Genomic DNA, 72,089 nt, shown 5'->3' on the forward strand with positions numbered 1-72,089 from the left:
CCGGCGGCCCTATGGGCGCAGTGCGTGAATTTTTTCATTTTCATTTTTACTGCGGACGTACGTCGCTAGCTGGCGCCCGTTGCCACACGATTTCGTTGATCAAACGTACTTCATACGGCATATTTCACGGATAGAAACACTGCGAGTCGTCACGAAGTTCATATCAGGAGGGACAATTAACGATATTGGTTGTACCACGCAAGCAATAGCGTGTACTCGTTTAATGAGCGCTCTGCTCAACTGGACGGCGCCGGCGTCTCGGTTACGTTGTGCGCCGCCCATGGCGGGAAATTTTGGACGCCGAATACGAGCGGCCCCAGCGTGTGGATGCAGACGAGCTCCACGGTGACACACACCATGTTCATGAGGAAGCCCGGAGACGCCTGCAAACATGCGGGAATGCAGACACGGAAAATTAAGCGCCCCCGAATAGGTGCCATCTTGCATGGCTTCAAGGACTTGATATGCGGCATAATGCGTACGCTAAGATATCAAGCTTAGTATGAACGACTAATTATTATTCAAATAAATCTGACTAACCTTTCATAGCAATTTGTATTTATAGAGTTTACCGAACACGACGTGTTAGTCGGGCGCTATTAATTGCTGCTGACGGCGTTTTCAAAACAGCGCTATGGACAAGGACGAAAACTATACACAAACGACAGGACGTCCACATCCATAGCGCTGTTTTAAAAACACTGTCAAGATGAACCATCTTACCCAGATCAAGGTATTATTGTTAATGCTGGTTTGCATATGCTTTGGCTGGTAAAATGAGCTTGAATAATAGCCTGGGCCCTATCCATAGATGTTCCTGCAAAGTATAATCAGTGTAGTGCATATTGTCGCGGGCGAAACAACAGACAGCCAGGAGTCCACATCTTTACCGGAACTAGACCTAGGAAAACGTTATCTTCTTCTTCCAACACCCCAAGCGTGTACATACAACAGCGGATGACTCATATCTGATGGCATGTACCAATATGATTGCGCTGTAGAAAGAAGACGTCGAACGTCAGACCGTGTGACCAACTTCCTGTTCTCCCTCACTTCCTCTTTCTCTTTTCCCCTTGTCCCGTGTTATCAAGTTTGGGCTGCCACTTCATTACACTCAGCCAAACTGCGTTTTTTGAAACTCAGTGCACAACAACGTCAGCTTTGTCGATAGACCCTCTTCTTAAGACGATTCACGTGGACGGCAAATTTTTTCTTTCGTCTCCTGTACAAGCTTCGCTGATGATCAAGAGTGCGAACACGCCAAGTGTTCTCCCTCAGGCGCTCTGTGATCCCAAATGGACCCTCAAATTTGGCACGTAATTTCTTGCTCAATGGCCGATTACCTCGTTTGACCCGTATCTCATTTCCTATCTGCAACTGCGGAGCGAGACAATGCCGATGGCCGTAATGACGTTCTTGAACGTCTTGGGCTCCTACTCTTGCGAGCTCCTCCTCTTATATTGCGGCATGACGTATGTTGAGCGACGGGGCGTCTAAATATGATATGGGTATACAAATTTAGGCACTTAAGTTGGGGCAGCTGGCCATAGACTATTTTCATCGGCGATGCCCAAGCTGAGCTCGGTATAGATAATTTTCGCTGAGTAAGCAGCAGCCTGGGAGATGTTCATCCCAGTCTGCTTCTTCCGGCTTTATTGCTGTAGTAGGGAGCCAAACGTGCTTGAATTGTCTGATTAGCTCTCTCCGTCAGGCTTGCGAATGGTACGCTGAGGCCTCGTGGTGCTCAATTCTTGCTTGACGGAGGTAGGCGTAGAGTTCGGAGCTACGGAAGGTGGGTGCCCGATCCGGCGTTATGTTGTTGGGAAGACCACGCCTCAGTTCAAATTGGTCTTTCAAAAATCCTTTCACGTAGCTGGGTTCCAGGAAAGGCACGGCGGCTACTTCCACAGATTTGGATAGGTGGTCAACAGCAATCAGAATGTAGCGATAGCCAGCCGCGGTCGTTGGAAGGGGCCCAACATTGTTGATGCGAACCGTGTGAAATATAGTAGCAGTAGGTGGAATGGGTGTGAATAGCCCAGGGCTCGCATCCTGGAAGCTGCTAGTTTCGCTGGAATTTTTCGCTGCTAGCGACATAAGAGCGAAAACTCTTACCCATCTTGGGCCACGAGAAGCATTCCTGTACTTTTTCAGTGTCGCTCGCTGACCTATGTGTCCGGTTTCCGGTGTATCGTGAATGTAGTGAAGAATACCACGCCGCAACGAAGCAGCGGTGACTAGAAGATGTTCTCTATCTTGCCTTTTATTCTTCAATTGACAACCATATGTAGTTGTGTCCCGCATGACAAATTTGCTGCTATTTTGCGCGTCCGCAAGTAAAGCTACAATAGCCGCGACATCAGCGTTGTTGAGGGTGGGCCTCGGTGCACGTCTTGGTGTCAAAATAACCAGGCTTCGTTAATTCGAGACGAGTCGTACACATTTGGATCTTGCGACAATGCGTCAGCCACTTGTTTCAAAGTACCGGCGCGATATACGGTTCAACCGTGGCATATACGGTTGAACTCGTAAAGCCTTGACGTTGTGCGGAACACGGTATTGAATTTGCCTTCCTCAGTGACATTGATTTGCCAATACCATGCCGAATGTTTAACGCTGAAAAGAATCCGGTGTTCTGTACTGTATCAATAGCATTGTTGATGCGGGGAAGTGGGTAGGAGTCCCGTATAGTATGCTTGCTGAGCTCTCTATATAATCAACACAGAACCGCAAAGTTTTATAACCATATTTTCTTAGTGATGGGACGCTGCAGTGCACTGCCGAGAACCCCATTTTTTAGAGGAACACATTGGATTTTGATTGTTGTTCGAAGGAATAATTAGACGACAGAAATTTCAATGCTGGCACTGAAACGTGCCACGCACACAATACGCACTGTATTTGAGTTTCGTGGCGGAAATCGGTTAGTGAAAAATTCACATACTAAAATATAAATGTCGGCTGTAATGTTCGTAGCAAGAGCGGTTATATTTAGCACACAATGATTCTCGCAAAATTTATTGCCGCTAAATTATTTTGGCACTGTGGTATATCATAAGCCATATTCTGGCGTACAATATGATACCACAGCGCCAAAACGGAAGAAAAAATACAAACGCGAAGTCAAGTGCGAATGACAGGACCGCTGTCTTGACTGCCGCTTGCGTTTGTAGTCAAGACAAGATAGTTTTACAGGAGAACGAACAGGTATAAAACGAAGGGACGTCTGAAAATTGACCGCGCGCAGAGCAACAGCTGCAACAACAACAGCATTCCTATTTTCAAACACAGCTGATCTTGCCGTTGTATCATCACAAAAGTTTTTAAGCTCACTCTGTACATCATTAAACTTATTCTTCGCTCAGGCTCAATACGACAAGTCGATAGGCTTCTCTGCAGCCGAATTTGCACGCACGTTCACTAACTCAACACTGGTCAAAGCACTGGCCACAACTCTATTAACGCGCACTTGACGTCCAAGGTTAATGCCTAGGCGGGTTGAGACAAAACAAATATGAAGCCGAATATACAAAGTGGTCTTTGTGCCATTGGCTAGCCGCCTTCTCCAAGAATATGATTACTTGGAAACTGCTCTTATTAATAATTCAATAGGGTAGGAGATTTTGTGAGTACGGGCGCCATAATTCAAGCGCCCTACGCACCATGTCGGAGACCTTGAAGTTCCCCATCTCGAAAACGATGGCGTTTGGCGGCGTCGCCGCCGGAAGCATGAATGAGAACGAGCAGCCGATGGTCACCGGTATGGCGAAGTACAGCGGGTGTACTTCGAGGGCCATGGCCTGGGCACAGTCACGAAGATGTCGGTTGGTGAGTGCACACGTGTTACATTAAATAAATTATTTTTAAATAAATAAATAAATAAATCGTTTATTTACAGTGCCCAGGGATAACACTGAGGTCTGGGTGCTGGTACACAGGAAAACAGAAAGAAGGTAAAAATGTAAAACTACGACTAAAAGTTATGCGATAAATAAATACAGCATAGAATGGAATTACAAAAAAATGATCTGGATCAACAGCCATATAATGAGCAACAATACGGCATTAAACAATTGAGAGACGGATAACATACACGGAAGGAGAGGGAAATTATCAAAAGTCAGGAGAGGAGCGCCGCTAGAAAGAAGGCTCAAAAGAAAATGCGAAGCTGGAAACAGAAAAAGACGACGACAAGTTTTGAAAAGTATAAAGACGGAGGAAATGATTGTTGTAAAGATTTTGCATTATGTGGGGAGAGGCGAGTGTCTGCTGAAATACGCAGGAACGTGGAAGGGTCTTTTCTCCCTGGTAGTCCTCGGCGGAACCCGCAGTGAGGCAAAATAAAGTAGATCTGAAGATGGAATAATTTGATAAGTAATTTTGTACAAATAGGACGTCGGTATGATTACGTCTGCAGTTAAATGTTTCGAGTTAGGATAATTATTCAGACTTGAAACGTTTTTGGTGCACGAGCTCAGAAAGCGACGTTTATATATACTCAAACTTGTTCTGCACACGCTCAATCAGAATCGTATGTGAATTGCACGTGTCATTCCATGCCACTGAGGAATATTTCAGTAATGCGAAACAAATGGATGCAACCAATCTGAGGAAAGGAAAGGGGTTACATAAATCTCTTGGAAGTCTGCAGACGGAACCCGGGCGGAGAAGCCTAATGTACTATCAAAATGCACATCGTAGTCGCTTATATCAACAACCCTCGTCGACACTGCATTATCAACATAATAAGTGATAACGATATTATTGGCTTTACGCGAATATGAGAAAATTCTGGTTTTAGAAGAATTTAGAGTGAGCCCGCTTAACTGGCACCATTCAGAGAACGACGTTATGTCGGACTTCAGAACAACAACCACAACGACGACCACGACGACAATGACGACGACAACGACGACGACAACGACGACGACGACAACGACGACGACAACGATGACGACGACAACGACGACGACAACGACGACGACAACGACGACGACAACGACGACGACGGCAGCAACCGAGTTAACGTCTTTCTCATACCATAACGAGTGAAAAAGTTACGCATGGTGGCTTCGTACACCTTTCTTTTAATTAGCCCGTCTATCGAAGTGTTCACATTCGTGGTATGAGATCGCGGTATAAGTGAGGCCTCTATTTTGCAGTACACGGCTCAATAGGTATTCTTAAACGATTGTATATGAAGCGCATGTGTGAGTGGTTGTTTCTCTCGTATCTCTCTTGTATACGCATGCATGACAAGATATACCGTGTGCCCCAACTAACGTTAAACACGCTGTTCAACGAAAACAAAATAAGATGTAGAAACCACTGTGCAAGCAGGATACAATTATAAGTTCTACGGTGTTAGGTTTCCTCTGGCATATTTCTTGCATACACATGCATGAAAAAATATGTACCGTGTGTCCCAGCTAATGTTGAACATCCTGTTCAATGAAAACAAAATTAAGATACATGGTGCAAAATACAATTATAAGATCTACGGTGTTCTGTCATCGCAGACCCAACAATTGAATGCCGCAGGTCTTAAAATTGTATCTTGCACCATGTTTTTATATTCTTCGTTTTCCTTGAAGAGTTTGGCCAACGTTAGCTGAGGCACCCTATATATGCTTAAAAACTCACTGCTAAAAAACAGTAGACAGTACGTTAGCCTTTTTTTTTAAATTCGTATTTTTCGCGCTAACTCAACTATAAATATTTCAGGAGTCTGACAGGGCCCCAGCAAATTGGCGAATTTGTGATGGTCCACACGTCACACATGGAGACCAAGCATAGGCGACCCATGACTGCACACTAGACATTTAAAAGAAGCATTCATAATCCGGTGTCGTAATCGCTCGTTGACTGCCCACCGAGGCGAGCGATAACTTAATATCCCACCGGGCGAGACACGGCCTCTGCTTAAAGTCAACAATCAAGGTCAGATTCCTTTGTGTACTGTGTGCACTAGCTAAAGCTAAAGGAGCTGTTTAACGAAAATAAAATAAATAAAATAAACATGGGGCAAGGTACAATTTCAAGACCTGCGATGTTCCATCCTCAAAATATTGCAGATATTATAATTGTATATTGCACCCGTCTTTATAGATTTTTTTTATTTGTACAGCTTGATTAACGTTAGCTGGGACGCCCTGTATCCTTGTATGCGTGGCTGTGCTGGTACGTGACAGCTTTATTACGGCTCTTTGAACTGACATAACGTAATAATTCCAGAAATGGGCAACGATCCGGTTAAACGGCGGCGCCAGCGGCGCGGGCGCGCCTCGAGTGTCCTTTATATTTGCCATCGCAATTAAACGGCAAATAGCGAGTTCAGCTTCTCGACGATACTTATCTCTTTATTGTGTGGTGCTGTTAAGCTTCGGTTTGGCAGCAATTGGTTGAGATGTATATAATTAAAACGCTTCAAATGTTGTATACATTGCTTCTGATAGGATATTCCGCAGTCATATACTTGGATAGTATTTGTGATGGGAATTCAGGGTAACAGTGTGACACGTAACGGGTCAAATACTTTAAATTCATCACCGGCAACTTTCTGCTTTTGCACTGAAATGATGGTACTTTGCATGGAGAACTGCATAATTACCATGCCACCTCAAAAATTCGAACATACTTCTCGCTACGGCAGCTTTATATGTATCCCTGGCGATGTTATCAGGCTTATTTCACGATCTACCTACATTTGCCCGCATGGTAGTAGCTTTCAAAATTCAAGTTTACCGAGTGAAGTGTGGTATTTATTGGATTAGTACAGATACGAGACGGCGTGAGGAAATACCGATAGTAAATTCGGCAATGGACGATCGCAATGCTAATTTTTAATGTCCAGGTGCTAAAAGGCGCCTAATGAACTGCAGGCTAGAAACGAACGCAGCGTTGCATGCGTTACAGTTGAGCCTATTGGATTTGACCGTTCGGATAATTCACTGTTTAGGCCTCGAGCAGCAATACATATTTGGTTATGCCCATTGGATTATGAAGTTCGAGGAGAGTCTCTCTGTCACCACCCCCCTGACGACAATCATCACCATAATTATTGTGCTGAACGACTCCATTACAAATGGCCCCAAGCAGCCAATGCTAGACTTTTGGTTAAATAGACTGTCACCCACACGACGGCGTAAACAAAAGTAAGAATGATATGATGATATGTTTTTTTTTTTTGTGGTCCAGGTGTGGCCAAAGAGCGCCATGACTGATAATGTTGTGTTAAGCGTTGATTGGTGAGTTGTGATGGTGGGTTGTAACATGGCTGTAAAGTGGCCTAAAATCAATCGCTATCTTAGAAGCGTAAAATGATATATAGCATAATATTATGACAGTGATACGTGGTGTCGTGTATGGGTATAGTAACGAAAAACAAGCTTACCATCTCAAATACGATGGGTAGCATGATGGCGCTGATGGCCGTGTTGCTGGTGAATTCAGTGAGCATGGAGGCGGAGAAGCAGAGGATGGACACCACCACGTAGCTCGGCATCACGTTAAGGCCACGCAACTTGCTCACCAGGATCGTGGACAGACCCGACTTCTGTGGTACGGAACCGAAACGAAAGTCGAAATCTCGCAGCAGCGTATACGAACGTAGGCGGGAATCAGCGCTGGCGGTGCAGAAACAAGTTCGGGGCTTCAAGTTCGGGTTGTACTACTTTTGTAGCTGCGAACACCTGCGCTTGCTTTTCCGCTCTTTAGTTCCCTTTTCCCCACGCAGGGTAGCAAACTGGACCCCCGCGTTGTTGACCTCTCTACCATTAACTTTTCGATTTCTCCCCTTCTTTCCCTCGCCCACTGTGCTGCCAGCATCTCCAGCGGTCCCATACTAACATGATTGAGGGTGATCGCTTCTCTTACCTACCCACTCTGCATTACATTGATACGATGGTTGTTACTGTTTTTTTTCTTGATAATTCAGTTAAACACCTTGCGTGAAATATAAAGTCCCACCTTTTTTACAACATGCCTGGGTAAATGTGAGGTACTGTGCGCAAAGCGTCAGTATGTCATTACCTACTTAATTCACAAAGGATTTACTGATTTCGGGGTGCACGTTGTAGTTGCGAATGTAAAGCCAGGGAGTGGAAAATGGATCACTATTGTGAATCCTGCGTCTGCGGCGAGTTTCTAAGCATAAAAAAATATTTGGAAGTGCCCTACCAGAGAATGTCTTCCTTAGCAGTTGAGACATTACATTGCAAAGCCCAATTTAGAGACTAAGGTTTATTTGTTCCCGTTGAATGAATAAACATTAAGAATGGGTTATCTTAAATCCCGCAATGCAACACATGACTCAAACTTATCGTTAAAAAGGTTTGTACACTATTTATTAATAACAGTAACACCCGTCATGAAATGTTTGCTGAGATGGGATTTAAAGATAAGAAATTGGGCTAGTTGGTTTAGCGTATGATGTAAATCACCACGCCTTCCACAGATAAGAAAAAGTTAACGGAAGGAATAAAAGTGACGGGACAAAGGGCTTTCCCGCCTATCAAATTTTGTTCGTTAACTTTTCTTCCTCTTCGAAAGCGTGGTGCACTTGATGACGTTTGCTGCTCTGAATTAAAGGTGGAGGAAAAACGCTTAACCTTGCACTCAGCCACGCAAGGCTGGAAACAGCGAAGCTGGGCGATCGTAGCCCAGCATTTTCCGGAAGTGCGCGCGTACTTTTCATCTTATTACTCATGATGATGACAATGTATTTTCGCGCATCTCGGACTTACGGCCGTCACTGCACGTTGTTTAGCGCAGCTTGCTACACCGACACCGCGTTCCACCGCGTTGCAATGCCGACAACGCGTTCCAGCAGACCCGCTTTGTGAATGCGTCTCTCTCTCTCTCGCTCTCATTTTTATATCTCTCCCGAGTATAGTGCGGAAAACCTCTTCTTCACCTCGCAGAGCATTGGCATGAGCGCTCGCGAACGCGCCAGGTATGGACGAAGACGACCATGTTCGAACGCAATCATATGGTTCGCATAAATTCATGTTCTGCAAGCGTGCCTGTATAGCCTAGTGGTTACGACGCTCGCCTTGGGACTGTGGGTACGCAGGCTCGAATCCTGCTTTGGCATGAAAGCTTATTTCCTTCTTTATTGCTGATGATTGTAGTTTCTTGATACGAACCACAAATTATACGGCTGGTTTAGACAGCTTCGCTGTTAAAAATTAGCCTGTTTATCTGTGCTGGCATTAACATTAAGAAATCTTGGAAATCCGCATCCGATCTTTCGTTATATCAGCTCCCATGGCTCCTTCTTGCAAGTCTATGGTGGATAGTTTACAGCTTGAAGTGACGCGTAGAATACAGGGCTTCTTGGCTTACATATACAAGTTACATGTATCTTTTTCCCGGAAGATCAACCTTGCAAAGGTGGCAGTTCTTACCTTGGAAGCCTCGGCAAGAGTCATGCCACCGCAGATAATGAGCACGACGCCCCAGTGAACTTTGGAATTGGCCTCGTCCCAGGTGAGGAGGCCTAGGCTCTTGGACCCACGAAGTGGGTCCTTGGGCACCACGAACATCAAGATGGTGATTAGCACCGCCGGCACGCACGACGTGATGTTCCTGTGTCAGAAAAATAAGGAACTTCATTCGGTAGCACTTTGTTGAAATTTTCGTCATGGGAGAAGCGGGCTCGATGAATGCGCAAGTTCGAATGTTGTAAAATGATCATTGGCCTTACTCTGCAGTGATCACTTGCAGAAATGTCACCTTCAGTTCATACGTGTTGGCTAAAAAACCACAACTGACTGATCTGACGGACATTTCAGTAAAGGCTTCTCGCGGATATAGGTGGCCGGTCGGGGCTATTTGGTAATCGCGTTATCGTCTCGTCATTCAATTAGTTGACAGGACCGGCAATAGATATGCCGCAAGTTTTGCAAAGTTCCCGCTGGGCTAGTTACTGCGCCTGTTACAAGGAGACCTGCGTTTTCCCCGGCGAACTGCTCTGATCTTGCTCAGCTTTCGCAGCCGAGATAACATTTTCGCCGCAAGATTGTCCAGACCGTTCAATAAACAACACTTGGTGCTGCTACTTACATGGTGTTTGGGGAACAAAAATGTAAAATTGGCCTTTGAGTAGGGCTTTCCCAAAAGCGGGTTTAAACACTGAGGAGTCTGTGACGTCACCTGACCAAGCATGACCTCCAAGATTGGTTTCTACTACTGCTCTGGGGGAGGGTGGGGAGAGAAATGTGGACATCACAAAGGACGCAGACAAAAGCATACTGATTTTTTTTTCTGCTAGAACCAGGCAAGTAATAGGGTCAAGCGGGATATGTTCTTTTTTATGATGACGTGCAGGAAAAAACCTCCGCTGTCCATACTTCACTCGAGAGAGGATATATCCCCGAAAATGACCGAACGATAATCATGACCAGTGCTCGAGCCGGGTCGCTATCTCGAGACCGATGAGACGATTTCGTAAAAGCTGGACGACTCACTTGCCGTACGGGAACAGGCTTGCCCAGCCGGGGACGACTCGGGGGTTCTGCGTGAGCCACAGAAGAATCAGGACGCAGGTGAGGAATAGCACGGCCGCCTCTTGGAACCTGCGGGTACAGAAGTGCCGGAGCGAATGAACGCGAGAATATCCCTCATGCAACACGTGGCCTGTATGGTGTGGAGGATGACTAGCAATTCTGGTAGCTAAAGATTTTCATTTTGCATGAGAATGCTCTGGTGTAATTATCAGTGTTGTTGCCTGTTGACGCGCACCTGAAGCAGCATTAGTCAATTTGTTTTCTACAATGCTCCCCCCCCCCCCCCCCCCCCTTACACACACACAAAAAAAAAAAGCCTCTCATAGAATGCAATGAGGCCTGATGTAGGCTAGAAAAGACGCATGAATGATACATAGTTGGCGATGCCACATTGAGGTTTCTGCGACAGAATCTGTTATCGATAAAGATGGGCTACATTTCATTTGAACAAGTTAAAGCCTGAACTTGCCAAATTTCGTTAACTTTTACTGAACCACAGCGGTTGAAATACAGGAAACCATTGAAATGCATATCTTCACATTGACTTACGGACCCGGGGGTTCGTGGTGGGAGGTTTGAAAAAAATATATATGAAGTTTAGTTTTCATTCTTTATTTGAGTAATCAACTTCGTAAAACGAGATTAATAAAAAATATAGTTTTGAAATAATTTTTTCTGCCTTTAATGTACTAACTGCCTGCAGACGTGCACCAAACGACCATAATATACCGCTGTTGTCACAGTACGAAATGCAATTATTTATGTTTGAAGGAACGTGCATCTGTAACAGCGCTACCGAGCCTTATGATACATGGTATAATACTAATTGGTTCGCACCAGATACAGGCACCAAACAATGGCCGCCAAATGCTGAAATATATATCACCTAATACTTAAACGCTTTAAGAGCCTGCTATTCATTCTCTTCAACCAAACATATTGTGTAATCATCCTTTTCATTACGGCAACCGCTAAAACAATGCATTCGTTAACGTCCGGAATTTTCTAAGCCCTAATTATCTAAGCCAAATGCACTGTAGCATTACATTCATGCGCTAAATGTCCTTAAATGCGTAAGTATTCATTGGCGAGTACGACAGCAAAATATGTGCGTCACGCGAAGTGTAGGGTCTTGCATATGCACTAAAGTGCGCAATTTGCGAAGTTATGACATTCTTATTATTAATATTAGTGTAAATGATGATTGGTAGCTTTATAAGCGATAAGGAACAACTGTTAAAAACATTGATCGAAGAGAATATCCATGTGATCAGGTTCACGCATACCAATAGCGATACATATGGTTCCATAGGAAATACATGAGAAGTTTATAGTAGGGGTGGGCCAACTTAAACTTGGGAGTGGCCAACTTACTGAAATTTGGAGGTGGTAAATTTGAATTTGGGGGTGGGCCAATTTGAAATTTGGGGATGGGCTAATTTGAAATTTGGGGATGGGCCAACTTACTGCATTAGGGGGTATGCTCACGCATTATTACGACAACGCCAGGGGAGTTTATGTATGCTTTTTAAAATCGACCTTGTGTCTAAAATTGTACGTCGTGTAGACATATATTAATAATTCTGAAAATATATTTTTTTACTGTGGGGTTCGTTTAACTGTCTTTTTAAGAACAAAGAAAAGAAACAAGCAAGAATGCTGCGCACTTGCGCCCAAGAAGGTATAGACCCCATCAAGTCTTCAAGTTTATACGTTATACTGTAATATGTCATAATTCTTTCTTTCTCTATTATTCGAGACAATTTTCATACAAATTGGCTCAGGAGGCACAACAAAAGGCCCGGAGAGAGCCTGACTAGGTTGTGCCACCCTGACAGCGTAGGCAGCAAGTCTTGTTTTGATTACACATCATCATGATTCGATAATGAAGTGGTATTTTATAGAGCCATTTGTACTACAAAATACCGGTATACTCCTCCAATACATCTCAATTACGTGTACTGAATTAATTATGGCCAGTTGAGCTTGTTAACCACGCACCAGAACAACTTCACACGACCATTTTTACCTTCCGCCTCACACGTAGGTGCAGACGCAGCAGCCTTACATCAAACTCGCAACGTCATGCTCAGGAACAAAACGCCATGATCACATGTTGGTACACAGGTGTTGGGAGACATGTATCACGCGCCTGGTACATGAGCAGACACTTAAAGCTTATGCTCAAAGAAGCAAGCGGAAAATGTGGCTGCGTAAGACGATTCCAAACTACTGACTTGCCACTGAAGTCGTATATATTGCGTCACTATCACTTAGAGTGATACTGAAGAGCAACGCCAGATTATATTTGCTGCACGAAATATTTTTTTTTGTAACTCGCATTTTTTGGCGAAGAATAACATTGCTTAGTAGCACGATAAAATAAACAGGAACTTTCCCTTTCCGATATTCTGATTCAGACCGTAGTGCCAGTCGAGTGCCTCTATACAACGAATGCCTCTACAACGTAATTACCTGTATAACGAAGAAATAACCCTTTCTCGATTCTAATGTAAGTTGCGGGGTGCGCAAACTTTACAACGAAGTGACCTGTAAAACTAATGATTTCAGAGGCCTCAAGCACTTCGTTGTAAAGGCATTCGACTTTATACGGCCGTGTGGCGTCAAAAGTTTCGAAGCATTTTCATTTATTTGGTCCACTGTTGCGTAGGTAAAGAGTTTAAAAACTCCCTGGGTAAGCTAGGGAGATTTGTTAACTTCGAAATAGAACGACCTCTTAGCTTACCTAGTCAGAAGCAAGTCATGTCAAAATTCATGACTTCACGAGGAGTTATACAGTGCAGGAATTTCAAGTGGACGTCGCGACGCATCTTTCGTTCTCTTTTTTTCCTTTAGGGCCCATTCACACTTGCGACTAGGCGAAGTCGCGCGACCAAGTTATTCGCAAAGCGACCAGTCGCAAGTAGTCGCAAGTAGTCGCAAATGCTCGCTTTTCTCGAAATGCGAGCGTTTCGGGCCAGTCGCTCACTGCTCGATTTTTCAGTCGCGCGACCGCAGTCGCAGAGCAGCTGAACCAATCAGATGCGAAGGAACAGACGTCCGTGTATACGCTGACACTTATTTTACGCGGCGATGACATTTCAAGCAGACGTGAATGGCATATCGTGTGACATTTCGGTTTCGCGACTCGCGGTCGCATTTGTCAGTGTGAACATGGTTCGTCTTGAGTAGCTTTCTGGTCGCCAGTCGCAATCGGTCGCGCGACCTCGCCTAGTCGCAAGTGTGAATGGGCCATTTTTTCTGCTCCACGGGCTTACCAGGACGCCACTCACAATAAATGTCCGGCCTTTTTTTGGCATCTCAGAATGGCAATGTACACCCGTGAGCAAAAGTATACGTGCCAGGGGTTGCGCGATTAAGCCGATTTTTTCCTCCGCCTGCGAACGCAACTTGAAATTGAGGACTGCAGTTGAAAGTTGGCATTGCGAACTTTTCAACGCACTCGTCAATTCCTGTTTATGCTTATTAATTACGAAGAAATTCAGTTTTTTCGGCGACCCTGTGGTCCGCATACTTTTGCTCACGGGTGTACACATCCTTATAGACCTTACATTTGTGTTTAGTGTCACTTTAAGTGTCACAAATAAGAATGTATTCTTAAGTGACACATTCACTCTAAGTACTTGCAAGAAACCCTAGAGAACGCTGCCATCAAATTGTCGCGCAGCTCACTTGAGTGGTCCAAGGTTGCTGTATCGGCGCTGGAGCTCCTGCTTGATCTTCTCACGGCTTTCTTGTTCGGTGCCCTTGGGTCTGAAAGCGTAAGTTTGAGATAAAAAGTTATAACATTTTTTTTTCACAAGGACATCGAAATTAAGATAGCTGAATAGGGCATTCGTTTTTCGAGCTTTCTGGATAACTATTTTGTCACCAGACAGAAACAAGCAGAACTCCAGATGTCTAACGAGTAGTGCCGACTGTTAGCCATTGTGCCTAACCGACAGGTCTGTGCGAAAGTTGTAACGTATACGCTCTTGTTAGCACCATGGTCATGTGTGCCAGAAGTTGCGAGATATCGTTAGTATAGCTCTCCACAATTCAGTTTCCAAAATTCCGTTGCGTCCTCCCAACTCTAGTGTTCTAATAAATGTTTTTATAGTTGCACCACGCGTTTTTTTATTTTTTCATGATTCACGACCTTAGCGGAACGTGACAACAAAAACAGATGTCCTGGTTAAAAATTAAATGTTGCAGTTTAATGTTCTGGAACAGCGCTAAACGGGATGAGGGACCCCATAGTTGAAAAACCTTGATTTTTTTAAATGTGCACCTAAATCTAAATACACAATCCACGAGTGACCTTGAACCAGCTATGTGCTGGCCTAAGTTGAAGGCAGCCAAAAAATTTCGTAGAATGATACAGGAATCTTTTTGCAATTTTCAACTGCCAAGTATCGTGCGCTACAGATAACCTTTAGAAATTGATGTAGTTGAACACATTGACCTTAGGGGTCACCACTCGCGCTCCTTCTTCCAAAGTGTGCACGTCATAACGAAGTCATTGATTGATGGGCTAAAAGTGACGACGTCACCCCTGACAGAATAGCCCAGTCAAGTTGAAGTTACGACATGGTATTTTTCTTTTGCGAATTTAGAAATATTTTTTATTACTCATGCACATTCACCAATCGGTAAGGTGCATAAGCTAAGCATATGTGCATACCGTTGCTGTGTATTCTTCCTGAAATTTCGCAGCAACTTCGGGTTCTACCATCCAGATCGTTCAACATAACACTTGCCATTGGTAACTGCCTGATTTGTCAAGAAAGAAATGCGAATTTGCCTTCGTCTTCACCTCTCACAGTGAGTGATGTTGTAAACATGGTATCCATTCCGTCGTCTGTAGTATACGGCAAAGCAAGACCTTCGTGACTCGTTTACGTTAATCACTGGGGGAGGGGGAAGATGGGAATGTTGATGCTAGAAGGCTTGGTTGGACAAAGGCAATTTTATACCTTTTTTGTCGAAAAACAAGGCAACTGACAGTGTACAGTATTCATTAAACTATTCCAGCCATAGAATGCGATATTTATGCAAAATGTGAGCAAAAAAACGGAGCAGCAGTAAGCACAAAATCTTTTCTTTTTGTGTGTGATTTTAAGGGAACGACACAGCTCTCTGAATAAAACGTCCCAATAGCTGAATAAAACACTTTGCCTGGCTAGCCGGTATATGTTTAATAAACCAGCTATACTTTTTAATAAACTAGCTACATATAAGAACACGGACAAAAGAACAGGCAGAGACAGGTACACTATATATGCGCGCCTTTCCATGTCGGTTCTTCCGGCCGTGTTGTTTGGTTGCGTCCGGATTCTGGTTAAAAAAATAAAAAAAAATAAGAAACTTATTGACTTCATCGATTGTCAACAGCCAGTCGGAGTTTACGCATTCAATTGAGTTACTAGATTTTACGGACGGGAACGCGACAGAGTTTACTCACGTCAGCCTGCCCACGATCCACTGCGTGTAAACCCACGCCAGGAAAGTGCAGACAAGCATTGGTGGCACGTTGTACACCATCCACGCGAGAAAGGTGAGGTCGTCTTGCTTGAATTGCCTGCGTGGGCCAGAGTGTCGCTGGGCTTAACGCAATGGCGAGTTTAATCGTCGACTTCATACTCGCGCAGGAAAAGAAATGCTACTGTAGCTATTGTATGAATCGACCGGAACCATTAATAAAGCGATGCGGCTACATAAATCAAGGGGGGTTTATTGTGCTGCAGGCTTGACTTAATCGGTCAAATGAAATGTACGCCTGTTTTCATGCTACCCCTGGGAAGGATAGTCTTGGCTGAGCCGGCTGACGCCGTGCGATTGTGTGCGATGCTATGCTAGTGCGTACGTCACAAGGATACGGAAAGTCGAATTGTTAGTAATTCCAATAAAAAAAAGGCTATGCTGTAGCTAGGCAAATGATCCTCGCGCCGGTGCTTTGGTGGACACAATTTTTGTGAACAAGTAGCCGGCAAATGCATAAATATTTCGAAACTTGACGGCGATCCTTTTGGAAGACATCTCCATTATTATTTGACACTTCTAAAGACTTTGTGTTCAGTTTGTAATATGAACATATACCATAATCGAAATATTGAAATAGGAATGTAATAAGCTTTTGGTAAATAAGTATGTTCTGACTAACTGCTGTTAAAAATTGTGCGCCAAAGCGTATAAACCACCTATAGAAGTAGCATTTGCGTAGCTGGCTCAGCGTTTTCGAAAAAGAATGCTGGCAGTTCTGAATAATTGTTGTTAAAAATTGTGCGCCAAAGCGTATAAATCACCTATAGAAGTAGCATTTGTGTAGCTGGCTCAGCGTTTTCGAAAAAGAATGCGGGCAGTTCTGAATAATTGTTGTTAAAAATTGTGCGCCAAAGCGTATAAATCACCCATAGAAGTAGCATTTGCGTAGCTGGCTCAGTGTTTTCGAAAAAAAAATGCTGGCAGTTCTGAAGTAAGTGTTGTTAAAAATTGTGCGCCAACGCATATAAATCACCTATAGAAGTAACATTTGCGTAGCTGGCTCTGCGTTTTCGAAAAAGAATGCGGGCAGTTCTGAATAATTGTTGTTAAAAATTGTGCGCCAACGCATATAAATCACCTATAGAAGTAACATTTGCGTAGCTGGCTCAGCGTTTTGGAAAAAGAATGCTAGCAGTTCTGAATAATTGTTGTTAAAAATTGTGCGCCAAAGCGTATAAATCACCTATAGAAGTAGCATTTGCGTAGCTGGCTCAGCGTTTTCGAAAAATAATGCTGGAACTTTAACTTTGAAAACCTTGTATACGTTATATGACAATCAAATCCACGCAAAGTAAAGACGGCGATACAAATGACGACGTGATAATCTGATGTTGGTCAGCAGCGAGTACTCCAATTATACCTGGTATTTCATTTTAGTGTTAACAAAATAAAAGAAAATACTTGTACCATATAGCACAATTCGTCTTATTGAGCTGGAGTATTCGAAGAGGCATACGTTACTTACATTAGAAATGGAAATGCTTAATTGACTTATTAACACTATTTCACTTATGAACTTTTTGCCTAATTGTTTTAGCGCACATATTGCGAGGCACATACTGACGCGAGTGATTTGACAGGTCACGTCTACTTGGAACAAATTTTTACACTAGCACCCCTTTTGACATACGCGCAGTCAAATGTGCGGTAAAAACGCACTCAGAAGAATGAACTCTGCTCAAAGCCTTTATCATCCTCCTCAATGGCGCAGTGCACTGCACTGGCTTCGCGCTAGACGCGGAAAATGCAGCTGGCAGTTCACAGTGACCAACGCCAATACCGATGCCTCGACACTATCACGTGTCCGACTAGCGAGGCATTGAGCAGGGTTAATTCTTCCGAGTAACGCCTGGGACCGGCTGGCATCGCGGCGCGCGTTATCATGCGGCTATTTTCATATTTCGTGCGTTTTCTTTATAACGCAGAAAAAATAATCAGACACACGTAGCACATTGAACCCAACTGAATCGGGTGTTTTAAAACACAATTATGAGTTTCCAATCAAAATTCGCTGCCTCAATTCAGTAATTACAAGGTTTGGTTATAATGTCATGTTAGTATCGATAGTTCAACGATGCAAAAAAAAAAGAGCCTACTGATGCGATAGGTCAATGGTAACAGAATACCACTGGTTGCGTCCTCGTATATTCTATATCTTATTTTTAAGAGCCTGGCTAACGTTAGCTGGGACAACCTGCATAGAACGTTGTCACTCTGCTCGTACAGTGGTAAATGGATTCAGATCTGCGACGCCTTCTATGAAATGATTACGTCATATTACGTGACACATAAGTATCAAACCTAATGTCACATTGAATTACACGATAAACGCCTACATCTTTGTTTCATATGGGGCGCACTAGTCCTTAGTCACGAACTTGTGCGGCAAGTAGAGAATTGCTAACGTTGCTTGCTTTGTATACGAATCGTAGTACAGTTTCCATGCCAAAACGCTGGCTTTGGGCTGAAGCTTCTATCGTTCGACTATTGTTAGTCAATTGCTGCTTGGAGTTTTGTTTGCTCACTTTGTGTACAGCGCCTGCAAGATCAGATTGGGTGGCGTGCCGATCACCGATCCCGTGCCGCCGATGTTGGCGGCGTAGGCGACTGACAGCAGCATCACCTTGCGCATCTGGGTTATATGCAAGTCGTTCTCGGTTCTGCAAAGGAGAGAGCTCACTGCAGTCGTACGCAGAGACAAGCTGCATGATTTTGAGAAAAAGAAGAAGGGTGGGGGGAAGGCAGAGAATGATTGTGGCTGCACATTGTGCCGAAAAATATTTATGCTGTCCGCAACGCCAACCAACAGGGTATTTTATCCACTCTTCTGCAAGATCGCATCTCCCCTACTCACCACGCTGTAGATGCGCGCACTGAAATGAGGCATTTTAGAGAAAAGCACTCCCGTAAGACCGTTCTTTTTGATATCTATCAAGCTGCATGAAGCGGGACACATTGACCGCAAATGTTAGAAATGTTGAGGGGATGTTAGGCACGCAAAGAGTAATGAGGTTGGTGAAGAAAAATGTGATTCCGGGATAATTAGAAGCGTTGTAAGGGATCACAACATGCTGTTTCTTTCACCTGGAAGCTATGCGAGGTATTTCACCGTCCATTGTTTTACAACTATGGGGCATATGTAGGTGAAACAGGGGAAAACTAAAGGTTTGTAAAAAAAAACATGCTTTATAGCTAGTAAAAATGATAAACATTGGGCTAATGAGTGCCTTTGTTGATGCGTGCCGGTGGACAAATAGGTTTGTCATTCCTGAACTATAATATAGGAGTTTGAGATAAAAGTTTGCAGAAATGAGGCGCACTTTGAGAGAAACACTATAGCGAAAGTCTACATTGTACAACTTCAACACCGTTAAAACCAAAAAGGCACATCTTCAAGCAATGAATAAAATTGTGGAATTCTCGCTTTAAGGAAACGGCTCGACATTTCTTCTTAAAAAAAGGTTTGCACGCGTATGCTGAAGAATCTCTACGCGTATAGTCAACTATTCAGATTAATTTTTAAAGTTTAGAACTGTTAAAGTGAAGCTGAATTCGTTTACACTGGTAAAACAATTTCATTAATTTCATCACAATAAGGTAATTACTAAAATGGAAAAAGTAAATCTAAATTACGTTATGTATTTCAAATATATCTTGTTCTATTTGAGCCACTATGCCTCGATACAAGTCTCTAAAACTTGTTAAGTTCAACTATTGGCTCCTTAATTAGATAATGTTAATTTTTACACAATCAAAAATATACTACGCCCAAAAGGATGCCGTCGAAATCCACTACGTCACAGCAAACTGGCGTGAAAACTTCAAGGCGGCATCGCCAAACATGTTTTGTTCTTGCATCTTTTCTTGCTTACCAAGCTCCATGTCGCGGGAATAAAGGTAATATCGAAGCGCCTTTTTATTGACACAGCCCTTTCAATTGAAAAGCGTAAGGTATAAGTGGTCGAGCGTGCAAGTGCTGCCGGCGCCAGCGCTACACCTGTGGCCCGGCATTTTCACGAAGTCTCTGCAAGAGTGTTTAACGCTCCGAGGCTATAACAACGCGCGCACAGGCCATCGCGATCTCTCGTTCCGGTTGTGCACCCGGTTGTGCACCCTGATTTGTACATGGGTAGTGAATGCTAAGTTTTGATAGGTATGCTGGGTTGTGTGCGCCTATTCTGTAGACCTGGGGCGGTATTCTGTAAGAGTCCAATTAGTGGACTGTCCATTTCGGCTGTCACTGATTGGCTGCTGCTTGACGTGCAGGAAGGTGCCAGCCAGTCTCCTTTCTGCACGTTAAGCTGCAGCCGATCAGCGACAGCTGAAATGGACAGTCCACTAGGTAGACTTACAGAATACCACCGCTGTACAGCAACAGTCCACAGTAGTGAATGTTACTTCCGGCTTAACTAATAGAAACATAGACGTTTAGCTTTAGTCCCATGTTTAAGGCAGTTAGCCGTTTCAGTGTTCAAGGGTTGTCCTGCGGTTTTCAATCATGAAAAGACTGTTTTCCGTGAACGTAGACCATAACTTAAGTAAACATGCGTTCTATGCAATTTTACGCAGACTAGATGAAGATGGTGTCGTGTGCTCTTGAATTTTCCGCGCAGGGAGTTGCGCTTAACGCGTGAGGTCAGGCCTTGCACGTGGTTCCTGTATTTTGGTACTTTTTGAGCACATTAGGCGCTTTAGACTCGTTGTCTAGCATGTGCTTTTTCCTGGAGCCACCAAGTAATGCAAGCGATGCAAAGAACTACTTGTGACGTGGTATATACAATATACCATGTCTGGCGAGCCACGTGGAATATTGCGGTGATCCGTTGCTTTGTATACGCAATACGCCTGGTGTCAGTTGTCTTATATGCGCCACAATAGGACGCGCTTTAATTCTTGATTTCTCGAGCGGATGGTTTTTTGAAAAGCCAAGAAGCGTGATGAACAAATATTTTGTTCAGGTGCTCTAACGTACGGGGAGAAGTGACAGTCATCAGAGATACACAATGAGGCGGTCGCGACCACACGGTGCTACTGTAGTCAATACAGAACGATGTGGCGAGAAATGAGTGGGGAACTTACCGAAGCGGCTCTTCGACAATTTCGCCACCAGGCTGTTGTTCCGGGGACTTCAAGGGACTGATTAGCGTCACTGGAGCAGTCACAGGAGAGAGACGCGGATGTGAGACGGCGTCGGTACGTAACTAAGCACAGTACGATGCTGCTAATAGCAAGCAAACGAGTGGTCAGGTATAACATATATCCACTCGACGTAGCCAAGGCGTGGTTCATACCCATGATTCACATGACTTGCTTTTGTCACTACTATGGTCATATGCGTCGTTGTATGGATGTGCGGTTAGAATAGCAAACTTCATGTTTGAAGTGGCCTGCATTGTTTGTTGATATTTTCAAGCAGTGTGGGCAGTGCGGCTACAAGCCGCTAATAAATGACCCACCGTTGTCATAATGTTTGTTAGGGTGAGTTTCTAAGGTTCTTGGTAAGCCGGGACATTGATAGAAAACCGGCTTAAAAAATACGAGGATAGAAATTAATAAGCCGAGAAAGCAAATCCTATAGACATCTAGACGCTCGTAGAATGTCAAACAAAGTCAATTATAGTCCACCATAACCCGTTTCAACACACTCGACAATCTTTGCTGAACCTTGGTTACTTAATCTCTATTAGGCGTCGCTGTCTCGAAGTAAAGTCGCTGCTTAATAGTTGCCATTTACTATATGCCATTTACGGGCTGTAGTTTAAGAGTTCATATCAATAGACAAAGGAGGCACAGAAAAGTAGGCTTAATTGCACCGTAAAATAAATAAAAATGAAGCAGGTTATAGAAAGTCAACCTAAGGCTTATCGTTACACCGACATTTTGTCGAAAGCATCGTTGTACTGTATCTACGCCTTCAATATAAAATAACTAAACCTTCAGCGGGCCATATTTTTGTTCTGAATTAGGTGTTAGGAGATTCATGTTCCTAAAGCTAGGCGTGCAAACAGGGACACATGTGTACGTGTCTCCGTAAAATCAGGTCTCAGCAAAACATTAGGCGCTGTGCTTCATAGCGGACTTAGATGCTGAGTAAGCACAATCTTGTGCGCTAGATCCGCATAGGTTGCAATACGCCCTACCTCCCATAGCGCGCATTGAGCCAACTGGCTAATCTCCCTGCCTTTGCTTCACGTTTTCCTCCTCGAGCAAGTTTTCAGTGCCACTGGTGATGTCTTCGCAACGAAAACGTGGCACAATGACCAACGAAATTCTTTAATGCAATTGATAGCGCAGATAAGCTGTTTGAAGGGTTGCAGAGGACGCAGTGAAAGTACCAGACCAGCTTGTTCTGTTTACAGCATTCATGTAATGGCAATAATAGGTAATAGGAGAGTAACGTAGAAGTAATCGATTACTATTCAGTAACTCCTGAATTAATTTCGTGAGGCAGTAATTGATAATTGTAATGAAATCCCTTTTCGAACGAAATAGTTGTAATTGTAACTGGTTACTGTTTTTTCTTTAACGTGTAGAAGTCTGCCGCCGACGCAAGTACGGGCAGTGACCTGCAAGGATTTCCAATAGCCCAATCAAACGCTCTGCTCGTTTATAGGAGGTGATTTTTGTTTGGCTTCAAAGCGGATAACATTGCCCACAGCGACATGTTTTCCTGAACCTAATTGGCTGTCGAGATACGAGGCGCGTTCAAAGAGCAGAACGTTTCGGTGGGACGAGCTAGACCAGTGAAAGTAGATAACCGGGTGATAAGAGTCGATGCTATCGTCCCCGATTGGTCCGCTTCCCCTTGCTCAGCTTGCGATGACTCATCGACGATTGTGGTGGCGTGCAATAGATAATCAAAAATTCTGCTAAAACGTGTCCTAAACGAAGAAGAGTTTCAGCAACCTTATGCTGCCATGCAAAATTTTTATTAAATGCAAAGAAATAAATTCTCGCCCGTAGCTACAAGCAACCAACGCCGGAACGATCAGTGGACAGCCATGTTCTATTCCTTTCGGAACGGCGTGGTCTCCGGCTATTAAAAAAAGTTCAATTTTTTTCGGCTATTATAAATTTTGAGTGCACACACATCACTTTGATGGGGTGAGTTTCCGTGATTTTGTGACGAGGCGTGACAGACAGGCGAGCTAGGCGTGGCCTGAAAAGCTTTTCACCAATCGCGGAAGGCTAATAATGACAAAGGCGTAGAATCGAAAAAAAAAATGTTTTTCGTTTGTTCAGGCTAATAATGCGTAATCAGTACGTAGAGGTTTTCTTGGGATGGACATTTTTCACGGTTTTCGTGACGTCTCGTGGCAACTAGGCGAAGTAGGCGTGGCCCCCAAAATGCTTAATCCATTGCGGAGGCCTAGCAGAGGGCATGGAATCGAAAGAATTTGCAATTTCTTTAAGTTATAGCGCCCCTATTCATATATAAGAACCAAGACGTGCGCCTTCATTGTTGAGACATGAAGCACCGAGAGCAATTGTCGCGCTAAAAAGGCATGTTTCGCGAGTGCCCGCCCGCATGTGTCCAGGATAGTCGGGTATGTGCTGCCTTTCCTTGATCATTAGCAGATAAGTTTTGTGCATTCCTTCTTTTCCGTCACTGCGCTACCCTTCGGTTGATACTCCACGTTCTTGCTGTGCTCGTCGTTTCTATAGTTGCGACCGTGTTTGCACACCTGCCTTGAGTAACGTGGATCCCTACCAACCTGCTCAAATTTCTATCGTTTTAAGTGTTACGTTATGCTGGTGCTCTTGCATGCGTCTGGAGTCATCGTATATTGCAACAAGTTCAATACCCTATGGGTTCGCAAAAGTGTGAATCGCGCTTACTGGAGAACTACCGCATATCGTGAGCCGCATGCCATTTACGTTCCCCGTATGCCTTAACGAAAGCGAATCGCACCGGATTGTTGGAAAGCAATGCTCTTGGGTTCCTACTACTCCAAATATCCTTTGCTCGAGACAGGTGATTTACGATGCATGCGAATAGCAACCAGATGCCGTCGTTAGATGTCTCAGTAACGATACAGCAGCAGCCCTTGCTTAATTGAAAATTTTGAGGTATCGAACTCAGCGTACTATAGATGATACATTGAGCATTAGAGTGTTACCTCCTGTGGAAACACCGGTGCATGATAGTTACTTGTTCTGAGCTCTAAAATGAATGCGGCTGTTCTCACTAGGGATTGATCCTCGAACTTAATACAGGGTAGAAAACGCAATAATATTCCAACCAGCGAAGATGTTAATCACCTATCTTTCATTGATCACCTATGAATTAATCCACATTTCACCATTACATTTATAAATGTACGCGGAGAGAAATGATAAAACGCAAAGAAATCTCAGATTTCACAAGTGCTCTCATATCTGTAATTCTAGGTCGTCGTCATAACCGGCGCTTTAGAAGAAGACACACGTGTGCTACCTAGAGTTTAGCGACTGCTGTCCTTCAGTTTAACATTGTCAATAACCTGCTTGAAAGCTTACTTTGCAATTCATCCTGACCTCTGCAGAATTATTGGCGAGAATACTGTATTTGCGTCAGGCCAAACGATTCACTACTGCAGATAAAAAGCTCCAACTTGAACGAGTTGATTATGTGTCGTGCTCAATAGGCATGTCTGTACTTATTTCGGTATTAGCCCCATTAGTTTGCGGTAGTGGCGAACCATGTTTGCAGCCAAGTTGTATTTATGCATTACGGGCCTTGTAGCCTTAATATTCGTTTTTTATTGCGATAGCAATTATATGGACACTTCAACCGGATTTCTGCCGTTGGCGTCGCCGTCGCCGTCGCCGTCGTCGTCGCCGTCGCCGTCGCCGTGAGGTTCCGTATAGATAAAATCTTCACCGCGCGCCGTATGCCCGAGCGCAAGCGTGCTGGGACGCGCGCTATCACGGAGAGCGAACGCACTGAATCCCCCACGCGCAAGCAACGAAGCGCGAAGCCAGCGCCGGAGGGAGTGGAAGGGGGGGGGGGGGGCACTTCTACTGTGCCAACAACCGCGCTCGTCGCTCGACCGCACGGTCTCTTATCTCTCCCACGCGCAAGCAAGGAAGCGGGAAGCCAGCGCCGGAGGAAGCGGGGGGGGGGGGGGGGGGGGGCGCACTTTTCTTCTGCCAACAACCGCGCTCGTCGCTCGCCGCACCGTCTCTTATCTCCACACGGCTCTGTTGAAGCGATAGACCGCACGTACCTTCGCCCGCAGCGGCGTATGCTTGCCGCCAGCGTTTTGACAGTCGTTGTCTGCAGTCATTCAGTGTGATCTCTTCATGTTTGTTTGTGCGCGCTCACACCACGCTTGTTCATTCAGTTAGTAATAGTCGGGTCACATTTTCCAACGCACGCTACACATGTAATGCTGCCCGGATCGGCAGTGTAGCGCTACAGGTGTGTCCCTTCGCACGCGCGCTGCCCACGGGAAGCGCTTCTCATCAACACCACCGTTTCACACGCGCCTTCTCGTGGTCATCGAGTCTCTCTTCATGTCGGTCTACTTACGCCGCAGCACACCTGCTTACTTAATCAGCTCATGTTTACTACAATTCATATTGCTACCAAAGCCGCTCACCTTACTTCGTATGACATTGCTGTGTTGCTATCGCATTCATTGCTTCGCCCTTAGGGTGAAACTGACATTTTTTTTTGTAATGCTTAAAGAGAGGGAACTGAAAAATTGTATATTGATAAGGCAGTCACCTTCTGCATCCTTGGTGAGAACTTGTATCTGATCCAATACAGCCATGACGATGGGTACCATGATGGAGGCAGACGCAGTGTTGGGAATCCACATCGACATAAACATGGTGACCAGCATGAAGCCCAGTAGGAGCCTGGAAGATAAACAACACATGTTTACTAACAGGGAAGGGGGAAAAGGGAAAGCCTGGAGGAGGCCTGTAATATTTTTGGCGAACATCGTCTGTCATATGGAGACCACAGAAAGAATGTTATGGGACTTCTCTTGCGACAATGAGTCAAGTATATGCGGAAGCATTGTGCCACTCGGCTATGCGCACTACGCACACCCACAAAATAGGAGTTCCGTAGATGTTCAGTTAGCTATTCTGGCACTACAAGGAGGCCCATGTTTCAATATGCACCTGACGCGCCGGCCGCTGCTCTGTCGGGAGTCTCCGCCACATGACCAGGGGCTCTGCGCTGTAAGGTCTGAGCTCGGCCTATACTTCCGAGTTCTAGCGAGCTGGTTCATAAGCTGGTCTACTCGAAGAGGCGGACATTACTTGCACAAGAAATTGAAATGCATAATCGAATAATTAACAAAAATCACTAATTAAGTTTTTAACTAATTACCTGATGGCCCATATTGCAATTTACAAATTGTAGCCGTGGAGTTCGCAAGGTGGATCCACTTGGATCGAATTCTCGCGATGGCACAAGTTTAGAGATATTAATTCCCGAACTTTGCGGAGAAATGCATTGGCGTTCCAGTTAGTTTCTTAACAAAACGTTGCTTTATGCATTGAAGCACAAAATTAACTCGAACGTCAATGCATTTCTCCGCAAAGCTCGCGAATTAATATCTCGAAACTGGTGTCATCCTGAGAATTCGTTGCAAGTAGATCCGCCTTGCGAACTCCACGGCTACAATTTGTAAATTGGAATATGGGCCATCAGGTAATTAAAAACTTAATTAGTGAATTTTTGTTAATTAGTCAATTATGCATTTCAATATTTTGTGCAAGAATGTCCGCCTCTTCGAGTAGACCAGCTCATTAACTAGAATTGGCCTGTCTGCCACAGGCAACCTTAAATAAATTTTGAAAGTATTCGCTGAAACACCCTGTATATGGTACTATCATGCTCAATATGTGAAAAATCAGCAAAAACATGAAGCATCATGCCTTTCAGGTAGATGTACCCTAGCCCAAAGGCCTTAGGAGTGCCCGTTTGTGATGACAGTTACCATGGTATCCCTCTTCGATTATCTTAATTCCCCTCGTCTCTAGGAGACGAGGGGGATGGGGGTTGCTGACATAGGGCATACCTTACTTGCGAAGCACCACTACACATTCTGTTGAACGTTGTAGAATTAAAAAAAAATGGAGAAGCAACGTTTGCTCCTATATACCTGCGGTTGCTGGTGCCTACAGTCAGAAGCGATCCAATGGCGAGGCGCTGGTGCAAGTTGCTTACTTCCACAGCTGCTGCCACGACGAGCGATCCGAACATGACGAAGCCGATGTTCTGAAACAACGACACACACACTATAGAGAAGGAAAAATCCGGGTTCTTCAGTCCGACGAACAAGCCTCCATAGCTAGGAAATCCTTGGCGGGAGATTGACAAACAGATACAGGTTGATCTGGTGTCCGGGACACACAGGCCTGGAGGGAAACGAGAGTGCGGACGCTTTTGCTCGAGGGCTCACGAACCGAGCAGAGCCTCGACCGCACTGTCAATTCCCCAAACATTCCAGGAGGAGTCAACCGAGGAGGACAATGACCCATCCCGAATTACCCCTCGCGAAGTTCTTGCTCACCAGCGTGGCACGCGACGAAAATACAGCACCCCCCACAAATCATTAGAAGGGGAGGACGCCATAGACCTCCGCAGGATTCAAACGGTGTTCTTTCCAAACCTACAAAGATTAAACAAAAATTTTCCAACGCTCTATGGGCACGCCTGTCCGTGGTGTGGTGGCTCGCCATCGCTATACCACATTTCGTGGGGTTGCCAAAATAGACCACCAAATTTAAATACCTTTTTAGGTAAATTTGAACTATTGAACACTTTGGAGCAATGGGAGGCACAACTCGCCAGCTCTGACCCCGAGGTGCAGCTAGCACTTCTGGGTCACGTAAGGCAGAGGCCAGTGGAGACCTGGACTTGGGGCCCCACCCATCGAGCTCATAACATTTCACCCCAACCCCTTTTCAATAAAGTTATTCCTCCTCCTCCTCCGTAGCTAGCGATATATAAGCTAGTGGTCTTGAACCAATCTACCTTAACGTGGTATTAGGAGAATTAAAATTATTCGAATGACGAAGTTAACAAACCAGTGTTAAATAACTGAAAAGTGCAGCAGGAAGTGCATTCTGTCTATGCTTGGTCTTCTAGGTTTTTGTATTTTTTATTTCATTCAATACTGCCGGTCACCTGGTAACCAGGGCAGGTGTGGGTACATGACGTTTACAAGTACTTGGTCCATCAAGAAAACAACAACAATAACAACAGGAAAAAACTGTCAGCCCTTCCACGTGGGTGGAGACGGAAGACTAGCGAATCTGTACTATGGTGGGCATGATGTACTTCCAATTATGACTATTAAGATGTGATGGTGTAATTGGTTATTTGAACTATTGATGAATGAGAAATGTACATGATCCGGTGGTTTTAATTTATTTAGTGACCACAGGGACCATGGCCTTATTGTCGCTACGGTACACCACGATAGGGTGTACTGCAAAGGATGGCACATTCTTCATAAAACGTCACCAACGCCGCACTCGTTTGGTGCGAACGCTGGCAAAACGCCGCCGCCGTCGACAGCAGTTCGGCGCGTTGCTGGTGCTGCTACATGTCCAAGTTTATACTTCTCCTCAGAATTTTTGAGAATGACAGCCCATAAACAAATGTCATGAAACAAAACACCGGAAGCGCAGGCCTTTTATGTTAAATCTTCTCAGACTTTGATTGAGTCGCCAGTTCCCCATGCGCCCGGTCGCAAGATACGCATTTGGTGCCGCAGCTAAACGTCGTCCCTTTAGGGCCGGAGGAGGTGTGTCGCTCTTGCTTCGAGAAGGCGTTCATAAACTGCGGTTTACCAAGTGGGGTTTATTATTATGTTCTGGGCTCAAAGCATCAGCTCATACTTGCGGTGATCCATACTGACCAGCTGCTGCAGGTGCAATGTATATTTACTCACGTTGAAATACATCTTGGTCGTATCAGCAGTCGTGAGGATGCCGAACAGTGGAAACAGCACGAGAGGCATGAGACCCGTCACTGGAAGCGGAATGGGCTCTGCCGTCCAGTAGAAGGCCATCCAGAGCATCGCGTACGCACTGAGACCGGCCTGCGAAGAAGAACAATTTGCTCCCAGCACGAACGGTCACCCGCTGTGGTGGCTTAGCGGCTATGGGGTTTCGCTGCTAACTAAGCACGAGGTCGCGGAATCGAGTCCCGACCGCGGCGGCCGCATTTTGATGGGGCTGAAATGCAAAAAAAAAAAAAAAAAGACGCTCGTGCATTGTTCAATGGGGGACACGCGTTAAAGATCCCTTGGTGGTCAAAAATATTCCGAAATCCCCCACTACGGCGTGCCTCATGACCAAATCGTGGTTTTGGCACGTAAAAAACCCCAGAATTCATTCATTCAGCACGAACAGTCACCACCTTGTGCGCCGATTAGAAGCAGATGTGCATTTGAATGATACCACCAGTCTCCATGCTTCAACCAGGCTATCATACATTACAGTTTCCAGAGCCCGAAGTATTTTTTTTCCCATTGAAAGGCAAGCGGGGGTCGTGGTGGCCTTGGGAAACGAACGCTTCTCGCGAAACATATTGCTGGGCGGGAGCTTCTACTTTAGTTTAACTACATCATTGTTCATCCTGTGGCGTACTTGTAAGACGCGTAGTTTGCGAGCTGTGGACTGCGTTCGCACCTCTTTTTTTGTGAATATTGCGCACTCGGAGCCGAATTGATTCTACTCTCACAGCAGTGAAATGCCCGATACGTTTCTTTTCTGGTCAATCCGTTAGGATGGCGGCGACAATTACTTTCATCGTTATTAATTTGTCACCAAGCTTTTCAGCCAGAGCTTCATCATCGCCATAAAGCGAAGAAGAAGAAAACTTTGGGTACAGCCACTGGGATTCGAGCTCGTGTCACTTTAGCAATTTGCAGTTGTGAGCCAGCCACGCCAACCATTACGCTATCGCTAGAGAGCCTTCATCAGCACGCAAACAATGCTTCAGCGTGTGTGTGTAAGAAAGCTGCCCGACTATGGCGTAACAAAAGTGCTTGGAAATTAGTGCGGGGTGTTGCACTCAACAGGCGCTCTGAGACCACTGGCAACAGTGCATGTGTTTCGGAGGCCGAAACAGGAAATGCTGTAGTGGACGAGGACGACAGTTGTGTGCGTCGCATGGAATAGTTAAAGGTGTGTTTGCGTGCCATTCTTGGTCGTCATGCTCGTGCGCTTTATTTCATAAATGCTTTAAGATAACTTTCAATCTCGAGGTCATTTCATATGCAAGCAGCTGGACGTTATACTGAACGATGAAAACCGAAAATAAGATTGAGAGAAGTTACAATACCCAACCACTGTGGGCTTATTGGCCATTCTCGCGTAGTTGGGCGAATGTCCAACACCCAGACATACGCCTGTACACCCTGGAATATGTCTGGTGGCTTGCACAGCACTCTCCACATTGCGCGTTCATTTTACGTTAACTCTCTACTTTACAGGCCACATCAGTGGCATGGATGGACAGAATAAATAGTGCACCACGAGCACCCTCAAATGGAATGTGTTGAACACTTCGATCTTATTTAACGTTAGGTGCTCCTCTTTAGGGAGTACAGATCTCCATGTTTTCGTTCTGATGTTGTCTCGATTGCAGTTCTTCCCACTCTTCGACTTCCTTTCATTCATTTCGACCATTCGGGGAGAATTCGTTAATTTCTTCGGCCCGTAGCCGTCGTTAAAGTTTCCGTTAGTGTCAGCGCTACATCCTATTCGAAAAGGTTCACGACCTCTCACGCAGAAGCATTCTGTATCATGTGATGAAGAATGCCTTTGTTCCGCCAAGCAACATGATCGGGCCTCGTCACACGAAGTTGTTCAAGAGGATCGAAAAATGTGAGCCTCACCTTACTCTCCATGTACAGGGGTAGTGGCAGCAGCAGCAGGGGCACGGCTACGATGTAGATGAGTTGCCATGACCTAAGGAGCGTCTTTATGAGCCCGGACTCAGACATGACCCGTCTTTAGATGGCAGATAGCAAGCAGGTCAGCCTGTGACGGAATAGCACGCTTGTGAAGAAGCACTGTAGTGGGGTTGCTGTCTTCGAAAGCAGATAATATCGTCTTGATGCTAGTCTCTAACAACAGCTGCCGGTGTGCCTCGGTGGGAATACTGCTACAAAGAATGAGATCGTGGGTTCGTTGTACGGCTTCAGCGGTTGCATTGCTCAGGGCTGCAATTGTCAAAATGTCAGTTTGCCGAATATGGCTCCATGTTAAAGACCCACAGGTGGTCGAATTTATTCTGGTGCTTCTCCAGACCGGATATATCTCCTGGAAGTTAAAATTATTCTAGCACCCAATCAATACCAGTAAGAACAACGACACTCAGCAAGTCCTATTAGCGCAGTAACTGCTTGTACATGATTCGTTTCAGGCGTTCCGGCAAATTCCAGTGGAGCACGTTCACTTGACACATTCTAGCCCAATAAAGAGCAAGAGAGGTGTAAGAATACGGAACGGGTACTAACTTAAATAGTCAATGTGAGTGCCTGTCACCTCTACTTGTACCACTGTTGTGATTTATTGCGTTAATACGCATGAAGCCATTTATAACCAACTAGACAAGAAATAAGTTTTAATGATTACATTCACTCTGAGCACGCACAAACATACATAGGTCGATAATATCTATCGAACGTATGTATAGATGTGGAAAATGTCGTTACTCCTGCAGAAAGGGGATGGCTGAACTTCAATGCTTTTAGAGAGTACGTTTAAGTGCGTATGATCGTGGCTTAAGAAGCCGCTGATATCCTCTTGGCCTTGCTCAAGAACAGCGTGGCTAAGTCGCACAAACCGCGGTGTTAACCTTCTGAGCTTTATTATTAATACGTCCTGCCCTAACAACCGCTTAATTACAATTATGCTCGCCAGCTGAGCGTCGGGATATGACTAAGCAAACAGTAGACAGTTCTAGCAAAGCGTTCACGGTCTGCACCACTCAGACCATCGTATCCTAACGATTTGCGCACAGCCGCTCAGCGGAACGCTATCGGCAGCGCTAATGCGCGTGCGCACAACGCTCACATCGGCAGCGGAACGAAGAACGCTGCCCACGCTCCGCTACGAAGCCGTGTGATGGGATCTTTTGGGTGCGTATACTGGTTACTCCCTATAAGGGCTGCAGAAATACGCATCTTTTCCCAACCTAAACCTCTACTACTATACTGGTTGCTTTGTCGTTTTACAGCCACGCTGAGCACGCGTGACCAGAGTCATGTCGTCGACGGCGGCCCGGGCGGCGGCGGAGGCGCCGCCGTAGAACAAGGGGGACCTCCATCCAAGTCCTCTGCACAAGCCGCAGGTGGTTCACGCACTTGCAAGTCGGAGCACTCAGGCCCGCTGGTACGGCGACTTCTTGCCGATGCTGGAAGTGGTGAACTAATAGTAGCGTCGCATGGTTCACGTGGCAATGTGGACACTGTGGACCGATGGCCATCGGCAGGAGCATGGGGTACGAGTTCATGGGCCCATCGGCCCAGAAGGCTGCGTCGTACATGACCGCATGGCGTCCGTAAAAGTCCGGCACAGGTGAAGTCCACAGGAGCCGCATTTGGCTCGGTTGATCTGTCGCCTGACAAATCCGACAGCGAAGTGAACTGCGTTGCCTCTGTCGAACGGACACCCGGAGGCGTCTCCTTGGGACGCTCGGCACTCGTAAGGGCTCGTGTAGTACACGAGATGCTGAGAACTGTAGGCGTCTCTCGACCGCTGGTGTCTTGCGTTCCGAAGTGTCACTCCAGCATCTTTAGCGTCTCCTCGTACACGTCCATAGGCTCATCATACGATGAATGTTTGGAGTTCCCGGCCTGTGGCTGGGCCTCTTGGAGCTCGAAATATGTAAGCAGGCCCTCAACCCCTAGGGCGGTAAGAAGAATCCTCTTTTTGAAATCAGGAGTGGTGTCCCCGGCCAGTTCCACGTAGATTTGGAAAACGCGATGCCAATGCGTCCACGGTATGGGGGGTGAACCCGGCGTCTGCAAAAAAGGCGGCGGCGGAATTCCACAAAGCATGGTCGGCGCCCGAGTAGGAGAACTCTGGAACGCGGGTAAAAATGCAGTCTGCTAAGCTTCAGTAGTCCGGGCAGTCTATGTCTTGGCAGCGTTTGAGTTCCCGTCCGCATCAATGAAACGCGGTGTAGCGTTCGGCGTCCGTGGTCCGAAGCAATAGTAGGAAGGACAAACCCGGGTATCAGCAATAGCGTGCACAGCAGACGAGGCATACCTTTGTTTGGTCCGTGGACGTAGTGGGCGCATCGCAGCAGCAGCGTTCGAAGTAGGGTTAGCGCCCGGGTAGCGTCTGAGCCCTTGCAGGAAGTAGGGATGCGTCTCCGGAGTAGCATCTGAGGTCCGTAATGTAAGTCGTTGCAGAAGTATATAGCAGGGGTTCTTCATAGACAGCATGGCAGGCAACTTGGACGCGTTGCAGCATCAGTAGTACAAGTAGAACAGGGATGCGTCTCAGTAGCAGTAAAGTTCCAGGCGTCCATTGCAGAAGCGTAATCCGAAGCAGTAGTAGTGGCAAGGTTCGGATGTATTGCCCGCAGCAGTAGAAGTCCGTTTCACCTCGTCGCCAATTGTTATGTCGTCGACGGCAGCCCAGGCGGTGGCGGAGGCGCCGCCGTAGAACAAGGGGGATTGCCCACGAGGGGTTCTTCGACTGTTGACTAGTCCTTCCTTCCATGTCGTCGGCCGCCGGCCTGCGGCGCGATCACCCTTGTTCTACGGCGGCACCTCCGCCACCGACCGGGCCGCCGTCGACGACATAACCAGCGTCTCTGGAAGACGGGCTTATCAAACAAGCGAAATAAACGTAGTTCGTGCAGCCAGCGGTGTGCGTGAAATGTTAGCCGAGCGGAGCGTAAGCAACGCTGTGCTAAAACAGTCAAGTAACATGCGTTGAGCGCAACCAAGAAAACCGCGCTCGGGGTGGTAAGGCGGCAAAGTGATGCGCAGTCAGCGTCTAGACCATTCAATGCGGCCACGTACTCGAGAAAGCTCACACTGCATGTACTACGAGCCGATGCAGTAGCGGTAGCGATAGTCGTAAAGGTATAAGCCTATTCACACACTGATACAAAATCAAATTGTTAACGGGTGCTTCAAACTGATGGCGCCGTTCCAGCAAACTAGAATGACGCCACTGCTGCAGTTTGCCTTAGAAGTGACTAGGCAACCAGGACAGGAAGATAATCATATCTGTATAAAAATACTCACTGGTGGCACTTGATAGGCGTAGAAGTCTGCGATGATAGCGAAGAAAAGGAACAGGACAGAGAAACGCAGTTCACAGTTCGAGTCGTCGCAGAAATACGGCAAGCTTGCGCGTGGCACACGCTACACGGTCGCACGTGTGCGCGAGAGAGCGTGCCACATTTTCTTCCTCGTTCGGCATAAAAGAAAGAAAGAAAGAAAAAAAAATGTCGCAGTTTCACCCCAAAGGCGAAGCATTGATTGCGACAGCAAATTAGCAGAGAGCTATACGGAGAGAGAGATAATAAACTTAAAATATCGTGGAGACCAGTTGTACGGAGTATAAAGGAGGAGAAAGGAAATTAGTTTTATCAGCTGTATAAACTTGGACATGCAGCAAAACCAGCAACGCGCAGAACTGTTGTCGACGTCGTCGGCGTTTTGCCCGCGTTCGCACCGAACGCGCACGGCGTTGGTGACTGTTGCTGGTGCCTATGGGGGCCCGCCCCGGAGATTTTCGACGAGATCAGAACGGAACACTCGTCGAGCAGCGTCAGAAGTCTTTACCACATTCTCATCTCGCAACGTTTTTATATAAATACGCATTTGGTACCACAGCTAAACGTCACCTCCCCTCCCTCCATTCTTCCATCCCCCTACGGCCTTTCGCGTGACGGGAGAAGTCGCGTTCATGGTGACGGCGACGACGACGGCAGAAGTCCGCTTGGAGTGTCCATATAATTGCTATCGCAATAAAAAGAAAGAAAAGCTGGGGATCCCACGTATACTTGGAACCAATACCATACAATAGACCATACAATAGACAGTTTTAGTATCGCGGAAATGGCACCATGCTAAACGCAAAAAAATAGCGGGGTCATACTGCGCATGCTCAGAACAGTATTTCAGTTTTGCTCGTAGCGTGCGTCCGCTATTTTTCGAATATAGCGGAGGCGCTAAACGCTCACTAAGATTTTAGCGTTGCAAACATGGCGGCACCCTCGGAATTGACGGCTGCCGCTTCGCAGAAATCGTCTCGTCTTGCTGCCTTGTAGGACTCGCTGATTTCCAAATAAATGGTGCTGCTGGTTTTCGCTAAGGGTATTTGGCTTCGGTAACGGCCTACGGTCGATAAGACAGCGTTGTTTTCGCTGTCGATTCTAAGTTAAGCACACTCCACATGCACAGCGAAAGCGTAACTCTGCCTGTAAACACTCATCGGACTAAGGAAAGAAATTTTAAAATTATTGTAGCCCAATGTATTTTATTAATAGTTGTTTACGTGCTTCAATTGTTTTGAACTTATTAACAGCATCCGACACGTCTCAAAGTTGTTACCGATTAATTTCCGTGCCCGAGCTAAAGTTTTCTAGAAAGGGGCTGGATGGATGGATGGAAAAACTTTATTTATTGAGGGAGGGGAAAAGGGGAATAAGGAAAGTGGTTGGGTGAAAGGGAGCTGGTGGGTGGGTCCTTAGTCCAGGACACCAGTGATCCTTGCTACCCTCTGCGCCTGGTCCAAGAGGCCCCTTTGGGCCTCCAGCTCCGGCTGGGCGAGGAGGATCTCCCACGGCTCCCTACTGTAGGTAAGGATGTGACGCGAGTTTGCTTCCTGCGGTCTATTCGTGCATTCCCACGTCACATGCGGTAGTGACGGCCATGCACCACACCATGGACAAGCGCCGGCATGCAGTGTGGGATTCATGTGGTGTGCTCTTCCTAAGTGTGGATAGGTGTGTGTTTGTATTCTTCTGTATGCGCGGGCTTCTTGTAACCCCAGTTGCCGATGCGGGGGGGGCAAGGCGCTCTCTTGTGCGACGTTGGTGCTCGAGGATGTCTCGGGCCGTAATTGGGCTATCTTGGCAAGGGCTGTGGTTCCCTGCTCGGTTTGTGAGTTCTCGAGCTAGGGAGTGTGCCCTCTCATTGCCTGGGATGCCCTCGTGTCCTGGGCACCATATGATTGCATGTTGTTCTTGGAGTGCGTCGCCTATTATTCTTAGCGCGATTCGTGGCAATCTGCCTTGCATGTACATTCTGCATGCTGCTTGAGAGTCGGAGATAACCAGTGCCGAGTGCCCGGCGCTGTCGCTGTGTTTGATTGCCATCGCGATTGCTGAGGCTTCGGCAGTGGCTGTGCAAGTTGTTTTTATTGAGGCCGTTATATCGGCTCTTTTTCGCTGTGTGTTGCGAACTGCTACTATGACGTGTCCTCTGGTGGTCCGAGCGGCGTCTGTGTATTGCACATCTTGATTGTTTCCAAAGCTTTTGATAAGTTGCTTGGCTCGGGCTTGTCTTCTGCCTTTGTGGTATTCGGGATTCATGTTCTTTGGTATCGGTGTGGCTTGTATTTGCTTCCTGATTTGACTTGGGATCTGGTGGATTCGGTCACTGCAATATTGCGGTCTCACCGGGTAGCTTAGTTCAGTCAGTAGTTGTTGTCCTGCTTCTGTGAGACATAGGCGCTCCATCTGATTTATCAGAACTGCTGCCTTGAGCTCTTCAAAGGTGTTGTAAACTCCTGTGTCGTGCAGTCTTTCATTTGAGGTGTTGACCGGTAATCCTAGTGCCGCTTTGTACGCGCCCCGTATGATCTGATCCACCATCTTTGTTTCTGTGCGATTTAAGTTTTGATAGGGTAGAGCGTATGTTATCCTGCTGATGATAAAAGCTTGAACGAGTCGTATTGTTTCGCTTTCGTGAAGGCCTCTCCCCTTCTTTGTGATTCTTCCGATTAGTCTTGCTATTTGCTTCATTGTCGTTTTCAGGGTTGCGATAGTGTGATCCGCTCGCCTGTTGCTTTGGATCCAGAGGCCCAAGACACGAATCTTGTTCCTTTCTGGAAGCGTGCTGTTTTCTAGTTGGAGGTGCAGGTTTGGTCTGTTACGGTAGTTTCGTCCATGGACTCTGATCCATTCGGACTTTTCTGGTGCACAGGCCATGCCGTATTCTGCCACGAAGTGTTGGACAGTGTTGATGGCTTCTTGCAGGGTGCTTTCTTTGTGGCCTAACGAGCCTTTGTGCATCCATAAGGTGATATCATCCGCATAGAGCGCGAATTTGAGGTCTTGGATTAGATGTAACCTTCTTGCTAAATTGTTCATGCCAATGTTAAACAATAATGGCGAGAGTATAGCTCCCTGTGGAGTTCCTTTGTTGGGGAGGTTTAGCTTGGGTGATCGTATATCTTCCAATCCTATCGTGGCAGTCCTGCCAGTTAGGAAGGATTTGATGTAGTCAAAAGTTTTTTTCCCACACCCCATTTTTTCTAGTTCCTCCATGATGAGCTTATGAGACATAGTGTCGAATGCGCTCTTTAGGTCTAACGCCACCACTATGTTTTCTTCTCCAGTCGCCACGTTGTTAATTACTTCGTCTCGGAGTCTGAGAAAAACATCCTGTGTTGCAAGATGTTTGCGGAAGCCATACATGTACAGCGACAGGAGGTTCTGTCTTTCGATATAATCGGTTAACCTCGTGAGTATCACTTTTTCAAACAGCTTCCCGAGACATGACGTAAGAGAGATTGGCCTCAGGTTTTGAATAGTTTTCTGTTTTCCCAGTTTAGGGATAAGGACTATGGTTGCTTCCTTCCATTGCTGTGGAATCGTACCAGTTTCCCATATGTCCTTGTTGAAGTAGTCTACTAGTCGTACGAGTTGATCATTGCTGAGGTTGTGCAGCATTGCGTTGGTGATGCCGTCCTCTCCGGGTGCTGTGTTTCGTCTGATGTCCTGTGCCGCTGCATATAGTTCCGCAACCGTAACGGGCGCATCTAGTGGATCGTTTGTTGGCCCTTTGTAGTTGAGAGATTCGACGCTATCACCCCCTGTTTTGATATACTTGTCCCTGAGGGCTTGGATCAGTGCATCGGTGCTACTTTTGTATTCACCTACTATGGTGCGTATTGTTCTCGTTGTTGCCGTTTTTGTAGAGTCCGGGTCTATCATACTACGTAGGATAGCCCATGTTTTAGCGGTGGATAGCGTCCCTCTTAATGAATCGCAAAATTGAAGCCAATTTTCTGCTTGCAGCTGTCTGGCATACTCATTTGCTTGTTCCGTTACGGTTGCTATTCTTGCCCTAAGTTTTCTGTTCAGTCTCTGGTTTTTCCAGCGCTTGGTTAAGCTGCGCCGTCCCTCCCACAGGTGTAGCAGGTGTGGGTCAACTGCAGGGGTTTTCGCGTTAATTGATATGTTTCTTGTTGTGGCTTTGTGCGCGACTTTGAGTTCGTTTGCCCAGTCCTCGGCAGTGTTGGGGGGTGTTGTGGACATTGGATATTTTCTGTACGCCGTCCAGTTAGTGACTTTGGCCTGCTTTGGTGCGCGTTTTAGCCGGGGTGTGGTCATTGAATAGCTAATAACATAGTGGTCACTACCCAGATTTTCGTCTAAATTCCTCCATTGTCCATCCGCTATGTTTAGCGTGAAGGTTAGGTCGGGGTAGGTGTCTCCGCACACGCTATTTCCTAGTCTAGTGGGTGTTAGTGGGAGGGTTGCTAGCTCTAGATCATATTTGTCTGTAATTTCTACCAGGCTTCTGCCTTTGGGCGTATCTCGTCGGTATCCCCAATTTGTGTGGGGAGCGTTGAAGTCGCCTAGGAGTATAAATTTGTCTTTTACTTCTAGGTGGCCGAGTGCGTATTCAAGAATATCCGCAAACTCTGGTCGACGTTCCTTGGGAGGGCTGTATATGTTGCAAATAAAGGTCTTCGCTCTCCCTTTCTTCGTTGTGTGTATTTCAATGATTTGATGCTCTGTTGTGCATTGAGGGGCATAGTGTGCGCTGACCGCGATCCCTGTGTGCACTAATGTAGCAACACGGGGTATTGCTGATTCGTAACTGTGTAGTAATCCCTCAGCTTGACTGTCCCCTTCCCTATTTCTTGGAGGCATATAATATCAGGTTTGCTGATGGCCGAATCGATGTATATCTGTAGCGCTGCCGCTCTTCTTTGGAAAGAGCGGCAGTTCCAGTGCCATATCTCAGCGGTGTCTGCGGTTCTGGGCGTTTTACTGGCCATTGTTGATCACACTTTCGACGTCCGTCGAGTCCGAGATTGTACAATTCTTGGCTTTTCTCGCCGACGGTGCGTTGGGGTTGCTATTCGCTCTTTTACGTAGTGGCCTTTGCCGGGCTAGCGTTTCTTCTACGTATCCTTTAAGTCCCTGTAAATCAGCGTATAATTGTTGTTGGAAGTTTTGGATGCTTTGCATCTGTTGTACCAGGAGTTGTAGTGTTTTGTCCATAGAGGGCGTCGCTTTCGTGTGTTCTTGTTGTTGTGACGCATGTGTGGGCTTTACTTGTACCGCCTTAGTTGTGAGTTGGCTTTTAAGCGTGGTGATTTCCAACCTAAGTTCTTCTAAACTTAGCTTGAGTTGTTTGTTTTCGCATACGATTTTTTGGTATTCTGGGTTGGATGTTATGGGAGCCGTGGTAGAAACCATCCCCGCCCAGCTCACCTTATTGTTGGTGGGTTCCTTCCTCCTTGTTGGAGTGGAAGATCTTTGCCTGGACCCTGTATCCGTGGGTTGGCGTTTGGAAGTGGGGTAGTCTGAAGAGTCAGAGTCCTTATCTCGTCTTCTTCGTCGCTCTCTTGATCCAGATCGCTCTTGCCGTGGCGATGCCGCTTGTAGGTCTTCCTGTCGCCTTAATGGTGGCCATTCGTCGTCTTCCGTGTCGTCCGTGTCGTACCAACGTGGCCTCGGTGGAGATTCCTTGCTCGGAGCTTTGGATATTCTGGATGATGTTTTCCTTGGCGTTTTGTTGTTCTGCTGCGGCTTTTTGAACCGTTTCTTGCAATCCTTCGAGCCGGCAAGATGCTCCTCTCCACAAGTGGTGCAGGTGGGTTTACATTCGTGCTCCGGCTCTGGCTCTTTAGTGCCGCATCTGTTGCATACTGAGGTATGAGGTTGAGGGCACACGTCCGTCCTGTGGCCTGTTTGTATGCACGCCTTGCAGAATTGTACGGTATTCTTGAATGGGTAACAGGGCATTTCTCCTCCCATGTAGTAAACAAAGCGTGGTATCATGGGGCCATAGAAAGTTATAACTGCTGTCCTTGATTCCCCGAGCATGCGCGCTCGTAGTATCTCCACTCCTTGCGTTCGGATGCGCAGGTTGGCTTGGAGTGTTTCCGGACTCGTGTGCGGTGACAATCCGTGCACGACGCCTTTCTTTGTGTCTTCTCCGGCCGTCACGTAAGCCTTTACTGCGTGTTGTTTGCCGTTGATAACGAGCGTCGTTATCTTCCTGACTATATCTGCTACCTCTTGTTTGGGGGTAGATATGATAAAGATGTTTGATCCTGGCTTTAGTCGTAAAAGGAAGTGTTCCCCTCTCACCTTCCTTTGCGTGGCGATGATGACCGCTTCGGAGATCTGCGGTGCCGTCAACTCTTTGATTGGTAGCCCTTGATGTGGTCGGACTATTATTTTGAAGTCTTCCTTTGGTAACGGAGGTAGTCTGTTGGCTCGTGACTTTTTCTTCAACGGCGGTTTCTTGGGTGGTCCGAGGTGCTGGCTCGACGAGTCATAGCCACCCCCTGCTCCCACGGTTTTCCTTCCAGCTCTTGCCAGAGCCTTCTTCTGGCGAATGGTTAACACCGTTTGCCAGTCTCCTTCTTTGTCCTCGTCTTGCTCGATGCGTGTAGTAGGCGTATCGGTGTCGTGTGGGATGATGTCATTCCCTTCGTCGGTGTCTTGGCACTACATTTGTTCCCGGTCCAAGTCCGAGAGCGCGGCTTGTGCTTTTAGTCGTGCGAGCGAGCTTGTAGCTTCAGCATAGCTTGGTTCAGGCGCGTCCGTCGTAGCGTTCGCCGCCATCAGCGTCGCAGCTCCCGCTGCAGCCAGCGTCGCCATCTGTCACGGCAGCGCGCCCGCCGTCTCCCCCGCAGCAGCCGACGCCGTAATGGGTCTAAGTGTTAGCAATCCGCACACATGTGGCGGGCACGTCCTGGCCCGCATTTACGAAAAGGCGAAGAGTTCACCGGTAAAAGTGGTGTCCGCAGAGCCCTAGATGTTCCCGAATCACGTATCGCACACGAAATTCAGCACATCATAGGAAAAACTGGTCGCGGAGCTCCATGCAGAGCCAACCGCTCTGCTCGGCTCCACCTAGGCGTCCTTTGTGCGAGTGAAAGTGCGCGGGGGATGTGCGCTTTCACGGGGAGCAAACGCACGGCGGAGAACAAACGCGACTTCTTCCGTCGCACAAAAGACCGTCGGAGCCCGGAGGGAGGGAGGAGAGACGACGTTTAGCTGCGGCACAAAATGCATATTTATATAAAAACGTTGCGAGGCGAGAAGGTGGTAAACAATTCTGACGCTGCTCGACGGGTGTCCCACTCTGATCTCGTCGAAAACTTCCTAGCCGCCGCCAGAGGCACCGGCACAGTCACCAACGCCGCACGCGTTCGGTGCGAACGCGAGCAAAACGTCGTCGGCGTCGACAACAGTTCTGCGTGTTGCTGGTGCTGCTGCATGTCCTAGTTTATACAGCTGATAAAACTACTATCCTTAATCCATACAGCTCGCTACTAATTTGCTATTGCAATTGGTGCTTCGCCTTTCGGGTGAAATTGAGACATTTTATTTGTTTGGCTCTACGAATGAACCTGAAACAAAAACACATTATTGTTCAGTATATTTTGGACCTAGGCGGGAAGGCCGACATTCAGTACGGCGAGTAAACACATCTTAATTCAATCCTTGGTTTTCAATGCCAGTATCAGCAAAATTTGATGACGTCAAAGCCGCTAGCCTGTTTGTCTCAGAGGTGCTGCATGTGTTCTCCCTTTTCTGACTCGTTTATAGGAGCGACGACCAAGCTTGGTGCACTAATCAATTTTCACTAGCCAACATTCAGCGCAGGCATGATAAATTTCGCCCAGTAAGATACCTGCTGAAGACATTGTCGGGGTCAAACAGGAATGACAGTTGGGCGAGTTGGTACGTTACCGTGATATAAATTTCACAGCCAAAAAAAAAAGGTAGACGAAGTCGAGAAACTAGGATGAGCACTGTGCTTCAGACAAGAGATATCAATATTTATTTAGCACGTGCTCTCCTCCTACGTGATATGAAGGTTTCTTAGCTTTTGGGGCTCTCGTTGTGCTTTTGATTTTTTTGTGCCAGTTTGCTTTGTTCGCCTTTAATGTTTCTGGTCAGATGTTCCTTTCATATTGTTCTTGTGCTTTTCATTAGCCCTTATATACGTTGTTTTCCAATTTAATCGTCAATGAAATTCAGCGCTCGTCCTGTGTTTATCGTATTTGTCTGCGTCTTTTCTACGCTGCAGGAATCATTCATGCTGTCGGCGTGGCTTTTGACATCAACTCACAAGTAACTAAGTCATTCCAACATATGTATTCTAATGAAGCGCTCTCACCTATGTCAGATCAGGCGGAATGGCTGAAATTTTTTCTTCATCCCTAAAGGAATATTGCAAAAAACGCAAAGCTCTGTTCTCTAATTCCGGTAAGCGCTGATCCCTTATCCTCAAGCGCAATAAATGCTATACTTTAGCTACTCGCAGTAGATGATGCAGACAACCTACGACGCATTGTAAAGTGTTGTACGAACGCTGCGGCGGGAGCCATCGACTCTCGGGTCTCGTATAGTCGCGCGTTAAGCAGGGGCATGCGGGCTTGAGGCGATGTGTATGCTAGCGCGACAGCTTGAATGGTTAATGACATTCGTAGATTTACTGCACGGCTCTCAAACGGTAGTTGGAAGTGGTGACATGTGGTGTCCTGCGAGGAAAGGCATGCGATGGCGAGAAGGAAGTGCGTCGGCTTGATGCGCGCCGTCTTACCGCGCACCGAAACTGGTAGGTCACGTCGTATATCCCGCGTAATCACTACCCAGTGTAACAGACCGGACTATCTGCTGTCTGCATTCGTCCTCGGCGATATCGCCTTGTCCTCCTCTCCCCCCTTCCGTCTGCTTTACCTTCCTCCTGACTTTCGTTCGCCCTTCCCCGCTGGGAACACGGCTACTTAACCGCGGCAAATAAACGGCCGGGTGTCTTTCGTCTTGGCAAGGCCCAGCCAAATGTTGATCGTCGTTTCGTCTGTCAGTCAAACGTTACATGGTGTCAGAAGTGGGATGGTACGCTTCGCATTTGCATGGACCCGAGAGCAGTGAACAGGAGCATTAAGCGGGAGCACTATCCTATGCCTTCACGAGAGGACATAGAGAGCGAACTGGCAGGAGCAAAATACTTCTCCCGGCTCGACGCCAATGCCGGCTTTCATCAGATTCCTTTAGACGAGGCCACGTCACGAATATGCACTTTTGCGACACCATTTGGGCGGTACCGTTTTTTACGTCTTCCTTTCGGAATTTCATTGGCGAGCGAGGTGTTCCAAAAGACGTTAACAGAGATGTTCGAAGGGCTGCCGGGAGTGCGCGTCTACGTAGACGACGTTTTAATATGGGGCGACTCTAAGGAAGAACACGACGAACGCGTTACTGCTGTGCTGAGACGGGCACAGCAGGAAGGGCTAACATTTAATCCAGCTAAGTGTGTGTTCTGTACCACACAGGTTGCATTCCTTGGCGATGTTATAGGACGAGACGGAATTCGTCCTAGTCCCGATTTAATCGAAAGCGTCCGTGCCATGCCAGCTCCAAAAGATAAACAGGGTGTGCGTAGACTGCTCGGTGTCGTGAACTACTTTCGAAAATACCTGCCAGCATTGAGCGACAAGACAGCATTGCTTCGAAGCCTCGTTAAAGAATCCTCGGTGTTTGAGTGGACAACAGCCCATGAGCACGAATGGGACCAGATCTGCGCAGCGCTTACAAATCCCCCGTTGTTGGCTCTTTTTGATGAAAAAAGGGACACAAAGATAACGGCGGACGCCTCGGGAACGGGTATCGGTGCTGCACTATTGCAAAGACACGGGGATGACTGGCGCCCAGTGACCTACGCGTCAAGGGCGCTGACGCCGAGTGAAGAACGATACGCCCACATAGAAAAGGAAACACTTGCAATCGTTTTCGCTTGTGAAAAATTTCATCAGTTCGTATATGGACGAAAGATTACGGTGGAAACTGATCACCGGCCATTAATTGCGATTGCCCAAAAGAACATTGGAGATATGCCACCCAGACTGCAACGGTTTTTCATCCGTCTGATGAAATTTGATTTTGTATTGCAGTTTGTACCTGGGAAGGACCTGTTACTCGCAGACATGCTGTCCCGGGCCGCACTACCAACTGGCGGAAGTGACCAAGTCGAGGACGTGGACGTGCACACAACGCAAGTAGTCTCCAGCATCATAAGCAAAGCGACTATGGTGCGACTACAAAAGAATACCCTTGAAGATCCGCTTCTCAGCCGCACTATGAAACAAATGGAAGATGGCATGGCAATAGACGGCGTACTGAAGCCGTATGCGGACGAGCTATCCGTGGTCAATGGAGTGATTCTCAAGGGTTGCAAAGTGGTTGTGCCCAAATCAATGCGTCCGGAAATTCTTGAGCGTATTCACGAAGGCCACTTGGGTATGAACAAGTGTAAGGCTAGAGCTCGTAGATTGGTTTTCTGGCCGGGAATGAGCAGTGACATTGAACAACGAGCGCGAACTTGTAGCGTATGTCGAAAGTACGCCTACAGCCAACCGAGTGAACCCCTCCTGCTACAGCCAACGCCCGACCGACCGTGGCATCGCGTAGGAATAGACCTATTTACATTCGCTGGAGATCACTACGTTGTTGTGTTTGATGCCCATTCTAGCTTTCCAGATGTCGAGAAACTGAGAGGTACCACGGCGGTGGAAGTAATCGACAAGATATCTGCTATCTTCTCTCGATACGGCATTCCCAGTCAAGTTTGCACCGACAACGGGCCTCAATTTGCATCGCGAGAGTTCGCGTTGTTCGTACACCGGTATGACTTCGAGCATATCACGTCAAGTCCCGAGTTCCCACGGTCAAATGGCTTAGCCGAAAAGGGTGTGCAGATCGTGAAGCGTATTCTAAAGAAAACCCACGAGTCCCGGGGTGATGTATGGCTCGGTCTGTTGGCGTATCGATCTTCTCCTCTTGACTGCGGTCAATCACCCGGAGAACTACTGCAAGGTCGCCGCCTGCACGCAACACTTCCTGAATACAATGTCGACGGAGGGATCCCCGTATTAAAACAGCGTCAGTCTTCCCGAGGCAGGCCACTACCACCCTTGGAAGCCGGAAACGTGGTCCGGATCAAACACAGAAACTGGTCACGCCGAGCGAAAGTGGTAAAAGAGACTGCACCACGATCGTACGTGGTAAAAACGGAAGACCATGGCCTCCTGAGACGCAGCCGACAGCACTTGCTGCAAACGGACGAAAACTTCGACGGTGAGGTTAGCGACGTGGGTAACGGTAACCCGCACCCCGACGCGAGGCACCCTGACGCACCCCGACGCGAGACGGAGTGCAGTGATAGACATCGAGGCAACATCACGCAGGGCAACCCATTAGGCAGTCACCAGGCAGAACCAGCTCATCCAGGTGAGGACTCCAACGCCACTTCCCCAGAGACTCCAGGAAGCCCCCTGGCTGGACTGCGCAGGTCAGGACGCCAGCGCAGCGAACCGAAGCGCCTTCACTACGGGCCATCCTTCCATCAAGTTAACGAGTGCAAATCAAATCAGTGTTTTGAAAATGTGTGAAGAGAAGATGTAACAGACCGGACTATCTGCTGTCTGCATTCGTCCTCGGCGATATCGCCTTGTCCTCCTCTCCCCCCTTCCGTCTGCTTTACCTTCCTCCTGACTTTCGTTCGCCCTTCCCCGCTGGGAACACGGCTACTTAACCGCGGCAAATAAACGGCCGGGTGTCTTTCGTCTTGGCAAGGCCCAGCCAAATGTTGATCGTCGTTTCGTCTGTCAGTCAAACGTTACACCCAGGTTATAGGAGGAGCGCCCGTCCTCCTTTCGCTCGGCAGCCTGTATGTCAACCTGCTCGCAATACAGACGCAGTACAGACGGCGACTGGAGCGGCGCCGCAAGGAGGGGAATCGAAGCGAACAATTGGAAATCCCCGGTGCTTTTGTGCCGGAGGGTTTAGGTTTCAAAACCGAACAGCGGACATTTTGAAGCGAAGTTTGCTTTGCGAACCCTCCCGCACTTTCCTCGCCATGGCTCTTGTGTGCTGCAGCAGTCTTGCCGAATAGCTTACACGTTAAAATATTTGAATTACGTGACCGACGGTGGGATTGAAACTCGGTGCTTCAGCACTGCAGCCTGGTGCTCTAAGCACGAGGCCAGCATTGCAGGTATACCTCTATCCTGCCACCGCCAAATAGCTCTTTGAGATTGTCTATATTGGCACGTGTACATGTTTATAATTCACCGGTGACCGCTTTTCACCGGCTAACAAATGTTAAACGTTATCGCTAGGCACAGGACACGCCTGCAGGTATCGCAAGTTTCTCGAACATTATCGATGCTTCTAGCCGTTGTCTGTTGTCACCGACGCTTATGTAATCTGATTGTATGAGCGACGCGAATTGTATAGTACTTTCTGGAAGATACGCGGGCACCAGGGATTAATCTAGAATCTTCGATGCCTCATGTATGAAAGCCTACGCGTTTCGCCGCTCATCAGATTTCGACGATCGCCGACTGTGATCGCCGATCGTTCTGCTTTGAGTGCAACTTGCTTTTGTGGGCACAGGTTCGCCCAATAAGAAGTCCGTTTTGTCTTTCACAGTTTTACGTCTGTTTTTTCCGCGTCACTACTACGTGACATCTGGTGGAGATGCTTTTGTGTTCATGCACCGGACGCCCCCGAAAAACTATGATCTAAGCCCGAACCCCGAAGACGGTACTAACGTTGTCCTTGTGCCTAGCGATAACGTTTAAGATTTGTTAGCCGGTGAAAAGCGGTGACCGGTGAAAGATAAAGATGTACACGTGTCAATACCCTCCCCTTAAAAAACACGAAAGCGAAAACACAACCACGCGCAAAAAAAAAAAACGATAACAAAGCAACAAACTACCTAAGTTCGTCAGTGGGCGTAGAACGCCTTAAGACGCACCACGTGGATGACTTCAGGTCGTGCGCTGCGCCGCTGCGATTGCGAAATGCCGTCTGACACGACCTCATAGTCTAGTGCGCCAATACGTCGTATGATCTTATAGGGTCCTAAATAGCGACGTAGTAGTTTTTCGCTAAGTTGGCGTCGGCATATCGGAGTCCAGACCCAAGCACGGTCGCCCGACTGGTACTCGACGTAGCGTCGTCGAAGATTGTAGTGCCGGCTGTCGGTCCTCTGCTTGTTCTTGATGCGCATGCGAGTGAGCTGTCGACCTTTTTCGGCACGCTGCAAATAGGTGGCAACGTCGAGATTTTCTTCGTCAGTTACGTCCGGTAGCAAGGCGTCAAGCGTCGTTGCCGGGTTCCTTTCGTAGACCAGGTTGAACGGCGCCACGTGCGTCGTTGCTTGCACGGCCGTGTTGTAGGCGAAGGTCACGTACGGAAGGATGGCATCACTGTCTTGTGTTGGACGTCGACGTACATTGCAAGCATGTCGGCGATGGTCTTATTTAGGTGCTCGGTGAGGCCATTCATCTGCGGGTGGTAGTCGGTGGTCCGTCGATGACTTGTCTGGCTGTATCGCAGGATGACTTGAGTTAATTCTGCCGTAAAGGCCGTAACCCTGTCGGTGATGAGGACTTCTGGGGCACCAACCCCCGGAGTACGGACTTCTTCCCGAGAAGACCAGGAAGTGCACGGCCACGTCCGCATCAACAATGACAGCACCGGTGCCGCCTACACCGCTCGTGTTATAGCACCCGCGGGAGCCACCGACGTTCCGCGGCTCAACATTTGAGGATCCGGAAAGCTGACTGGAGACGTATGAAAGGGTCGATGTATTTAACAACTGGAACAGCGACGACAAGCTGCGCCATGTCTTCTTCTCATTGGAAGATGCCGCCAGGACGTGGATCGAGAATCGGGAGTCGACCTTGACAACGTGGGACATGTTCCGTCACGACTTCCTGCAGCCCCCATCGAAATGCGAAAGCACCCGTGTACTTAGATTTAGGTGCACGTTAAAGAACCCCAGGTGGTCTAAATTTCCGGAGTCCCCCACTACGGCGTGCCTCATAATCAGATCGTGGTTTTGGCACGTAAAACACCATAATTAATTAATTAACCTTTACAAGCGTTGTGCGCAAGGAAAGGGCCGAAGTCCTCCTAGAAGCCCGGGTGCAACTGCCCAACGAGAAAATTACGATTTTCACGGAGTGAATGACTCGCCTGTTCAAGCACGCCGACCCCAACATGCCAGAAGAGAACAAAGTTCGCTTCTTGATGAGGGGTGTCAAGCAAGAGCTTTTCGCGGGATTGATACGCAACCCGCTCAAGGCTGTTGCTGAATTTGTTTCCGAGGCCACAACAACTGAGAAGACGCTCGACATGCGGACATTGCAACATAACCGCCGAACGCTAGCCGCGACAACATTGACGTTCAAGCACTTAACAGCGACCACCTGCGCGAGACTATCAAAGCGGTCGTTCGCGAGAAACTGCAGAAGCTCTTTCCCAGGTCGCAGCCTCAAGTGGCATCTATCACCGCCATCGTCAAAGAAGGAATTCAGCGCTCACTTGGAGTTCCCAATGTGTAGCCCCAATCCCAGCCGGAAGCAATGACAAATGCCACCGTCGCCCGCCGTCAAGGTCCCCCTCCGCGCCCGCACCAGCTACCCGAGAAAGACGGACATTTGGCACGCACGCCCACAACCACCACCCGCTCTGCTATCACTGCGGCGCGAAGCCGGCCAGGTCTACCGCGGATGCCCATACTGTGAGATGGGCCTACGAGGGTTCGCTCCACGCGCCACGTCCACAGCTTGGCGAGCGGCCACGTGACATCGCCTACTACATCACCGGAACGCAGTGGAGACCCCGACGTCCTTCGCGTTCGCCATCGCCTGGATGCTACCTGTCGCCGAAGCGCCGACCATACACTGGGCCAGCCCGGTGCCGGTCCGTGAGCCACTATCGGGGAAACTAAAAGCCGCAACCGATGGAGGTGCAGTTGCTGTACGACGCAATACCTAAGATCCTCCGCCGCCCACGACGACGATTCTGGCATCATCACAACGAGGTATCAGCACACCGCCTGGCAAGAGCCTTGACGACAACACTTCGCCGCCGAAAGAAGACTTGCCGACGCGATGTAGCAGCACGGGAGCAAGCCGACGCAGCTGTGATCCGACGCCAAAACTTAAACGCGACGCTAAACGACGGTCTACCGAACTAGATGTGCTAATCGATGGTCATAACGTCACCGCTTTCGTCGAGACTGCACCCGACTATTCCGTCTTCAGTGGCCCGTTCGCCGCCAAGTTGAAGAAGGTGAAGACGGCCTGGGAAGGACCCCATATCTGGACAGCGGGAGGCCACCTAACAACGCCGGCTGGAATCTGCACAGCGCGAGTCACGGTTAACAACCGCACTTACCAGGCGAGTTTCGTAATCCTGCAGCACTGCTCCAGGGATGTCATCCTTGGCATGGACTTTATAAACCAACACGGTGCAGTCATCGACTTGAGGTCCAAGTCGATAACGCTTTCTACGCACAAAGCGATACCACCGGATACAAACATAAATTACCATGCCTTGAATTTGCTTGAAGAACAAGTCGCCGTTCCTCCTCGCTCCATCGTAATGATTTCGGTCGGTACCGAAGTGCTCGCAGACCTGGAGGGCGTCATCGAGGGCGATCAACTACTACTGTTCGACCGTGAAACTTGCGTCGCTAGCGGCATAGCTGAGCTACCTGAAGGCAAAGCAAGAGTGATACTCGCAAACTTCCGCCACGAATACAAGCACAATAACAAAGGCACCACAGTCGCCTACATCGATGAAATAGTACAAGCCATCAGTGCTTTCCTCTTCACGGATTCTAGCGCAGCTGCAACGAAGACTATAGTACCTGAACCAGCTTTCGACGTCAATCGGAACCTTTCCAGGTATAAGAAAGAACCGCTAAAAGTCTTGCTACTCCAATACGACTGCTTCTCGTCGTCATCAAAAATTCGACAAACCCCTGTCGCCAAGCAACGCATTATAACCGACGAATATGTCCGCCCACTCCGTCAGAGCCCGTACCGAGTCTCGGCGCGTGAACGCGAAGCAATAAGGCAACAAATCGACAAAATGCTTCGCGACGACATCATCAAGCCGTCCAAGAGTCCGTGGTCATCCCCCGTGGTGTTAGTAAAGAAGAAAGATGGAACCCTACGTTTATGCGTCGATTATCGTCGCCTCAATAAAATCACGAAGAAGAAAATCTCCTGCGAATAGACGACGCGGGAGAGGGTATACGTTGATGGACCTAAAAATTGGCTACTGGCAAATGGAAGTCGACGAGAGGGACCGGGAGAAGACTGCCGTTATGACACCAGACGGACTGTTCGAGTTCAAGGTCATGCCGTTTGGCCTTCGCTCGGCACTTGCGACTTTCCAACGCATCATGGATACAGTACTGGCAGGCCTGAAGTGGCAGACTTGCCTCGTCTACTTGGACGACGTCGTTGTCTTTGCCTCAAGCTTCGAAGAACGCCTCCAGCGTCTTGAAACAGTTCTTCAAGCAATCAAGACCTCCGAACTGACGTTGAAGCCAGAAAAGTGCCGCTTCGCATATGAGGAGCTTTTGTTTTTGGGCCACGTAATCAACAAGTCTGGAGTGTGCCCTGACCCACAGGAAACTGCGGCCATCACTGACTTTCCTCCGCCCGCCGACAAGAAAACAGTGCGTAGATTTTTGGGTTGTGCACCTGCCGAGGGTGTCAGCGATGTAAAACACCACCGACAAGGCCAGCCGGACTTCTACAGCCGATCGAACCACCTCGCCGACCGTTCCAACTAATCTGGATGGACTTACCGGTGCCTTTCCTGATGTCGACGTCCCTGAATGAATGGGTCATCGTAGCTATGGACTACCTCACCCGCTACGCCGAAACAAAAGCCTTGCCCAAAGGCAGTGCCGCCGAGGTAGCCAGATTCTTCGTTGAGAACATCCTCCTGCATCACGGTGCCCCATAAGTCCGACAGAGGTACGACCTTTACGGCAGAACTCAAGCCATCCTGCGATACAGCCAGACAAGTCATCGCCGGACCACCGCCTACCACCCGCAGACGAATGGCCTCACCGAGCGCCTAAATAAGACCATCGCCGACATGCTGGCAATGTGCGTCGACGGCCAACACAGAACGTGTGATGCAGTCCTTCCGTACGTGACTTTCGCCTACAACACAGCTGTGTTGTAGGCGAAGTTTGTCTATGCTTCTATCCGTGGTCTGTTGGTACCGGCGCTTATGTAATCTGAATGTATGAGTGACGCGAATTGTTTAGTAGTGTCTGGAAGATGCACGGTGTTATGCCGGGCTACGTGCCTATGATGGAGGCGACGGGAGCTCCCACGTCTGCGCGACCAATCAAGAATTCAACGCGCGGGGAGACTTCAAAAAGCACCCATCTTTGCCGCGGCGGAGCAATAGACGCATGTCATTTCAAGCGGCACCAAGTCTTCCCCCCGTGGAAAGAAGAATACGGCGCGGGTGACGTCAGCAACCGCCCGTCTGGGTCCTGTCGACGAGGAAGGGGGACCGCGACGACTGACCACTCGCCCCTCAGGGTCATGTCGACGAGTCGCCGCCAAGGGGATTTAAGGAGGAACCAGCCCATTGTTAAGCAAGAGCCGCCACCGGCCGCCCCGTCGGTCTGGTGCGCTCTTACCAACTCTTACTACTTTTACTAGCTTTCACCAGCTATTACCAGCTATTACCTGCTATTCCTGCTATATATGTACATATTTGTACATATTGTATAAAGCTTTCGTCTCCTCTTCGTCTGCTTCAAGACTCATTTTCTCGTCCCGGACCCCGAGTCGCAATAAAGGGCACCAGGGATTAATCTAGAATCTTCGATGACTCATGAATAAAAGCCGACGCGTTTCGCCACTGATCAGATTTAGACGATCGCCGACTGTGTTCGCCTCTATCATTCTGCTTCGGGTGCAACTTGCTTTTATGGGCGCAGGTTCGCCCAAAATCTACGTGACGCTCCTACGCTGTTGCAGCACGAAACATACGCAAAAAATAAAGGAAAAGAGGAACCACACGAGTGCCCCCTAAAATTGAAACGGGATGGCGCAAATATAAAGTTTAACATACGAATGTCGTTTGCAAGGCAGCAATTCGTCATTTCACGCGCGACGTTCTCGCGCCAAAACGACTCGGATATGTAACTTTTATCAGCCAGTTCACCCTTCTCGTGTTAACGCGGCATAACAGGTGTTCATTGCGCATCGGCAATACATGATCAAGGAAAAACGGAAGCCGAAGAGGACAGGTTCTTAAGAGCACTCACATGTATGCGCTGGGGCTGATGGTTTCGCTGGAGGAACTTGTCATGGACATGGGGAACCTGACCATCTGTGCGGCGGTCGCCCTGGTCGCTGGCGCGGCGGCCATGGTGACGACCTTGCAGCCTTTTCTCCCCAGTCAGGGCTTCCCTGCGCAAGTCGAGAGTACGAGAGGCGAGATGGACGAGAGTGCAAAATTGTTGCATGCAGCTGAGGAAGAATATTTTGTGGGTACTAAAGTGGCTACGTAAGAGTGACGTCTCTAGCAGAACGCCAGCGCTTTAGAATAACGACCCCTATCCATTTCAACAAACAAAGCGTTCCTTCATCGCACAAGAACACTACATCCAAAAATAATAACAAGAAGAAGAAAAAGAAAAGGTACGTAAAGGAAAGTCAACGGTAAAGATATCCTCAGCGAAACACTTAATGTCGCAGTAGTAAAACTAAGTCACCGTCGGTGAGGCGCACGGGATAAATGCTCCAGCTAAGTGTCAATCCCGTCTTTTGACCGTAATAGTACAAGAAAAAAATTCTGTACGAATTCAGCGGTCAAAAACGAGAGAAACGTGTTAGTATTACGTTGCATCTCTGAGTTCCCGGATTCATGATTTACACCACGTGCACAACATTGCAAAGTGTTGTTAAGAACAGCGCCTCCTGCATTCATCGAAAAAAAAAATAGAGGAGGCACTGTTGAGAAAGAGAGATTATAGTTGGAAAGGGTGAAAGAATGGGTTAAAGAGCAGCGCGATAACTGTCTCTCAATAGAGGACACCTCAACCGCGCTGCACAGGGGGATGGGGACTGAAAGAAAAGAGAAGGGAAAGAGGTCGCAAGCGCAGGAGCGGAAGCAGCAGCAGCATCATCTAAGGCGCCGCAGGCGCGTGGGGTTTACGTCGCACACTGTCGGAAACGAGAACAGGTCGTAAGGAAAAAAATAAAAATAAAAAAATAACAACAACAAGAACAATAAAAACAATAACAACAACAACAACAACAAACAAACAAACAGAGGAAGGGCGTAGCCGCCGAGAGACACCCGCCAGACCCCAACGCCAACGCAGCACCCCGGGCGGCCCCGAAAGAGCCACCGGGAGCCCACACCGTGGGCCTACAGGCGGTCAACCAAACCCACGTCGTCGGCAAAGTTCAGCAGTGCGCGGAAGAGTTTGCCTTGGCTCGATGTGCAGCCCGAGCGGTGCAAGACGTCCTCCACCGTCAAGCAGGGGAGGTTCTGCGCGCGGTAAACGTGGGCAAGAGTAGCGCGCGCCGTCGACAAAGCACTGCACTCGCACATCAGATGTTGCAGCGTAGTAGTAGAGGTTCAGGGTGGGAAAAGATGCATATTTCTGCAGCCCTTATAGGGAGCCCGGCTCAGCATCTGAGGGGAGGGGAATGGGGCGAAGAAAGAAGGAAATAGTGGGAGAAGCGGGGGGGGGAAGGGAGAGGGCAGTCGTCCTCGTCTCGGGCAGGGTGCCCCTACAGCCGGTCAGCCAGCATAGTGTCCGCAAGGTAGCCGAGGACCACCTTGAACACTTGGCTGGGGTTGCGGGCTGGATGCAGCAGGTCCGTGCTGGCAGCAGAAGGTAGGCCCATGCGGCGGAGTTGAGCCACCATGGTGTTGCGGTGTTGGTTGAGTGCGGGGCAGGAACATAGGAGGTGCTCCAGTGTTTCGTCTGCTCCGCACTGAGAGCAGGCTGGGGAGTCTGCTCTGCCCAGGCGGAAGCTTCGGGCGGCTGTCCAGCAGCAGCCAATCCGAAGGCGTAGTAGGAGGGATCTCTCCCTTCTGGACAGTCCCCTGTCATGCAGCCGTGTCGGAGGGCTCCGCCTTGCCACGCGTGCGTCGGGGTGGCAACTCAGCAGCAGTCGTTGCAATTTGCTCTTGGAGTAGTCCGACGACATGACCGCCTGGCTGGGAGCCGTGTCCGTGCCGTGTGCCTCCTTTGCCAAGGCATCTGCCTCTTCATTTCCCGGGATTCCCACGTGAGCAGGTACCCAGTGCAAAGAGACGTCAGTACCACTGGCGTGGAGAGCGTGGAGCTTCGTCACCAGGAGGGCTGCACTGAAGCCAGCCCTCTCCGGGAGGCACACAGCCTGGAGAGCAGCTTGCGAGTCGCTGGCCACTGCGACCGGTACTCCAGGAGGCTCGGTTGCCAGCAGGTCTGTGGCCAGGTGGAGGCCCGCCATCTCAGCAGCGTAGGAGCTGGCCGAGAAGGGGAGTCGACAGGTCGATGCCCTGCCGAGCGCAGGGGCCACACAGGCCGCAGTGGCTGAGCCGCTGTCAGGGAGGACGGAGCCATCCGTGAAGACGAGCAGTCTCCCCGCCAGCTCTTCCTCCAGCTTGGAGGTAGCCACCTGGAGGAGTACGCAGCTGGACGATCGGCGCTTGTTGTGTCCTTCAAGCGAGGTGGTGATGACCAGGGGCCTCTCGTGTGGTGGCGGAAGTCTTGGTGCTGGGGGTACCTGGCCGACCACTGCCTGGTAAGTGTCGACGAGGCTCCCCATCCTGGAGGAGGGACGGCTCGCCAGGCGGGCGAGCAGGCGTTCTCCGTCAGGGGCGTGGGCCAGCCTGTCGATGTGCAGCAGGCCACGTTGCTGCAGCAGGAGGGACAGAGGCCACGCCCCCGCCTCTGCGAGCGTTGCTGCTATTTGAGAGGTCCGGGGCAGCTCCAGCACGCTCCTGATGAAGCCTGTGTGTAGCTGCTCCAGACGTCTCAGCCGGGTTTCTGACAGCATGACGAGTGGCAGTGCGTAGAGCAGCCTGAGGTGGCGGCTGCAGAATGCAGACGCAGCGCCCAGGATGTCGAGCATCCTCGCCCCCTCAGGAAGATCCGGCTCACCCAGGTCAGCAGGTGGTCGATCTGCAGTCCCAGGTACACGACTGCCTTCTGCCATGGTATCCTGGTGCCTCCTACTCTGAGACAGGCAGCGCTCCGTCGGGTGGCCGAACGAGGATGCACCACGAGAGCCTTGGTCTTGGCAGAGGATACCGTGAGGCCCAGGGAAGCCAGGTGGCCCACCGAGGCGTCCAGGGTCTCCTGGAGGCAGGTCCGGACTGCAGGAAGGCTGCGTCGTGGTCCGCTGGTCCACAGGGCGATGTCGTCCGCGTACACTGAGCAGTGCACTGGGAAGCGCCGGCCCTTCGGGATGGATGAGGGCAGGCGTGCCAGGGCCACGTTGAAAAGCAAGGGGCTCAGCACCGATCACTGAGGCACGCCTGCCGTGATCGGTTGCGGGGAGCTCTGTGTGGTGCCCGCGCGCACTCGGAACGAGTGACCGGTCAGGAAGGCACGCACGAATTGCTCCATGCGTCCCGACACTCCCAGTGCATCGAGGGCGTGTATCACCACCTGATGGGGCAGGCCGTCGAAGGCACTCTGCACATCCAGGAGGACCAGCAGGGCTGCCTGTCCGTCACTCCTGGCCTGCTCCAGTGTGGATACGACGTCGCCGATGGAGTCAGCTGTGCAGCGGCGACTCCGGAAGCCAGTATGCTGCTTCGGAAAGAACTCCAGCACCCTGGCTATCCACTGCAGGCGCACCAGGACCATGGTCTCCATGACCTTGCAGACCGCAGATGTAAGGGAGACAGGCCTGTAGGACGATGGAGCTGTGGCTGGCTTTCGTACCTTCAGTATGGGCACGACTATGGCAGTGAGCCACGACTCGGGGAGCTGGCCGTTGTTCCAGACAGCGTTGAGACAGTCCAGGAGCCGGGCCTTCTCAGCGTCCGCCAGGTTGCGGAGCATCTGGAAGGTTATCCCGTCTGCTCCCGGGGCGCTTCACCGCCTGGAACGGTCGAGGGCCTGGTCAGCTCATGGAGCTGGCTCGCCGCCTTCGCCCTTCTGATCAGGGACGGGCAGGCTCGTACAGCCGCCGTCACGTCTCTCCTACATTGGTGACCCGGGAGAACGCGCGTTCCACCGAGCGACACGCTGCCATGGCTCACTGGCCTGAGCCGCAGTTCGACCCACCACTGCCGCCGTTCTCGTCCAGCTACGTCTGCGCATGGTTCGCTCAGTTCGAGGTGGCTCTGGAGCTTAACCACATCTGGATCCAGGAGTTCAAGCACGCGGTACTCCTCGACCTCCTGCCGCTTGCTCTCCAGCTCCACCTCGGCGTTCCATCGCCTGGCCCGCGCCCGTACGACGAACTGCGGCAGCGCGTGCTCGACTTCTTCGGCGCTGCCTACCATCCTCTTCCAGTGGCTGACCGCACGGTTCGCGAATCGCTGCCTGCGTTCCCACCGCCCTACCCGCATCTCAACCTGCCCGGAAGCCACCACCAGGCAAGCCTTACTCCCTCGACTTGCCCCGATACCGTCTCGGCGCACCCGATGCGCTACCGCACAGTCCCTTGCCTCCGGCTCCCTCCAGGGGTCTCTTTCGTGTGAGTACGCGCACAATGTTGTCGCCAAGGGTATCGTCACGACCATGACACCGGCCACGTCATCGCCTTTCTCGCCCCCAACAATGGCAGGCGACAGTGGAGACATCACCGACCCAACGCCGGCTACCGTGCCGCATGCCATTGGGTCTGTCTCTAACGCCATCGCTCCTGCAACAACGGCACCCGACCCTTCCACGCGGTCTGCTGAGCCGTGTCCGAGGCGGCGCGCGAACTCGGTACTGCGCCGATCCCACTGCCTCCGACTCTGCCGGCTACCACCACCGCGGACACGGGTCACGACCTTCAGCGACCCTCACTGCATCCCACGTCAGGCGTCCTCAACGAACCACCGGACGCTCCTGCAGGCCTTGACCCTCTTTTGCCCGGTCAGCTCGTGGCTCACTCGCGACGTATTCCGTCGATATGTACCCCGCCAAGCTGCGCCGCGTCCACCTGCACTGCTCGCGTCGTGGTCCGCCCAGCACTTCGACTGCATCGCTCGTGCGCGCACCCTACACGCCATGCAGCGGTGCGGTCCGTCATACGCCACCGCAACGCTCGCACTGGTACCGTCGACGCGCCATTCGCCTCAAAGGCCTACCCGTTCCTCCTTCTTCAAGACGCATGTGTAGATTCTATCGCCGGCTGGACGCGCCCCTCCCAACAGCGTCCGTTCAGCGAGTGCCTCGTCCGTTGCGGAGCTCCCAGTGCCGCCCGCCTGAGCTCTGCGCTGCAACTCGATGCCCTTCACGTTAACGACTTGGACTGTCCACGGAAACTTTCGAAACGCGGTTTCACTGGATCGCCATTTCGACGTTCCGTCTGGGCGGGGCCCCTGTAGCGCCCACCGACGCCGCAGCGCGGAGCGCTTTGTTCGGCGCTCTCAGCTGGTGCCTTGGCGCCGGCTATCAAAGAAAGAGAAAAATAAAGAAGCGCAGTGCATAGGGCCGCCACGCACTCCATCGTCCAGTCCGGGTGGTGTGCATTGGTGCGGCTCTCACCATGCTGGCTGGATCAGGGGTCGGTACTGGTGGCTGGGTGGCAAAGTGGCTGGCCAGGAGGTCAGCCAGAGCCGTCTGTCAGCCCCATAGATACAGCAACGGCCAGGATGGGTTGTCGGATGCTTGGGCCCTGCTGGAGTGCTCGTAGCAGACGCTCCGCCGTTGAGCTGCTTGTGGCGGAGGAAATGGAGCAGCAGACTCCCGCCCAGCTCGGCCGACGGCGCTGGTTGGCATGACGTCTGCATACAGCATCCAGCCTCCGGTAGGTGGTCCAGTCTCCCTGGTCAGCCGTGCGAATGGCCCGGCGTTCTGCCCTCCTCCTTGCGGCCCAGAGGTTAAGCTGCCGGAGGTCAGGGACGGGACGCCCTGGCTGCACTCGTGACACTAACGTGGCGGCCGTGGCACTGTTCTTTATGTGGCTGAAGAAATCGCCATCCGTAGGATCGCCTGCGCAGTGTCTCCTGAAGTGGGCCCACTTCACCGTGGAGCAGACCCTGCTCCGGGGGGCCCGACCAGCGTCATGGCAGAGGATGACAGGGAAGTGGTCATCCTCTGGAAGTGGATGACAGGGAAGTTATATGACCGTAGGCGCCACAGTGGTGGCATTCCCTAGGACGCGGGCGCTTCGGGAGCACAGACCGGCGCACCTTACACAATGCGACCTCAGCAGGGGGCTTCCTGCCCGCGAAGCGGTGGACAACATTTCCGCCCGCACGGAAGCATCCAAGTACCTCTACACCCGACTCGACATTCGCCAGCAGGATGTCGTCGTTGAGGTTGCGGTCGACGCCGAAGACGTAACTCGTGCAGGACTCGGCCGGGGCTGACGTCGCGCGAACCGGGAGGCCACATATTTCCCTGACAGCGAGGAGCGGGCCCAGTGGAGCGTCGGTGGCAGCGTCAACCGCGACAATGTTGAGTCGGAAGTTCACTCTGACCCGGTGCGCGCCAGCCACCCGCGACAGTTGTGCCGCAATCGCCTCCTCCGAGTGTGCGAGGAAGTTTGTCATCCCGGTGAGGGGGCGATACAACACAGTGTCGCACGGTTCCCGCAAAGGCAGAAGGGCTGGGGCGCGGCGAGGACGCTGTCGACGGCCTCCGCGGCGGCGCCGCTTGCGGTTTCGCATCGCCGGAGAGGGCGGGGCACCGTTGAATGCACGTGTGCCGGCCCGGTCGCTGGGCTGCTTCCTTGGAGCCACAGCTGACTCCTTCAGCTGGTTGTCTCTCTCCGTCCTTGCCTGTGGCAGGCTTGCCTCTGTGCCAGGGTGGGGGAGGGGTGGCTTGCCTGGAGGGGGTAGAGGGGGGAACGCATCTTTGACCAGGGCGGCGCGGGTACCAAGCACACAGCTGGGGCACGCCGTTCCGGCCGGGGAAGGGAGCTGTCCGACCGGTTTCCCTCTCTCCGGTAGAGCAGTGTCAACCTGGTCCGCCGTGGGGGGGGGGGGGGGGTGTCGCTGGGGAGATTTCTTTCTCGCCGGGAGCTTGGGGGCCACGTTCTGTGGGAGTTGTTGACTCTCAACCGGTTTGTCTCCCTCCGGGTGCTTGGGGACCTCGTGATGTGCGGGGTGTTGAGCAGCCGGTTCCTCTACCTGCGCCACCTCGGGAGCCATGTCACCCGCTGGGGAGTGGACTTGCTGGACAGGTTCCTCTCTCTCTGACAGCTCGGAGGCTTCTCGATCCGACAGGGAAGGGGATCGGGTGCAAGCTGGAGAGGAGGTGTCCTCACTGCTCGGAGTGCTCTCGGTCGATGGCGAGGGGGAGGGGCTCTCGGAAGGGCTCGCGGAAGCGGATGAGAGGGGGGGACTGGAGGGCGTACTTGTATGCGGGCTCTTTTCGTCTGCCGCACCGTCCACTGCTGTGTCAGGCTGCTGGGGGGGTGAGGTGGGGGGAAGTGCGTCGCCACTTCATGCTGCGCGGGTGGGGGAGGCGAGACCAGTTCGGTGTGCTGTGACGAACCCGTTGCGCTCTCAGCTTCTCTCAAACTGGGGCGGCTTTGTGATGTGGCTGGGGGGGATGCAGCATCCCGGGGGGGGGGGGGGGGGCTGCGGCGACTTTGCGGCGCTTGCGCTCTCGGGCCGTTGCAGGGGTCCGGGCGCCGGCGAGTCTGGGTGAAGGCCGGAGGCGCTTGGCAGTGCGCATTTTTTTATCCACTGTTCCGACCTTCTGGGATGGAGACTGGAGAGCCGGTGGGTGCAGGTCATGGGTCAGGAGCCGTCGAGTGGCTCTGAGGAAAGCCTCCATGTTCCGCGAGCGGCCGGGGGTGCCGCTGGGCGCGAAACCGGAGTCGCCGTCCGAGAGGTCACCCATTGTGAGGGTGCTGGGCTGGATGGCTACATGTTGAGTGTAGCCGCCTAGCTATACGGTAACTCAGCTAGAGCTAAGGTTCCTAACGTCCCACTCCCTTGGGAGCCCTGATAAGGGCTACGCTCAGAGCGTGGTCGGGGGAGGGGAACAAAGCGGCGCAAGGGAGCAAGAAAAACACGTCTTGCTCCGGCGAGTGCGCGGCGAGATCGTCCTGGTGAGCTCACTCGACGCGTCCTGCCTCTGCCAGGAGAGCGAAGCGTGGTGGACCGGAGCAGACCATCGTCAGCAGCGCTTATATAGATATATATCATCATCAGCCTATATTAACGGCCACTGCAAGACGAAGGCCTCTCCCTGTGATCTCCAATTACCCCTGCCTTGCGCTAGCTGATTCGAACTGAAGCCTCAAATTTCCGAACTTCATCACTCAACCTAGTTTTCTGCCGGCCTCGACTGCGCTTCCCTTCTCTTGGTACGCATCTGTTACTCTAACGGTCCACCGGTGATCCAACCTATGCATTACATCGCCTGTCCAGCTCCATTTTTGTCTTATATATATATATATATATATATATATATACAGGGTGTTTCAGCGAACATTTTAAAATTTTATTTAAGGTTGCCTGGGGCAGACAGCCCAATTCTAGTTAATGAGCTGCTCTACTCGAAGAGGCAGACACTTTCCACAAAAACATTGAAATGTATTATCGACTAATAACAACATTGGCGCTGAGCCGTGCTCCCTCAAGGGCTGCAGAAGATAGCGCCAACCTTTCCCTTTCCCTCAAGAACCACTTATCATCATCATAACAACAATTCACTAATTAAGTTTTTAAATACCTGATGGCCCATATTGCAATTTACAAATTGTAGCCGGGGAGTTCGCAAGGCGATCCACTTGAAATCAATTCTCAGGATGACACCAATTTCGAGATATTAATTCCCGAACTTTGCGGCGTTCCCGTTAAGTTTGTGCTTCAATGCATAAAGCGACGTTTTGTTAAGTAACTAACTGGCACGCTAATGCATTTCGCCGCAAAGTTCGGGAAATATCTCGAAACTCGTGTCATCCCGAGAATTCGTTCCAAGTGGATTCGCCTGGCGAACTCCACGGCTACAATTTGTAAATTGCAATATTGGCCATCAGGTAATTAGTTAAAAACCTAATTCGTACATTTTTGTTTTTTATTCGATGATGTATTGCAATTTCTTATGCAAGTAATGTCCGCCTCTTCGAGTAGACAAGCTCCTGAACTAGAATTGCGCTTTCTGCCCCAGGCAACCTTTAGAATTTATGAAGTGTTCGCTGAAACACCCTGTATATATATATATATATATATATATATATATATATATATATATATATACCACATCTAACTTGTAACCGGTTTCCCATGCTTCACAGATTCTTTTTTTTCACTTTGACATAACTAATGCATTAAAAATTTCCTGGCTCGGATCAAGTCTCTGCCAAAAGCGACTGCTTCACGTGCACCCATGACAATTCACACACAGGTCAGGTGCGCGGCGTACGGCGCATATATCAAAAGTTAGAAGGCGATTCAAACTCCAGTTGAAGCCCGATAAAAGATTTCCTGAGCGAGTTGAGGTGAAATAGGGGCGAAGTCACTGCGCTCCGCCCTTTATCGTGTCCCTACTGGCGTTAATGAGTAGGAAAGACAACTTTACTTAGCGAGTTACCACCACTTTTCCGTACTTTCTACGTTTCTAGTCTCAATAATAGAGGGCACCTAGCACGGCAGCCAACTAGATGCTGTAACCAATAGATCACGGGCTCCTGCATCAGCAGGAGGAATGGAATATTCTCAAGCATTTCCCGCATGCAAGCCAGCGCGTTGACGCGTTTGGCGCGTCTCATTGAAATATCTGAACTATCGATGCGATATTTCACCATCATCGATAATTACTTGCTGTACAAAGTGCTGTCCATAGCTTGATTATGTACATAGCTTGATTATGTTTTTACAAAAAAAAAACGTTACTTGCATTAGCTGTACAAAGTGCTGTCCCTTTGTGTCTGAATTTGAACGTCACGTAGCGAAATATGTCTAGGCTTGTTCGTGCTAAAATTACACGGACCGGTGCACAGGAGCAGCTGTATTCTGAGACCTCAGGTTAAACAGCTTTGCTTGAAGGAACGAATAGTAACACAGCTATGCAGGCCCTGCCCACTTGTGGCATCTTTTTCGCCAGCGGTAGTACCAATGGTAGTACCTGTCGGTGCGGAGCTTCTGCAGCGAAGCACCGCATCCCTTACGCCGCGCAAACGTGTATCTGCGCGTTAATTGTCAGATCGCCATCCGAGATGCCCATGCGGGACGCTATCGCACTGAAGGAAGGAGCTAGGGCTCGCACACGCGTCAAGACCACTTCGTGGTCCAGACGCAGGAGCAAGGTTCTACTGCGTGTCCGGCGCATGCTGCAGCTCAAGGCCGGAGGTGCCCAGACGCGGCCCTGCTGGAACAGGATACAGATGCTAAGCGACAACGTCGACAGATCCCTGCCGTTCAAAAGCTTGAAACGGTCGCACATCCTGCCCACCGTCAGAATGCCGCACTAAGAGAACCAGACGTCGACACAATACGACGACGCCGACATGACCCTGTAGTTCTAGCCGATGGTGCTGGCAATCATCGAGTTCTTTCTCTCCGCGCGTGTCTGCGCAGGTCACGCCACGCGTGTTTACTGAATCAGTTTTTTTACGGCAATCCCCGCTACCCCTAAAGCTACGTGTAATAATCTAACATGTGCTATTGCATTCATCGTTTCGCCCTTATAGCGAGTTGTGATGTTTTGTGGCTAAAAACAGTAAAGCGGGTCTTTTATGCGCAATCCCACAAAAGTGCGACGAGCAATCGCCCATTAGCCGCTTTCTAACGATGGAGAAGTCCCACGTGTAAACTTTGCAATTACGAATTAGGCCGCTGTTGCAAATGCAGGTGAATCTGGAAATGAAACAACGTGCTATTATGTACCGAAATTGTTCGCGTTTAAATTTTTGAACGCTGTACAGAAAGAGGGCGGCGATTTCCGCGTTGTTTCGACAGTATTAACACGCCGATAATAGCTGTCGACCGAGGCGCAAAAGTCGGCGTACGCACAGAACGCCTGTGGCGACCATCGGGCGTCTGCTTCGAATCCCGTCTATACTAGCGCCAGCCCTTCCACTGCAGGCTCGACATGAAGCGTTCCAATAGGTGGTGCCCAAAACGCGACTTCTATGACGCGTTTCCGGCTCCCAAAATCGCGTCCGGTGCCATCCACCAGCAAAAGCATAGCCTTTAAGACCCGCATTTTAAGTGCAATGAACGCACCCTATGAGGCGTTGAGTTTGGACACCATTTGCAACATTACACCGTGACCCGATGAAAATTATTGAAGAACGTTTGTGATACCGTGCCACCGTGGCAGTTTTTGCATCTGTGTTACACGGTGCCGTACTCGGGTTCGGCCCACAAAACCGGGTAACCAGTCCACAAGAAAACTTGCAGTTGTAAAAGAATACTAAAGCCTTCAAAATGTCTATTAGACTCGTGCTTCGCGTGTCGCTACTCGTACCACGGCTGCTTGAACAGAACGCACAAGGTAGAGGACGTACAGAACCGGTTAATTTCTCACAGCCTTATCTTCGTTGTCGCAGCAGTCGACCGAGCCTTTCGTGACAACTGCGAGGTGCGAGGTGCGATTTACAGGGTGCCCTGAGGACGTATTCTGCGATGATCACTTCGGTAATACTATCGCCTTCGCGTGACGTAGTGCTCAACCAGCCAATGAGCTCATCCGATTTTTCTCAACCAACCAATCAGCGCGCGTCTGACGGGACACGCGATAATATCGCCGAAAGTGATCGTCGCAGAATACGTCCCCTAAATAACGGCGCGGGGTTCCGGGGGTAACGGCGACAAACATCGGTGTGTTGGAGAAGATCTGCACAGAGAGGGCCCTTTTAGGTGTAGTTACCTTCCACCGAATGCAATTCCGTTCCTCTTTTAGAGGCCGAGTGTTTCATTCGAACATCTGCCTTCGAGCTAAAGCTATTACAATGTGAGGCTAGTTGCAATTTCTCAACGGATCATCAATCAGCAATCACAAGTACCAGCCTCGGAAACGCGGTTTCTTTCAGACTGGAAGAATTCACAGAAAATACACATGTAATTGCAAGATTCTACGGTTAGAAGCACCATTCGGAAGAGTTGGAGAACTGGCTCAGCGATATTGTTAACAGTCAAAACGATGGCGGAGCGTAAGTTAGCGCTGGAAAATCATAATAGCTGAATTGAATGTGGCAAATTGCTTTCGATAGTGATCTCACAAGGTCGCTACGAAGCTCAAAACCGCTTAATATGTCTAAATGGACATTTGAAAATGGACAGCAACATTTGAAAACCAAAGGTGGCTGGATTTTCATCTCTCTGACATGCGTCGTCTGCATTCATGCCATAAACTAAAGCTAGCTACTGACGTTTAACACCATCTCAAAATAAGTTAACTAGAATCTAAGGAATATCGGTTCACTCATCTGTTTAACCCTGCGTAGCAGTTGCTGCAATATAAAGCTAGAACACCGAACATTCAACAAATTCAACTCAGCACCTTGCTCATTCATCCAGTACTTTATATCACATGAAGGAAATTAAACAGCGCGTCTACATGCAACAATAAGGACATGTGCACCTGTAGACTGTAATAAGGAACCCATGAAATTCAACTGACATTTGTAGAGATATGAAAATGAACGCCACATGGGAACTATTGTAAAAATGGTTTAGGTATGCATAACTCGTCACAAAGCTTCCAGTGATCTATTGGGTCAAGATTTACAAATGGAATGATTATATTAGTATTACAAGAGATCACGTTGCCAGAATAGGGCTACATGTATTACTGAGGTCGGTGAGTGACGATCTGGTACAGCAGTTCTCGCAGCGAGTGCTTTCTCAGACCGCAGATGCGCTGGCGAATAAATGGCATGGTGTTTTACTACTTTAGCACCGAATACTTAACAATTCAAGTGACCTCACTAGAGTGCTCAAGAAAACCTATTTAGAAAAAAAACCAAAATCTCGCAGATAAAGCACAGTGCTCGACTCTAAATCATATTTGAGTAAACGCGGTAGCATCGGTATCAAATGACGCGCGCACGAATATGGCGCTTATAGCATTGAACTCTGCCACGAGAAAGAAGGCGCTCTGGGATGCAAGTCAACGAAAGAATTCTCTCTAAATGTAACTACGTTCCATACCTAACTAACCATATACATACAGAAATAAATTTCAGGCGCAAAAGGAAGCAGTGCACTAAGGAAAATCCAATTTCACTTCATTCATCACTTCAATTACCCCTCACAAAAATTAATAACTGCGGATATTACTGAACATAATTCAGCGTTTTTACAAGATATTCTGAAAAGAATAATTGCGATCCAGCCGGACTTTTGCCTTACATGGTCATACGAGTGGATTGTTGGGCGAGTTGGTGCGTGGTATTACGTACGAAGGCGCCAGCAAACAGAAAGGACAGCCAGAAAAAAACATGAGGAAGAAGGAGACGAAAGAACAGGAATGGTGCTCGCATCGGTGCTTGCTGTTTCTTTGAAACGACGTCCGAAAAGTCAAAACGGAACACTGGTGATAGCGCTGCAAATCATTTCAAGGTAATTACGCAAACCAAACGCGACAATTTCTAACTCGCAGTGCTGACAGGTATGCTCCATTCAGTCTTGGGAGACGTGGTTTCTACCTAATAGTCTCTTGTTAGTGCGACGCTCTTCCAGTGCGTTTGTCTTCGTCATGATTTTTCATTCGTTTTGCGTTGCGCTTGCCCCTAGCGTTCCCTTACGTAATAATAGCCTTAAATACTTATCTAGCTTTTATTCTGGCACGTCATCCCTCCATCACTAGCCGTGTACGTCGTGTACTATATATAGCCATGAACCAGCTCATTCAGAGAGGACACACTACAGTTGCGGCACTGCATAGCTGACTGTTAACCGATAAGCGAACCTACCTGCGGCAACGGCTCAGGAGACAATCTTCTGGCGTCGTCGCTGATTCTTCGTGCAGCAGCGTAGTACAGGGAGCAGCCTGGCCGCACATCAGCGCTTCCCGAGGTTAGAATCCTGGTCCGCGCAGACCGTGGCCGGTGATGCGTGCTGTGCGCGTTCCCGAACTTCTTCTTCTGCCTCTTTCCTCATTCAGAGAGAGCGCGTGGGTGCTCCGTTAGATGTGAATCCACGCCTTTGTCCCGATAGAGTTAGTAATGAAAAAAGGGTACGCAGAAACTCCACTGGAGTTGTCGAAGTACGCGTAAGCATACCTGAAAATTTCAGTTGGCCCACCCCTGCAGTGCATCCACATGCATTTTCTAAAGAGCACTATGTAACCCTATGGGTGTGCATACATCTTATCATAAAGGTGTCCTCTTTCATAAACTTTGTCTTTAAGCATGAAATGCTTATACCTCCCGTTGTCGGCGACCTTCAAGTGACCTTAAGCCAAAAGTCAGAGCCGCGATTAGGGCACTCAAGCGAGAACATCCGGGCAGCAAAACGAGCTTATCCGTGCAACCAGTCAAAAGTAGAGAAAACGCGGTATGAAGCTAGTTACTGCCCAAACAACTTACAAAAATATATTGCTTTCGAGTTCTTCCTAATGTTTGTTTACAATATCACTCAAGCTGAAACTTCTAGTACGCTGAAATTTTATTTGTAATTTCCAATAGCGACATTCAAAAGGCAGATACAGCGCACCACACACTTGATTGTCATCGTTTGGCACTGAGACAGGGTTGCCTGTTTTCTTTCGAACGCCAGTGGGCCGTGAGTACCAGAATAGCCTCCGATGTTTAGCCGGAGCGCGCAAATCTCGGAGGCCATGGTTCCGCCGCGCTGGTTTTGCGTCGCCTCGTGTAATGGCGCCACGCTGTGTGCTGCTTTGGCGGTAGCCATTTCACGCTTACATCTACCTTCGATTACCGGAGAGCCAGCAATTTTTTGCATTAATTGTTCCTTATCGCTTGTAAAGCTACCAATCATGTACATTTACACTATTATAGTGACTAAATTTCCTAACTTCGCAAATTAGTATTTTTGTGCAGGTACAAGGCATTACACTTTTCACATGACAGACAGATTTTGCTGAGGTACTCGCCAAACTATGCTTACGTACCAATAAAATTAGGCAGTTTTGCTCGAAGAGCCAATCATTGACAGTGACTGCAAAGCTTAGCTCGCGTTGCGCACGAAATCCTCCGAGGGTGCTTAAACTACACGAGGGTGCGGCATGGCGCGATGTAGCAAACAAGACAGCTCCTGCTGTGTAGAAGAAACAGCGTCCTGACAGCTAGCGGGTGTCTCGCAACTCTCAGCTTGATAGTATCACGTCGCGCTAGTGGTGCTGCTGTCAAGGCACCCTTAGAGTTACTGTATATGGCTCCCGCTGCGGGAGCCATATAGAGTAACTCTAGGCACCCTCTACATCCCTTTACGCCGGCTGATTATCAGCGTCGCCAGTGGTGTCGCTCCTCATCAAACGTTGCACCTCCACGGTGCAAGAGATCCGTCGAAAGAGTAAGTCGTCGGTGGTATTCAGCACGGAGTGAAATATTCTATAACGTCAGCTTGGCGTTTACCCTCTGTTCGGCTCATACCAGTGCATACACACAACATCTCAGCCGGAACGCTAGAGGGTTTATATTAGGCGCACGCACTTATGCCAGCAGCAGGAAGCACACCACCGTGCCACTGAGCCGACTAAGCGGAGGGTTGACGGTGTGTCCGCTTCACTTCGCTGTTATTGCAGCCAGCCAACCGCACTTCACGTCTCTCGAGGCCCTCTAACAGTCCGCGCACGACCGGCGCATGCACCACCGATAGCGGGACAGCTTGACAACGCCAACAGCGATGACGGAAACACGCATCGGGCATCCGTATAAATCTATCGAAATAAAAGGATACCATAGCAATGTGGACATGGTAAATTGCGAAGCAATCAAATTTTATGACAAGCTCTATTCAGTAAGCAGTATTCAGTATTTTGTTTCGTTTCAGGGAGGTAGTGGCCGAATACTGCACCAGGGAGGCCAATTCCTGTTCTGGCGAGGGAGTGACCTTGATGAAGCTTAGTGGACCTGCCTAGTTTGGTTGCACCTGAACTAGTATAGCCCCACTAGCTCTCGGCAATATGTATTTTTTTGCCGGTGTCAGGCATGTCTCCATGCCTGAAAATGTAGTGGAATGGAGCAGGATTCGAACTTAAGACCTTCAGATTTGAAGTCGGGTGTTCTACCTCTACTTCAAGTGTACCAGAGCGCTGGCAGAACGCCAACATTATACTTATCCATAAGAAGGGAGACGTTAAAGAATTGAAGAATTACAGACCCATTAGCTTGCTTTCAGTATTGTATAAAATATTCACCAAGATAATTTCCAATAGAATGAGGACAACACTTGACTTCAGCCAACGAAGAGAACAGGCTGGCTTCAGGAAGGGATATTCTACGATGGACCATATCCATGTTATCAACCAGGTAATCGAGAAATCTGCGGAGTACAATCAACCTCTCTATATGGCTTTCATAGATTATGAAAAGGCATTCGATTCAGTAGAGATACCAACAGTCATAGAGGCATTGCGTAATCAAGGAGTAGAGGAGGCATACGTGAATATCTTGTCAAATATCTACAGGGATTCCACAGCTACCTTGGTTCTCCGCAAGAAAAGTAGAAAGATACCTATCAAGAAAGGGGTCAGGCAAGGAGACACAATCTCTCCAATGCTATTCACTGCATGCTCAGAAGAAGTATTCAAGCTCTTAGACTGGGAAGGATTAGCAGTAAGGATCGACGGCGAATATCTCAGCAACCTTCGGTTTGCAGATGACATTGTCCTATTGAGCAAAAAATGAGACGAATTACAACAAATGATTGAGGACCTTAATCGAGAAAGTGTAAGAATGGGGTTGAAGATGAATATGCAGAAGACAAAGATAATGTTCAATAGCCTGGCAAGGGAACAAGAATTCAGGATCGCCAGTCAGCCTCTAGAGTCTGTAAAGGAGTATGTTTATCTAGGTCAATTACTCACAGGGGACCCTCATCATGAGAAAGAAATTTACAGAAGAATAAAATTGGGTTGGAGTGCATACGGCAGGCATTGCCAAAACCTGACTGGGAGCTTACCACTGTCGTTGAAAAGAAAAGTGTACAATCATTGCATTCTACCGGTGCTAACATATGGGGCAGAAACTTGGAGGTTAACAAAGAAGCTTGAGAACAAGTTAAGGACCGCACAAAGAGCGACGGAACGAAAAATCTTAGGACTAACGTTAAGAGACAGGAAGAGAGCGGTGTGGATCAGAGAACAAACGGGGGTAGACGATATTCTAGTTGACATTAAGCGGAAGAAATGGAGCTGGGCAGGCCATGTAATGCGTAGGATGGATAACCGGTGGACCATTAGGGTTACAGAATGGATACCAAGAGAATGGAAGCGCAGTCGAGGACGGCAGAAAGTCAGGTGGGATGATGAAGTTAGGAAATTCGCATGCGCAAGTTGGAATACTCTAGCGCAAGACAGGGGTAATTGGAGATCGCAGGGAGAGGCCTTCGTCCTGCAGTGGACATAAATATAGGCTGATTATGATGATGATTCAGTATTCAGTACCTGGCAAGAGAGAGAGAGAATAAACTTTATTTGTACTCATAGAAATTGTGTTGTTCTTGAAGGCGGGGATGCGCGAACGGTCGGGGCTCCTAGTCCAGGGCCCCGCTGGCCCTTGTCATCCTCTCTGCCCTTTGGACCAGCCTAAGCTGTTCTTCAAGGGCAGGGCTGGACAGCAGTGCCTCCCAATGTTCCTTTGTATTGTTCATGTTGTGACGTTCTTCATTGTCTAATGTGCACTCCCATGCGATGGGTAACAGAGTGGGTGTGGTGCCACACGACGGGCATATATCTCTGTATGATGTGGGGTGGAATACATGTAGCCTGTGTAAGTTAGTGCATGCGTCTGTCTTCTTATGTGGTGGAGTACAGCTTTTTCTTTCCATTCTCCCTGTAATAATTCAGAAGTGTCCGTGGCCGCTCGGTGATTTGTGAAGCCTCGAGCCGCCTTCTACGCAAATTGGTTCCCGGTGATATTCTCATGCTTAGCTTCAGGCCGGGACTATCTGCCCAAGATGCTTTCCTAATCCTGAGGCAAGAAGTTCTCAAGGGCATCCCGAAGGGAGAAGAACACCTCCTGCTCGCACTCGACCTGAAAGGGGCCTTCGATAACATCTCTCACGAGGCCATTCTCAAGGGATTGAACGACATCAGCTGCGGAGAGCGCATCTTTAATTACGTCAAATCGTTCCTGACGGGCCGGACGGCAACCATCGGAATAGGCCAGACTCAATTGGATACTATCGACGTGCCGAACAAAGGAACGCCGCAAGGGGCGATAGTCTACCCGATTATACCCGCGATGCTAGCACTGACCAAAGAGCTGCGGAAGATCCCAGACCTAGGTTACGCCTTATACGCAGACGACATCACGCTCTGGGCCACCAAGGGCTCCCTCGCGCCAAAGGAGGCGACCCTTCAGAAGGCCGCGACGGCCGTGGAGAGATTTGCGGCAGCGAGCGGGATGCGTTGCGCGCCCGAGAAGGCCGAGGTGATCCGGGTGCACGGAGGAGGAATCTACAAGTCACCCGGCCCTATCGAACTCTATCTAGAGGACCACAAGATCACGGAAAGCAAAAAGACTAGGATACTGGGTTTTTGGATCCAGAGCAACTTGAAAGCCATCCACACCATCCAAACCCTAAGGTCCACCACCAACCAGATCTCGCGAATTATCAAACGAATAACAAGAAACCGCAAGGGCATGCGAGAAGAGGACACGCTCCACCTCGTCCAGGCTCTGGTTATCAGCAGAGTAACGTTTAGCATGCCGTATCACTACGACTCGCTAAACAAACGCGACCAAGAGCAAATCGATGCCATCATCAGAGGCGCGTACAAAACGGCCCTGGGTCTCCCTGTTACCACCTCAAACGAGAAGTTAGCGGCTCTCGGGATCCACAACACCTTCGCTGAGCTGTCGGACGCGGTTATGGCTTCGCAAGAAGCCAGACTACATAACACGGCGGCGGGCAGAGCCATCCTCTACCGGACCGGCACGGCTATGGAGCTTCGTGCCCTCGATGGGCAACGATCACTCCCGCCCGAGGTCAGAAGCAAGATTACGGCGAACCCCATACCAAAGCACATGAGTCATGAACTCTACGAAGGACGACGCAAGGCGCGGGTCGACAGACAGCGCCGACAATTCATGGGTGACCCGTACGTAACGTACGTGGACGTGGCAACGTACCCTGCAGGGGGCCTTCTCGCAGTAGCTGCCGTGAACGGGTAAGACAACTCCTTAACCATCGCGGCCTCCGTCAGGTCAGAGACCCCAGCTGCGCCTGAGACCATAGCCGCGGCGCTAGTAATAAAGCAACATGACAGGGTGGGCAGGGAAGTTCATGTCGTTACCGACTCGCAACAGGCCTGCCGCAACTTTACCAACGGACGAACACCGGTGCTGGCGGCTCAGATTCTAGGCCGGAGGCTGCAAGAATCCCATCAAATCACGTGGATGCCGGGTCACGCGGGACTGAAGGGGAACGAAAGGTCGAACGCCTTAGCTCGAGCGCTAATTAACCGAGCGGGCCAAAGCCAATCGTCTGATCAATCCCCACCCTTTACCTTTGTGCCCCTGCCA

General features: G+C 49.1%; 1 protein-coding gene across 1 annotated transcript; it reads right to left on the reverse strand.

Annotated features, from left to right (window-relative positions):
- Positions 1-224: 224 nt before the first annotated feature.
- LOC119448757 (solute carrier family 13 member 2) lies at positions 225-31,035 on the reverse strand. Its single transcript, XM_037711980.2, has 13 exons — positions 30,908-31,035; positions 28,955-29,104; positions 27,158-27,273; positions 25,765-25,898; positions 21,132-21,201; positions 18,578-18,712; positions 15,973-16,089; positions 14,202-14,282; positions 10,470-10,577; positions 9,408-9,588; positions 7,394-7,555; positions 3,663-3,800; positions 225-383 (listed from the first exon to the last, which is right to left on the reverse strand). Exons 1-13 carry the CDS (start codon positions 31,013-31,015, stop codon positions 237-239), a joined length of 1,647 nt encoding a protein of 548 aa, XP_037567908.1. The 5' UTR covers positions 31,016-31,035; the 3' UTR covers positions 225-236.
- Between the last annotated feature and the right edge of the window lie 41,054 nt (positions 31,036-72,089).

This window comes from Dermacentor silvarum, chromosome 4 (assembly GCF_013339745.2).
Source record: "Dermacentor silvarum isolate Dsil-2018 chromosome 4, BIME_Dsil_1.4, whole genome shotgun sequence".
Lineage (NCBI taxonomy): Eukaryota > Metazoa > Arthropoda > Arachnida > Ixodida > Ixodidae > Dermacentor > Dermacentor silvarum.

Excerpts from the sequence above, each read along its gene's own strand:
- LOC119448757 (XM_037711980.2), bottom strand. The coding sequence starts at position 31,015 with ATGTCTGAGTCCGGGCTCATAAAGACGCTCCTTAGGTCATGGCAACTC. Across the intron at positions 16,090-18,577 it reads TTGCAGGCGCTGTACACAAA|GCAATTCAAGCAAGACGACC; the intron begins GTGAGCAAACAA and ends TGGCCCACGCAG. Across the intron at positions 10,578-14,201 it reads AGCAACCTTGGACCACTCAA|GTTCCAAGAGGCGGCCGTGC; the intron begins GTGAGCTGCGCG and ends CTGTACCCGCAG.